At 50.1% G+C, this 71691-nt stretch overlaps 4 protein-coding genes across 6 annotated transcripts in view; 2 read left to right on the forward strand and 2 right to left on the reverse strand.

Moving 5' to 3' along the window:
* The first annotated feature begins 22063 nt into the window (after positions 1 to 22063).
* klhdc9 (kelch domain containing 9) lies at positions 22064 to 34901 on the forward strand. Its single transcript, XM_004919344.4, has 5 exons — positions 22064 to 22150; positions 31370 to 31888; positions 33143 to 33311; positions 33629 to 33827; positions 34571 to 34901. The coding sequence occupies exons 2-5, from the start codon at positions 31380 to 31382 to the stop codon at positions 34732 to 34734; spliced, it is 1041 nt and encodes a 346-aa protein (XP_004919401.1). The 5' UTR covers positions 22064 to 22150; positions 31370 to 31379; the 3' UTR covers positions 34735 to 34901.
* An 890-nt stretch (positions 34902 to 35791) lies between these two features.
* On the reverse strand, positions 35792 to 39965 carry pfdn2 (prefoldin subunit 2). Its single transcript, NM_001127022.1, has 4 exons — positions 39924 to 39965; positions 38218 to 38306; positions 37932 to 38055; positions 35792 to 36831 (listed from the first exon to the last, which is right to left on the reverse strand). The coding sequence occupies exons 1-4, from the start codon at positions 39960 to 39962 to the stop codon at positions 36652 to 36654; spliced, it is 432 nt and encodes a 143-aa protein (NP_001120494.1). The 5' UTR covers positions 39963 to 39965; the 3' UTR covers positions 35792 to 36651.
* Positions 39966 to 40042: 77 nt separating this feature from the next.
* Positions 40043 to 46251, forward strand: nit1 (nitrilase 1). 3 transcript variants are annotated; one of them, XM_002943112.5, is made up of 6 exons: positions 40043 to 40129; positions 41949 to 42200; positions 42302 to 42405; positions 43014 to 43147; positions 45610 to 45735; positions 45812 to 46251. In XM_002943112.5, exons 2-6 carry the CDS (start codon positions 41968 to 41970, stop codon positions 46079 to 46081), a joined length of 867 nt encoding a protein of 288 aa, XP_002943158.2. In that variant the 5' UTR covers positions 40043 to 40129; positions 41949 to 41967; the 3' UTR covers positions 46082 to 46251. The 3 variants fall into 3 exon arrangements, with proteins under 3 accessions (XP_002943158.2, XP_017952312.1, XP_004919402.1); XM_018096823.2 differs by having other exon boundaries at positions 40120 to 40174; XM_004919345.4 differs by lacking the exon at positions 40043 to 40129 and adding an exon at positions 40188 to 40396.
* Positions 46252 to 53157: 6906 nt separating this feature from the next.
* Positions 53158 to 71691, reverse strand: part of LOC116406940 (E3 ubiquitin-protein ligase TRIM47-like) — a 26806-nt gene continuing 8272 nt past the window's right edge. Inside the window, exons 2-3 of the mRNA XM_031892111.1 lie at positions 67656 to 68195; positions 53158 to 53687 (exon numbers count right to left, since the gene is read on the reverse strand). Coding sequence (XP_031747971.1) covers positions 53290 to 53687; positions 67656 to 68195 — 938 coding nt within the window. The 3' untranslated portion in view covers positions 53158 to 53289. The remainder of the gene's footprint in view (positions 53688 to 67655; positions 68196 to 71691) is intronic.

A 71691-nucleotide genomic window follows, 5' to 3' on the forward strand; every position in this document is an offset into this window, starting at 1 on the left:
TATATTGTGCCATGTGTACCGGGGGCATATATGCCAGTTGGACAGTGTATATATTGTGCCTTGTGTACCGGGGGCATATATGCCAGTTGGGCAGTGTATATATTGTGCCTTGTGTACCGGGGGCATATATGCCAGTTGGGCAGTGTATATATTGTGCCTTGTGTACCGGGGGCATATATGCCAGTCGGGCAGTGTATATATTGTGCCTTGTGTACGGGGGGCATATATGCCAGTTGGGCAGTGTATATATTGTGCCATGTGTACCGGGGGCATATATGCCAGTTGGACAGTGTATATATTGTGCCATGTGTACCGGGGGCATATATGCCAGTTGGGCAGCGTATATTTTGTGCCTTGTGTACCGGGGGCATATATGCCAGTTGGGCAGCGTATATATTGTGCCTTGTGTACCGGGGCATATATGCCAGTTGGGCAGCGTATATTTTGTGCCTTGTGTACCGGGGCATATATGCCAGTTGGGCAGCGTATATATTGTGCCTTGTGTACCGGGGGCATATATGCCAGTTGGGCAGCGTATATTTTGTGCCTTGTGTACCGGGGCATATATGCCAGTTGGGCAGTGTATATATTGTGCCATGTGTACCGGGGGCATATATGCCAGTTGGGCAGTGTATATATTGTACCTTGTGTACCGGGGGCATATATGCCAGTTGGGCAGTGCATATATTGTGCCATGTGTACCGGGGGCATATATGCCAGTTGGGCAGTGCATATATTGTGCCATGTGTACCGGGGCATATATGCCAGTTGGGCAGTGCATATATTGTGCCATGTGTACCGGGGGCATATATGCCAGTTGGGAAGTGCATATATTGTGCCATGTGTACCGGGGGCATATATGCCAGTTGGACAGTGTATATATTGTGCCATGTGTACCGGGGGCATATATGCCAGTTGGGCAGCGTATATTTTGTGCCTTGTGTACTGGGGGCATATATGCCAGTTGGGCAGCGTATATATTGTGCCTTGTGTACCGGGGGCATATATGCCAGTTGGGCAGTGTATATATTGTGCCTTGTGTACCGGGGGCATATATGCCAGTCGGGCAGTGTATATATTGTGCCATGTGTACCGGGGGCATATATGCCAGTCGGGCAGTGTATATATTGTGCCTTGTGTACCGGGGGCATATATGCCAGTTGGGCAGTGTATATATTGTGCCTTGTGTACCGGGGGCATATATGCCAGTCGGGCAGTGTATATATTGTGCCATGTGTACCGGGGGCATATATGCCAGTCGGGCAGTGTATATATTGTGCCTTGTGTACCGGGGGCATATATGCCAGTCGGGCAGTGTATATATTGTGCCTTGTGTACGGGGGGCATATATGCCAGTTGGGAAGTGCATATATTGTGCCTTGTGTACCGGGGGCATATATGCCAGTTGGGCAGTGTATATATTGTGCCTTGTGTACCGGGGGCATATATGCCAGTTGGGCAGTGTATATATTGTGCCTTGTGTACCGGGGGCATATATGCCAGTCGGGCAGTGTATATATTGTGCCATGTGTACCGGGGGCATATATGCCAGTCGGGCAGTGTATATATTGTGCCTTGTGTACCGGGGGCATATATGCCAGTTGGGCAGTGTATATATTGTGCCTTGTGTACCGGGGGCATATATGCCAGTCGGGCAGTGTATATATTGTGCCATGTGTACCGGGGGCATATATGCCAGTCGGGCAGTGTATATATTGTGCCTTGTGTACCGGGGGCATATATGCCAGTTGGGCAGTGTATATATTGTGCCTTGTGTACCGGGGGCATATATGCCAGTCGGGCAGTGTATATATTGTGCCATGTGTACCGGGGGCATATATGCCAGTCGGGCAGTGTATATATTGTGCCTTGTGTACCGGGGGCATATATGCCAGTTGGGCAGTGTATATATTGTGCCTTGTGTACCGGGGGCATATATGCCAGTCGGGCAGTGTATATATTGTGCCTTGTGTACCAGGGGCATATGTGCCAGTCGGGCAGTGTATATATTGTGCCTTGTGTACCGGGGGCATATATTCCAGTTGGGCAGTGTATATATTGTGCCTTGTGTACCGGGGGCATATATGCCAGTTGGGCAGTGTATATATTGTGCCTTGTGTACCGGGGGCATATATGCCAGTCGGGCAGTGTATTTATTGTGCCATGTGTACCGGGGGCATATATGCCAGTCGGGCAGTGTATATATTGTGCCTTGTGTACCGGGGGCATATATGCCAGTTGGGCAGTGTATATATTGTGCCTTGTGTACCGGGGGCATATATGCCAGTCGGGCAGTGTATATATTGTGCCATGTGTACCGGGGGCATATATGCCAGTCGGGCAGTGTATATATTGTGCCTTGTGTACCGGGGGCATATATGCCAGTTGGGCAGTGTATATATTGTGCCTTGTGTACCGGGGGCATATATGCCAGTTGGGCAGTGTATATATTGTGCCTTGTGTACCGGGGGCATATATGCCAGTCGGGCAGTGTATATATTGTGCCATGTGTACCGGGGGCATATATGCCAGTCGGGCAGTGTATATATTGTGCCTTGTGTACCGGGGGCATATATGCCAGTTGGGCAGTGTATATATTGTGCCTTGTTTACCGGGGGCATATATGCCAGTTGGGCAGTGTATATATTGTGCCATGTGTACCGGGGGCATATATGCCAGTCGGGCAGTGTATATATTGTGCCTTGTGTACCGGGGGCATATATGCCAGTTGGGCAACGTATATATTGTGCCTTGTGTACCGGGGGCATATATGCCAGTCAGGCAGTGTATATATTGTGCCTTGTGTACCGGGGGCATATATGCCAGTCGGGCAGTGTATATATTGTGCCTTGTGTACCAGGGGCATATGTGCCAGTCGGGCAGTGTATATATTGTGCCTTGTGTACCGGGGGCATATATTCCAGTTGGGCAGTGTAAATATTGTGCCTTGTGTACCGGGGGCATATATGCCAGGTGGGCAGTGTATATATTGTGCCTTGTGTACCGGGGGCATATATGCCAGTTGGGCAGTGTATATATTGTGCCTTGTGTACCGGGGGCATATATGCCAGTTGGGCAGTGTATATATTGTGCTTTGTGTACCGGGGGCATATATGCCAGTTGGGCAGTGTATATATTGTGCCTTGTGTACCGGGGGCATATATGTCAGTTGGGCAGCGTATATATTGTGCCTTGTGTACCGGGGGCATATATGCCAGTTGGGCCCATGGTACCCAATATATTGTGTGTAGGACAAGGGCAGGGCCCCTCCCCCAAACACAATGTTAGACCCTATGCCCATCTCTGCTGGGACAGACTGCCCTGCCTCCACTACAATGGGCTGATGTCATTGCTCGCAGCAGATTGAACGCATTTTCAGGTGAACGAGCCAATGAGGTCAGGCGTCCCGGCAGCTGGATTTAACCCTTACCTCACCCCCCTCCATGTGTCGCTTGTTTAGGCTGCGAATCGAGGACACAGAAACTGGAAACAGCAACTCAGCATCTGATTGGTCGGTACTGAGGCTTCTTCCCAGCAGTGATATCATTGTGCAAATATAGAGACTGATGGAATCATGAGACAGGATCACATGGGTACGGGGGGGGGGGTATTTAGGATTTGCCTATGTGCAACAGAGACCCCCTGGGGGCTTTACTTCAGCCCTTGTGCCCCCCTGTACATGGGAAGGGGGTATCAATGAGTAACAGCAGAATTCCTATAGCCATTTAGCATTGTGAATGTATTTCTATGGGTCCAGTTTTAAGGCTGATGCCGGGGTATTCTCTGCCCAGCTTCTGTTTACTACAACTCCCACAATCCCCTACTAGCCGAAAGGCTTCAGGTAACAAAGCCACTGTCTGATCCCATTCATACATTCAGTTACTGAGGAATCAGTCCCTAGGGCTGTCTGTGCGGCTCCATGCAATGAGAAGCAGTCAAGCAGCGCCACCCAGTGGTGAGAGCAAGAATTACCGTAACTCAGCTCTGCCCTGAGCTTCTCTTATTGAGGGTATGGGGGGCAAGTAGGAAATGCCCATTGTAGCTATTGGGGTGCACTAAGTGGGGGTCACCATTGCCCCTAGTAATATATATAATATATATATTAGGGACCCAGAAACCCACTGACTGGTGCTGTGGGGTGCCGACCTACCGAGTGGTGCAGGGCTGATTTATATAAATTGCATTTATTTCCAGTTTGGCTTTTTATTGTTTAATCACTGCCCATTTGGCTCAGAGAAACAAAGGTGGAGATTTGACCCCAGAAATGAGGAGAGGAGCCGCATTAGTGCCTGTGAGTCATTGTGGGACGAGTAAGGTGATACTCGGTACTGATGAGCGATACACGGATTGATTAGCATTGGGCTGGGAGAGGAACAGAGATGGATCAGTTTGCAGAACTGTCATGTTTCATGCTGGGAGGTTTGATGGCTAGCCGGCCAGTCCCGTGTACCGGGGGCCACCAGTGTGGGGGGGAGTCTGCAGCATCTCCTCCTGTGCCAATCAGTATCAGCCAAAGCCAATACAAAATCATACAGATTAAGCCACAGCCAGAATCAGGTTAAACAGTTTAACACTAGTAGCAGATCAAACAGGTTCAACCTTTACCAATGTACTGCAAATCAAACAGGATCAACCTCTGTTAATGGGGACAAATCAAACAGGTTCAACCTCTGTAAATGGGGACAAATCAAACAGGTTCAACCTCTGGTAATGGGGACAAATCAAACAGGGTCAACCTCTGTTAATGGGGACAAATCAAACAGGTTCAACCTCTGTTAATGGGGACAAATCAAACAGGTTCAACCTCTGTTATTGGGGACAAATCAAACAGGTTCAACCTCTGTTAATGGGGACAAATCAAACAGGTTCAACCTCTGTTAATGGGGACAAATCAAACAGGTTCAACCTCTGTTAATGGGGATAAATCAAACAGGTTCAACCTCTGTTAATGGGGACAAATCAAACAGGTTCAACCTCTGTTATTGGGGACAAATCAAACAGGTTCAACCTCTGTTAATGGGGACAAATCAAACAGGTTCAACCTCTGTTAATGGGGACAAATCAAACAGGTTCAACCTCTGTTAATGGGGACAAATCAAACAGGTTCAACCTCTGTTAATGGGGACAAATCAAACAGGTTCAACCTCTGTTAATGGGGACAAATCAAACAGGTTCAACCTCTGTTATTGGGGACAAATCAAACAGGATCAACCTCTGTTAATGGGGATAAATTAAACAGGTTTGACCTCTGCCAATGGACTGCAAATCAAACAGGTTTGCCCACAGCTGATACCATATTGAATAAGATCGACATCTGCCAATGTCAGTGCAAACCTTTTGAACATCACCTCAACTGCCCAATCAAAAGCTCAGGAGTCAGACCTCTGATCCTCCCCAGTCAGGCCCCGTTGTGCTGAAACCTCATAATACACTCAGCCTCTTTGTGACCCACAAATCACACTTTTACATTTCATGGGGAAACAGGGCCCCATACAATACTACCCCCCGGGAGGGATGGGATTAGCAATGTGTGGAACACAAACCCGTTTCTTATAGGTGGGTGCAGCACCCCATTCCCCTATGCTTTCAGTAAAGTAGAATTTCTGCTAATACTCCCCTAAATAAAGTAAATTTATACTCCTACCAACACTATTAATTTTCCCTTTACTCCCTTACCCTTTGTAGTACTACTAGCATTGTGCGACTCCCAAACAGTACTCTGGGTATTACTCCCCTCCCATTCTGGGACTCCCATACAGTACTCTGGGTATTACTCCCCTCCCATTCTGGGACTCCCATACAGTACTCTGGGTATTACTCCCCTCCCATTCTGGGACTCCCACACAGTACTCTGGGTATTACTCCCCTCCCATTCTGGGACTCCCATACAGTACTCTGGGTATTACTCCCCTCCCATTCTGGGACTCCCGTACAGTACTCTGGGTATTACTCCCCTCCCATTCTGGGACTCCCATACAGTACTCTGGGTATTACTCCCCTCCCATTCTGGGACTCCCGTACAGTACTCTGGGTATTACTCCCCTCCCATTCTGGGACTCCCATACAGTACTCTGGGTATTACTCCCCTCCCATTCTGGGACTCCCATACAGTACTCTGGGTATTACTCCCCTCCCATTCTGGGACTCCCATACAGTACTCTGGGTATTACTCCCCTCCCATTCTGGGACTCCCATACAGTACTCTGGGTATTACTCCCCTCCCATTCTGGGACTCCCATACAGTACTCTGGGTATTACTCCCCTCCCATTCTGGGACTCCCATACAGTACTCTGGGTATTACTCCCCTCCCATTCTGGGACTCCCATACAGTACTCTGGGTATTACTCCCCTCCCATTCTGGGACTCCCATACAGTACTCTGGGTATTACTCCCCTCCCATTCTGGGACTCCCATACAGTACTCTGGGTATTACTCCCCTCCCATTCTGGGACTCCCATACAGTACTCTGGGTATTACTCCCCTCCCATTCTGTGACTCCCATACAGTACTCTGGGTATTACTCCCCTCCCATTCTGGGACTCCCGTACAGTACTCTGGGTATTACTCCCCTCCCATTCTGGGACTCCCATACAGTACTCTGGGTATTACTCCCCTCCCATTCTGGGACTCCCATACAGTACTCTGGGTATTACTCCCCTCCCATTCTGGGACTCCCATACAGTACTCTGGGTATTACTCCCCTCCCATTCTGGGACTCCCATACAGTACTCTGGGTATTACTCCCCTCCCATTCTGGGACTCCCGTACAGTACTCTGGGTATTACTCCCCTCCCATTCTGGGACTCCCATACAGTACTCTGGGTATTACTCCCCTCCCATTCTGGGACTCCCATACAGTACTCTGGGTATTACTCCCCTCCCATTCTGGGACTCCCGTACAGTACTCTGGGTATTACTCCCCTCCCATTCTGGGACTCCCATACAGTACTCTGGGTATTACTCCCCTCCCATTCTGGGACTCCCATACAGTACTCTGGGTATTACTCCCCTCCCATTCTGGGACTCCCATACAGTACTCTGGGTATTACTCCCCTCCCATTCTGGGACTCCCACACAGTACTCTGGGTATTACTCCCCTCCCATTCTGGGACTCCCATACAGTACTCTGGGTATTACTCCCCTCCCATTCTGGGACTCCCATACAGTACTCTGGGTATTACTCCCCTCCCATTCTGGGACTCCCATACAGTACTCTGGGTATTACTCCCCTCCCATTCTGGAACTCCCATACAGTACTCTGGGTATTACTCCCCTCCCATTCTGGGACTCCCATACAGTACTCTGGGTATTACTCCCCTCCCATTCTGTGACTCCCATACAGTACTCTGAGTATTACTCCCCTCCCATTCTGGGACTCCCATACAGTACTCTGGGCATTACTCCCCTCCCATTCTGGGACTCCCATACAGTACTCTGGGTATTACTCCCCTCCCATTCTGGGACTCCCATACAGTACTCTGGGTATTACTCCCCTCCCATTCTGGGACTCCCATACAGTACTCTGGGTATTACTCCCCTCCCATTCTGGGACTCCCATACAGTACTCTGGGTATTACTCCCCTCCCATTCTGGGACTCCCATACAGTACTCTGGGTATTACTCCCCTCCCATTCTGGGACTCCCATACAGTACTCTGGGTATTACTCCCCTCCCATTCTGTGACTCCCACACAGTACTCTGGGTATTACTCCCCTCCCATTCTGGGGCTCCCATACAGTACTCTGGGCATTACTCCCTCCCATTCTGTGACTCCCATACAGTACTCTGGGTATTACTCCCCTCCCATTCTGGGACTCCCATACAGTACTCTGGGTATTACTCCCCTCCCATTCTGGGACTCCCATACAGTACTCTGGGTATTACTCCCCTCCCATTCTGGGACTCCCATACAGTACTCTGGGTATTACTCCCCTCCCATTCTGGGACTCCCATACAGTACTCTGGGTATTACTCCCTCCCATTCTGGGACTCCCATACAGTACTCTGGGTATTACTCCCCTCCCATTCTGGGACTCCCATACAGTACTCTGGGTATTACTCCCCTCCCATTCTGGGACTCCCATACAGTACTCTGGGTATTACTCCCCTCCCATTCTGGGACTCCCATACAGTACTCTGGGTATTACTCCCCTCCCATTCTGGGACTCCCATACAGTACTCTGGGTATTACTCCCCTCCCATTCTGGGACTCCCATACAGTACTCTGGGTATTACTCCCCTCCCATTCTGGGACTCCCATACAGTACTCTGGGTATTACTCCCCTCCCATTCTGGGACTCCCATACAGTACTCTGGGTATTACTCCCCTCCCATTCTGGGACTCCCATACAGTACTCTGGGTATTACTCCCCTCACATTCTGGGACTCCCATACAGTACTCTGAGTATTACTCCCCTCCCATTCTGGGACTCCCATACAGTACTCTGAGTATTACTCCTATTCTGGGACTCCCATACAGTACTCTGGGCATTACTCCCCTCCCATTCTGGGGCTCCCATACAGTACTCTGGGTATTACTCCCCTCCCATTCTGGGGCTCCCATACAGTACTCTGGGTATTACTCCCCTCCCATTCTGGGGCTCCCATACAGTACTCTGGGCATTACTCCCCTCCCATTCTGTGACTCCCATACAGTACTCTGGGTATTACTCCCCTCCCATTCTGGGACTCCCATACAGTACTCTGGGTATTACTCCCCTCCCATTCTGGGACTCCCATACAGTACTCTGGGTATTACTCCCCTCACATTCTGGGACTCCCATACAGTACTCTGAGTATTACTCCCCTCCCATTCTGGGACTCCCATACAGTACTCTGAGTATTACTCCTATTCTGGGACTCCCATACAGTACTCTGGGCATTACTCCCCTCCCATTCTGGGGCTCCCATACAGTACTCTGGGTATTACTCCCCTCCCATTCTGGGGCTCCCATACAGTACTCTGGGTATTACTCCCCTCCCATTCTGGGACTCCCATACAGTACTCTGGGTATTACTCCCCTCCCATTCTGGGACTCCCATACAGTACTCTGGGTATTACTCCCCTCCCATTCTGGGACTCCCATACAGTACTCTGGGTATTACTCCCCTCCCATTCTGGGACTCCCATACAGTACTCTGGGTATTACTCCCCTCCCATTCTGGGACTCCCATACAGTACTCTGGGCATTACTCCCCTCCCATTCTGGGACTCCCATACAGTACTCTGGGCATTACTCCCCTCCCATTCTGGGACTCCCATACAGTACTCTGGGTATTACTCCCCTCCCATTCTGGGACTCCCATACAGTACTCTGGGTATTACTCCCCTCCCATTCTGGGACTCCCATACAGTACTCTGGGTATTATTCCCCTCCCATTCTGGGACTCCCATACAGTACTCTGGGTATTACTCCCCTCCCATTCTGGGACTCCCATACAGTACTCTGGGTATTACTCCCCTCCCATTCTGGGACTCCCATACAGTACTCTGGGTATTACTCCCCTCCCATTCTGGGACTCCCATACAGTACTCTGGGTATTACTCCCCTCCCATTCTGGGACTCCCATACAGTACTCTGGGTATTACTCCCCTCCCATTCTGGGACTCCCATACAGTACTCTGGGTATTACTCCCCTCCCATTCTGGGACTCCCATACAGTACTCTGGGTATTACTCCCCTCCCATTCTGGGACTCCCATACAGTACTCTGGGTATTACTCCCCTCCCATTCTGAGACTCCCATACAGTACTCTGGGTATTACTCCCCTCCCATTCTGGGACTCCCATACAGTACTCTGGGTATTACTCCCCTCCCATTCTGTGACTCCCACACAGTACTCTGGGTATTACTCCCCTCCCATTCTGTGACTCCCATACAGTACTCTGGGTATTACTCCCCTCCCATTCTGGGACTCCCATACAGTACTCTGGGTATTACTCCCCTCCCATTCTGGGACTCCCATACAGTACTCTGGGTATTACTCCCCTCCCATTCTGTGACTCCCATACAGTACTCTGGGTATTGCTCCCCTCCCATTCTGGACTCCCATACAGTACTCTGGGTATTACTCCCCTCCCATTCTGGGACTCCCACACAGTACTCTGGGTATTTCTCCCCTCCCATTCTGGGACTCCCATACAGTACTCTGGGTATTACTCCCCTCCCATTCTGGGACTCCCATACAGTACTCTGGGTATTACTCCCCTCCCATTCTGGGACTCCCATACAGTACTCTGGGTATTACTCCCCTCCCATTCTGGGACTCCCACACAGTACTCTGGGTATTTCTCCCCTCCCATTCTGGGACTCCCATACAGTACTCTGGGTATTACTCCCCTCCCATTCTGGGACTCCCATACAGTACTCTGGGTATTACTCCCCTCCCATTCTGGGACTCCCATACAGTACTCTGGGTATTACTCCCCTCCCATTCTGGGACTCCCATACAGTACTCTGGGTATTACTCCCCTCCCATTCTGGGACTCCCATACAGTACTCTGGGTATTACTCCCCTCCCATTCTGGGACTCCCATACAGTACTCTGGGTATTACTCCCCTCCCATTCTGTGACTCCCACACAGTACTCTGGGTATTTCTCCCCTCCCATTCTGGGACTCCCATACAGTACTCTGGGAATTACTCCCCTCCCATTCTGGGACTCCCATACAGTACTCTGGGTATTACTCCCTTCCCATTCTGGGGCTCCCATACAGTACTCTGGGTATTACTCCCCTCCCATTCTGGGGCTCCCATACAGTACTCTGGGTATTACTCCCCTCCCATTCTGGGGCTCCCATACAGTACTCTGGGCATTACTCCCCTCCCATTCTGTGACTCCCATACAGTACTCTGGGTATTACTCCCCTCCCATTCTGGGACTCCCATACAGTACTCTGGGTATTACTCCCCTCCCATTCTGGGACTCCCATACAGTACTCTGGGTATTACTCCCCTCCCATTCTGGGACTCCCATACAGTACTCTGGGTATTACTCCCCTCCCATTCTGTGACTCCCATACAGTACTCTGGGTATTACTCCCCTCCCATTCTGGGACTCCCATACAGTACTCTGGGTATTACTCCCCTCCCATTCTGGGGCTCCCATACAGTACTCTGGGCATTACTCCCCTCCCATTCTGTGACTCCCATACAGTACTCTGGGTATTACTCCCCTCCCATTCTGGACTCCCATACAATACTCTGGGTATTACTCCCCTCCCATTCTGGGGCTCCCATACAGTACTCTGGGTATTACTCCCCTCCCATTCTGGGGCTCCCATACAGTACTCTGGGTATTACTCCCCTCCCATTCTGGGACTCCCATACAGTACTCTGGGCATTACTCCCCTCCCATTCTGGGACTCCCACACAGTACTCTGGGTATTACTCCCCTCCCATTCTGGGACTCCCACACAGTACTCTGGGTATTACTCCCCTCCCATTCTGGGACTCCCATACAGTACTCTGGGTATTACTCCCCTCCCATTCTGGGACTCCCATACAGTACTCTGGGTATTACTCCCCTCCCATTCTGGGACTCCCATACAGTACTCTGGGTATTACTCCCCTCCCATTCTGGGACTCCCATACAGTACTCTGGGTATTACTCCCCTCCCATTCTGGGACTCCCATACAGTACTCTGGGTATTACTCCCCTCCCATTCTGGGACTCCCATACAGTACTCTGGGTATTACTCCCCTCCCATTCTGGGACTCCCATACAGTACTCTGGGTATTACTCCCCTCCCATTCTGGGACTCCCATACAGTACTCTGGGTATTACTCCCCTCCCATTCTGGGACTCCCATACAGTACTCTGGGTATTACTCCCCTCACATTCTGGGACTCCCATACAGTACTCTGAGTATTACTCCCCTCCCATTCTGGGACTCCCATACAGTACTCTGAGTATTACTTCCTATTCTGGGACTCCCATACAGTACTCTGGGCATTACTCCCCTCCCATTCTGGGGCTCCCATACAGTACTCTGGGTATTACTCCCCTCCCATTCTGGGGCTCCCATACAGTACTCTGGGTATTACTCCCCTCCCATTCTGGGGCTCCCATACAGTACTCTGGGCATTACTCCCCTCCCATTCTGTGACTCCCATACAGTACTCTGGGTATTACTCCCCTCCCATTCTGGGACTCCCATACAGTACTCTGGGTATTACTCCCCTCCCATTCTGGGACTCCCATACAGTACTCTGGGTATTACTCCCCTCCCATTCTGGGACTCCCATACAGTACTCTGGGTATTACTCCCCTCACATTCTGGGACTCCCATACAGTACTCTGAGTATTACTCCCTCCCATTCTGGGACTCCCATACAGTACTCTGAGTATTACTCCTATTCTGGGACTCCCATACAGTACTCTGGGCATTACTCCCCTCCCATTCTGGGGCTCCCATACAGTACTCTGGGTATTACTCCCCTCCCATTCTGGGGCTCCCATACAGTACTCTGGGTATTACTCCCCTCCCATTCTGGGACTCCCATACAGTACTCTGGGTATTACTCCCCTCCCATTCTGGGACTCCCATACAGTACTCTGGGTATTACTCCCCTCCCATTCTGGGACTCCCATACAGTACTCTGGGTATTACTCCCCTCCCATTCTGGGACTCCCATACAGTACTCTGGGCATTACTCCCCTCCCATTCTGGGACTCCCATACAGTACTCTGGGCATTACTCCCCTCCCATTCTGGGACTCCCATACAGTACTCTGGGTATTACTCCCCTCCCATTCTGGGACTCCCATACAGTACTCTGGGTATTACTCCCCTCCCATTCTGGGACTCCCATACAGTACTCTGGGTATTACTCCCCTCCCATTCTGGGACTCCCATACAGTACTCTGGGTATTACTCCCCTCCCATTCTGGGACTCCCATACAGTACTCTGGGTATTACTCCCCTCCCATTCTGGGACTCCATACAGTACTCTGGGTATTACTCCCCTCCCATTCTGGGACTCCCATACAGTACTCTGGGTATTACTCCCCTCCCATTCTGGGACTCCCATACAGTACTCTGGGTATTACTCCCTCCCATTCTGGGACTCCCATACAGTACTCTGGGTATTACTCCCCTCCCATTCTGGGACTCCCATACAGTACTCTGGGCATTACTCCCCTCCCATTCTGGGACTCCCATACAATACTCTGGGTATTACTCCCCTCCCATTCTGGGACTCCCACACAGTACTCTGGGTATTACTCCCCTCCCATTCTGGGACTCCCACACAGTACTCTGGGTATTACTCCCCTCCCATTCTGGGACTCCCATACAGTACTCTGGGTATTACTCCCCTCCCATTCTGGGACTCCCACACAGTACTCTGGGTATTACTCCCCTCCCATTCTGGGACTCCCATACAGTACTCTGGGTATTACTCCCCTCCCATTCTGGGACTCCCATACAGTACTCTGGGTATTACTCCCCTCCCATTCTGGGACTCCCATACAGTACTCTGGGTATTACTCCCCTCCCATTCTGGGACTCCCACACAGTACTCTGGGTATTACTCCCCTCCCATTCTGGGACTCCCATACAGTACTCTGGGTATTACTCCCCTCCCATTCTGGGACTCCCATACAGTACTCTGGGTATTACTCCCCTCCCATTCTGGGGCTCCCATACAGTACTCTGGGTATTACTCCCCTCCCATTCTGGGGCTCCCATACAGTACTCTGGGTATTACTCCCCTCCCATTCTGGGGCTCCCATACAGTACTCTGGGCATTACTCCCCTCCCATTCTGGGACTCCCATACAGTACTCTGGGTATTACTCCCCTCCCATTCTGTGACTCCCATACAGTACTCTGGGTATTACTCCCCTCCCATTCTGGGACTCCCATACAGTACTCTGGGTATTACTCCCCTCACATTCTGGGACTCCCATACAGTACTCTGAGTATTACTCCCCTCCCATTCTGGGACTCCCATACAGTACTCTGAGTATTACTCCTATTCTGGGACTCCCATACAGTACTCTGGGCATTACTCCCCTCCCATTCTGGGGCTCCCATACAGTACTCTGGGTATTACTCCCCTCCCATTCTGGGGCTCCCATACAGTACTCTGGGTATTACTCCCCTCCCATTCTGGGACTCCCATACAGTACTCTGGGTATTACTCCCCTCCCATTCTGGGACTCCCATACAGTACTCTGGGTATTACTCCCCTCCCATTCTGGGACTCCCATACAGTACTCTGGGTATTACTCCCCTCCCATTCTGGGACTCCCATACAGTACTCTGGGTAATTACTCCCCTCCCATTCTGGGACTCCCATACAGTACTCTGGGTATTACTCCCCTCCCATTCTGGGACTCCCACACAGTACTCTGGGTATTTCTCCCCTCCCATTCTGGGACTCCCACACAGTACTCTGGGTATTTCTCCCCTCCCATTCTGGGACTCCCATACAGTACTCTGGGCATTACTCCCCTCCCATTCTGGGATTCCCATACAGTACTCTGGATATTACTCCCCTCCCATTCTGGGACTCCCATACAGTACTCTGGGCATTACTCCCCTCCCATTCTGGGACTCCCATACAGTACTCTGGGTATTACTCCCCTCCCATTCTGGGACTCCCATACAGTACTCTGGGCATTACTCCCCTCCCATTCTGGGACTCCCATACAGTACTCTGGGCATTACTCCCCTCCCATTCTGGGACTCCCATACAGTACTCTGGGTATTACTCCCCTCCCATTCTGGGGCTCCCATACAGTACTCTGGGTATTACTCCCCTCCCATTCTGGGACTCCCATACAGTACTCTGGGTATTACTCCCCTCCCATTCTGGGGCTCCCATACAGTACTCAGGGTATTACTCCCCTCCCATTCTGTGACTCCCATACAGTACTCTGGGTATTACTCCCCTCCCATTCTGGGACTCCCACACAGTACTCTGGGTATTACTCCCCTCCCATTCTGGGACTCCCATACAGTACTCTGGGTATTACTCCCCTCCCATTCTGGGACTCCCATACAGTACTCTGGGTATTACTCCCCTCCCATTCTGGGACTCCCATACAGTACTCTGGGCATTACTCCCCTCCCATTCTGGGACTCCCATACAGTACTCTGGGTATTACTCCCCTCCCATTCTGGGACTCCCATACAGTACTCTGGGTATTACTCCCCTCCCATTCTGGGACTCCCATACAGTACTCTGGGTATTACTCCCCTCCCATTCTGGGACTCCCATACAGTACTCTGGGTATTACTCCCCTCCCATTCTGGGACTCCCATACAGTACTCTGGGTATTACTCCCCTCCCATTCTGGGACTCCCACACAGTACTCTGGGTATTACTCCCCTCCCATTCTGGGACTCCCACACAGTACTCTGGGTATTACTCCCCTCCCATTCTGGGACTCCCATACAGTACTCTGGGTATTACTCCCCTCCCATTCTGGGACTCCCATACAGTACTCTGGGTATTACTCCCCTCCCATTCTGGGACTCCCATACAGTACTCTGGGCATTACTCCCCTCCCATTCTGGGACTCCCATACAGTACTCTGGGTATTACTCCCCTCCCATTCTGGGACTCCCATACAGTACTCTGGGTATTACTCCCCTCCCATTCTGTGACTCCCATACAGTACTCTGGGTATTACTCCCCTCCCATTCTGGGGCTCCCATACAGTACTCTGGGTATTACTCCCCTCCCATTCTGGGACTCCCATACAGTACTCTGGGCATTACTCCCCTCCCATTCTGGGACTCCCATACAGTACTCTGGGTATTACTCCCCTCCCATTCTGGGACTCCCACACAGTACTCTGGGTATTACTCCCCTCCCATTCTGGGACTCCCATACAGTACTCTGGGTATTACTCCCCTCCATTCTGGGACTCCCATACAGTACTCTGGGTATTACTCCCCTCCCATTCTGGGACTCCCATACAGTACTCTGGGTATTACTCCCCTCCCATTCTGTGACTCCCATACAGTACTCTGGGTATTACTCCCCTCCCATTCTGGGGCTCCCATACAATACTCTGGGTATTACTCCCCTCCCATTCTGGGACTCCCATACAGTACTCTGGGTATTACTCCCCTCCCATTCTGGACTCCCATACAGTACTCTGGGTATTACTCCCCTCCCATTCTGGGACTCCCACACAGTACTCTGGGTATTACTCCCCTCCCATTCTGGGACTCCCATACAGTACTCTGGGTATTACTCCCCTCCCATTCTGGGACTCCCACACAGTACTCTGGGTATTACTCCCCTCCCATTCTGGGACTCCCATACAGTACTCTGGGTATTACTCCCCTCCCATTCTGGGACTCCCACACAGTACTCTGGGTATTACTCCCCTCCCATTCTGGGACTCCCATACAGTACTCTGGGTATTACTCCCCTCCCATTCTGGGACTCCCATACAGTACTCTGGGTATTACTCCCCTCCCATTCTGTGACTCCCACACAGTACTCTGGGTATTTCTCCCCTCCCATTCTGGGACTCCCATACAGTACTCTGGGCATTACTCCCCTCCCATTCTGGGACTCCCATACAGTACTCTGGGTATTACTCCCCTCCATTCTGGGGCTCCCATACAGTACTCTGGGTATTACTCCCCTCCCATTCTGGGGCTCCCATACAGTACTCTGGGTATTACTCCCCTCCATTCTGGGGCTCCCATACAGTACTCTGGGCATTACTCCCCTCCCATTCTGGGACTCCCATACAGTACTCTGGGTATTACTCCCCTCCCATTCTGTGACTCCCATACAGTACTCTGGGTATTACTCCCCTCCCATTCTGGGACTCCCATACAGTACTCTGGGTATTACTCCCCTCCCATTCTGTGACTCCCATACAGTACTCTGGGTATTACTCCCCTCCCATTCTGGGACTCCCATACAGTACTCTGGGTATTACTCCCCTCCCATTCTGGGGCTCCCATACAGTACTCTGGGCATTACTCCCTCCCATTCTGTGACTCCCATACAGTACTCTGGGTATTACTCCCCTCCCATTCTGGGACTCCCATACAGTACTCTGGGCATTACTCCCTCCCATTCTGGGACTCCCATACAGTACTCTGGGTATTACTCCCCTCCCATTCTGGGACTCCCATACAGTACTCTGGGTATTACTCCCCTCCCATTCTGTGACTCCCATACAGTACTCTGGTATTACTCCCCTCCCATTCTGTGACTCCCATACAGTACTCTGGGTATTACTCCCCTCACATTCTGGGACTCCCACACAGTACTCTGGGTATTACTCCCCTCCCATTCTGTGACTCCCATACAGTACTCTGAGTATTACTCCTATTCTGGGACTCCCATACAGTACTCTGGGCATTACTCCCCTCCCATTCTGGGGCTCCCATACAGTACTCTGGGTATTACTCCCCTCCCATTCTGGGGCTCCCATACAGTACTCTGGGTATTACTCCCCTCCCATTCTGGGACTCCCATACAGTACTCTGGGTATTACTCCCCTCCCATTCTGGGACTCCCATACAGTACTCTGGGTATTACTCCCCTCCCATTCTGGGACTCCCATACAGTACTCTGGGTATTACTCCCCTCCCATTCTGGGACTCCCATACAGTACTCTGGGTATTACTCCCCTCCCATTCTGGGACTCCCATACAGTACTCTGGGTATTACTCCCTCCCATTCTGGGACTCCCATACAGTACTCTGGGCATTACTCCCCTCCCATTCTGGGACTCCCACACAGTACTCTGGGTATTACTCCCCTCCCATTCTGGGACTCCCACACAGTACTCTGGGTATTTCTCCCCTCCCATTCTGGGACTCCCACACAGTACTCTGGGTATTTCTCCCTCCCATTCTGGGACTCCCATACAGTACTCTGGGCATTACTCCCCTCCCATTCTGGGACTCCCATACAGTACTCTGGATATTACTCCCCTCCCATTCTGGGACTCCCATACAGTACTCTGGGCATTACTCCCCTCCCATTCTGGGACTCCCATACAGTACTCTGGGTATTACTCCCCTCCCATTCTGGGACTCCCATACAGTACTCTGGGCATTACTCCCCTCCCATTCTGGGACTCCCATACAGTACTCTGGGTATTACTCCCCTCCCATTCTGGGGCTCCCATACAGTACTCTGGGTATTACTCCCCTCCCATTCTGGGACTCCCATACAGTACTCTGGGTATTACTCCCCTCCCATTCTGGGGCTCCCATACAGTACTCTGGGTATTACTCCCCTCCCATTCTGGGCTCCCATACAGTACTCAGGGTATTACTCCCCTCCCATTCTGTGACTCCCATACAGTACTCTGGTATTACTCCCCTCCCATTCTGGGACTCCCATACAGTACTCTGGGTATTACTCCCCTCCCATTCTGGGACTCCCATACAGTACTCTGGGTATTACTCCCCTCCCATTCTGGGACTCCCATACAGTACTCTGGGTATTACTCCCCTCCCATTCTGGGACTCCCATACAGTACTCTGGGTATTACTCCCCTCCCATTCTGGGACTCCTACACAGTACTCTGGGTATTACTCCCTCCCATTCTGGGCTCCCATACAGTACTCAGGGTTACTCCCCTCCCATTCTGTGACTCCCATACAGTACTCTGGGTATTACTCCCCTCCCATTCTGGGACTCCCATACAATACTCTGGGTATTACTCCCCTCCCATTCTGGGGCTCCCATACAGTACTCTGGGTATTACTCCCCTCCCATTCTGGGGCTCCCATACAGTACTCTGGGTATTACTCCCCTCCCATTCTGGGACTCCCATACAGTACTCTGGGCATTACTCCCCTCCCATTCTGGACTCCCATACAGTACTCTGGGTTACTCCCTCCATTCTGGACTCCCACACAGTACTCTGGGTATTACTCCCCTCCCATTCTGGGACTCCCACACAGTACTCTGGGTATTACTCCCCTCCCATTCTGGGACTCCCATACAGTACTCTGGGTATTACTCCCCTCCCATTCTGGGACTCCCATACAGTACTCTGGGTATTACTCCCCTCCCATTCTGGGACTCCCATACAGTACTCTGGGTATTACTCCCCTCCCATTCTGGGACTCCCATACAATACTCTGGGTATTACTCCCCTCCCATTCTGGGGCTCCCATACAGTACTCTGGGTATTACTCCCCTCCCATTCTGGGGCTCCCATACAGTACTCTGGGTATTACTCCCCTCCCATTCTGGGACTCCCATACAGTACTCTGGGCATTACTCCCCTCCCATTCTGGGACTCCCACACAGTACTCTGGGTATTACTCCCCTCCCATTCTGGGACTCCCACACAGTACTCTGGGTATTACTCCCCTCCCATTCTGGGACTCCCATACAGTACTCTGGGTATTACTCCCCTCCCATTCTGGGACTCCCATACAGTACTCTGGGTATTACTCCCCTCCCATTCTGGGACTCCCATACAGTACTCTGGGTATTACTCCCCTCCCATTCTGGGACTCCCATACAGTACTCTGGGTATTACTCCCCTCCCATTCTGGGACTCCCACACAGTACTCTTGGTATTACTACCCTCCCATTCTGGGACTCCCATACAGTACTCTGGGTATTACTCCCCTCCCATTCTGGGACTCCCATACAGTACTCTGGGTATTACTCCCCTCCCATTCTGGGACTCCCACACAGTACTCTGGGTATTACTCCCCTCCCATTCTGGGACTCCCACACAGTACTCTTGGTATTACTACCCTCCCATTCTGGGACTCCCATACAGTACTCTGGGTATTACTCCCCTCCCATTCTGGGACTCCCATACAGTACTCTGGGTATTACTCCCCTCCCATTCTGGGACTCCCATACAGTACTCTGGGTATTACTCCCCTCCCATTCTGGGACTCCCATACAGTACTCTGGGCATTACTCCCCTCCCATTCTGGGACTCCCATACAGTACTCTGGGTATTACTCCCCTCCCATTCTGGGACTCCCATACAGTACTCTGGGTATTACTCCCCTCCCATTCTGGGACTCCCACACAGTACTCTTGGTATTACTACCCTCCCATTCTGGGACTCCCATACAGTACTCTGGGTATTACTCCCCTCCCATTCTGGGACTCCCATACAGTACTCTGGGTATTACTCCCCTCCCATTCTGGGACTCCCATACAGTACTCTGGGTATTACTCCCCTCCCATTCTGGGACTCCCATACAGTACTCTGGCATTACTCCCCTCCCATTCTGGGACTCCCATACAGTACTCTGGGTATTACTCCCCTCCCATTCTGGGACTCCCATACAGTACTCTGGGTATTACTCCCCTCCCATTCTGGGACTCCCACACAGTACTCTGGGTATTACTCCCCTCCCATTCTGGGACTCCCACACAGTACTCTGGGTATTACTCCCCTCCCATTCTGGGACTCCCACACAGTACTCTGGGTATTACTCCCCTCCCATTCTGGGACTCCCATACAGTACTCTGGGTATTACTCCCCTCCCATTCTGGGACTCCCATACAGTACTCTGGGCATTACTCCCCTCCCATTCTGGGACTCCCATACAGTACTCTGGGTATTACTCCCCTCCCATTCTGGGACTCCCATACAGTACTCTGGGTATTACTCCCCTCCCATTCTGTGACTCCCATACAGTACTCTGGGTATTACTCCCCTCCCATTCTGGGACTCCCACACAGTACTCTGGGTATTACTCCCCTCCCATTCTGGGACTCCCATACAGTACTCTGGGTATTACTCCCCTCCCATTCTGGGACTCCCATATATTTTTCAAATGGGGGTCACTGACCCCGGCAGCCAAACCCTATTGCTCTGTGAGGCTCCAGTTTTATTGTTATTGTTACTTTTTATTCCTTATCTTTCTATTCAGCCCCTCCCCTATTCATATACCAGCCTCTCGTTCAAACAGCTCCCTGGTTGCTAAGGTAATTTGAGCCCTAGCAACAGTATCTCTGACCCGGCAGCCAAAACCTATTGCTCTGTGAGGCCCCAGTTTTATTGTTATTGTTACTTTTTATTCCTTATCTTTCTATTCAGCCCCTCCCCTATTCATATATCAGCCTCTCGTTCAAACAGCTCCCTGGTTGCTAAGGTAATTTGAGCCCTAGCAACAGTATATCTGACCCCGGCAGCCAAACCCTATTGCTCTGTGAGGCTCCAGTTTTATTGTTATTGTTACTTTTTATTCCTTATCTTTCTATTCAGCCCCTCCCCTATTCATATATCAGCCTCTCATTCAAACAGCTCCCTGGTTGCTAAGGTAATTTGAGCCCTAGCAACAGTATATCTGACCCCGGCAGCCAAACCCTATTGCTCTGTGAGGCTCCAGTTTTATTGTTATTGTTACTTTTTATTCCTTATCTTTCTATTCAGCCCCTCCCCTATTCATATACCCGCCTCTCATTCAAACCACTCCCTGGTTGATAAGGTAGCTTGGACCCTAGCAACCAAGATAACAGCCAAAATGCCAAACTGCAGAGCTGCTGAACAAAAAGTGAAATAATTAAAAAAACTACAAATAATAAAAAAAATGAAGACCAATTGCAAACGGTGTCAGAATATCACTCCCTACATCAGTCTGAAAACGTCAAACTCAAAGTTGACCAACCCCCTTAATAACAAGGAGATTTCCCATAATTCCCTCTGCAGTTTCCAAGGTTGGTGCTGCATACGGTTCATCCCACCGGCTGGGTAACCCTGCGCCCACACCCGGGCAGCTCTTTGGCTAGCAAGGCATGCTGGGAGCTGTAGTACCAATATAGACTTCCAGTTTTTATTTCAGCATTAGCTAAAACTCCCTCTAAAGGCCCTGACATACTGAACTACAACTCCCTGCATATCACCCAGCTGGGAGTTGTTGAACAATAGCTGCAGGTACAGCTCAGCCAATCCCAGGGGGTTCAGACAGGGGGATGCTGGGAGTTGGAGTTGAGCAATGCTGGAAGGCCGTAGCTGCTTTGTATCCCTGGAGAAGGCACAGGATTGGTTAGTTACTGTAGGGGAGGAGTCTGGGCTCTAGCAGATGCACCATCAGCATATTTACAGCACAAAGCTTTCTGGCTGCCTCTGCAGTTTACAGCGGTTGCTATGACAACCTGTGTGTGTGGTTGTTCCAAGGCACTCCCTGTTCCCGTGGTAACAGAGTAGCGCAGAAAATCCCATATCAGGTGAGTGTGTTTGTCCTCTCAGCTGTGTCATGTTGTGCCCCTGCCTGTGATTGGATCCTGGCACAGTGTTGCTATAGGGGGGTAATGGGGCAGGAGCAGGGACTTCAATAAGGAGGGAGGGGGCACTGCAACTCCTGGGTGTCCCAGAGATATCAGGGGGTTCACTGGGTGCTGACTGTTATACAGATAGCTAGAATCCCAGCCATAAAGCAGGGCAGGACTGCTGCTTACAATGGGGGGATCAGATAGGGATTTTTTTATTGGTATAAACTTAACAAATAATAAATCTTTCAAAACAAACAAAACAATGTACAACTATTTACAAACTGTAAGCAAAGAAATTAGCCATTTTGACTTGAAATTGCCTTTCCATTGCCCATGAAATAAAGCACTTGCATTCAATACATATCCCATTCCCCACACAAACCAAAAGAGGACAAACTGCAATTTCAAAAAAACAAAAACAACTTGCCGGCAGTAGCGCTGAGGTGATGGCGCCCATTCATAACATTCAAATGTACCTACAAGATTTCCCCCAGAAAAGCCGGTACAAACTGTCCTAATGGCAAGGAGAAGGACAAGGACACTCACAGATTGATATTTCTCCATTTTGAGGTATTTGAGGTGCAGCGTCTGATCTCCCTTTCCTTCAGGAAACCCAAATCGGCCACCACAGACTTCACTATAAGGTCAATAACAACATCCTCCTGGCCGAGTGATCTCCTACAGCGGGATTGCCATAGGTGGTACCTCATTACTGATATTATCATGTACATGGATCCTGCATCCAGGGGGTGTGGGACAGACAGGATCCCATAGGCCGCATTGGCATAAGAGAGCTGCCTAATGTGTGGTACTTTGAGAGTCTCTGCCAACTGAAACCGCACAGTCTTTGTCACAGGGCAATCAACCAGAAAATGTTCCTGGGTCTCATTGGTGGCGCAGCCCCACGGGCACTCTCTGTCTGCAATGTTTAAATAGCTCAGATTGCCCCTGACAAAAAGCCTTCCCTGAAGGGCGAGCCAGTTTAGATCAAAGTATTTGGGGGGCACCCTTCTGTCATTGAGCCACCGGAGGCTCTGGGAAAGAATGTTCCCCACACAGTCTTTTAAGGCCAAGGGGACAATGAAATAGGTTCCCAGGATTCTCTGATAGATCTGCCTTCTCGCAACAGAACCCAGCTCCCAATTCCAATGTCCCACTTTCTCAAAAGCTTCAGCCCCAACTCAAGATGCGGAGGGAGTTGTCTCCCGCGCACCCGGACTGTCTTCACGCTACCGCCAAGCACCCAATCTCCCACCAGAGGCAATACCCAACGCCTGACGCAACATTCCCACAGGGAATCAGTTCTTTGGCCCAGGCACCCAAAGTTGGACTTCAGGAAGATGGAGCCAAAGAAAGCCACTGGGCATAGCATGCCCAACCCTCCCTCTTTCCTCTGCAGGTAAGTGACACCCCTTTTTACTGGATTCAGCCTGCTCCCCCAGATTAACTGGAAGAACAGACTGTGGATCCGAGCATAGAGAGCTTCAGGCAGCGGATACACATAGGAAACAAACAGAAAGATAGGGACCAGGTAAGTCTTCACGAGCTTCACCCTTTCACTGTAGGACAGCCTCCACTGCTTCCATCGCTGTACTTTAGCATTCCCGGCATCCAACTTCTCTTCCCAGTTTTGCCTACAGTCATCTCCCTTCCCAAATTTGATTCCCAAGATTCTAATCTGAGTTGGGGCAACTGAGAATTCCCGGAGCGGAAAAGCCGGCTCCTCGTCTAATGACCAAAAAGCTTGAGACTTATCCATGTTGACCAGAGACCCGGAGGCCTCTGAGTAACTTCTGATCGTCTCGGACAGCACTCCCACATCCTCCGGACAAGAGACTGCTACCGTGACATCATCCGCGTAGGCTACTGACCTGAGGGGCTGGCTACAGGGAACAGAGAGACCCTTTATTCCACCCGCCTGCAAACGCCTTAAAAAAGGATCGATCGCAAAAACATACAGCAAAGGGCTTAAAGGGCACCCCTGTCTCACCCCGGCCCCGACCTCAAAGTTCTCACCTCGCCACCCATTGATAAGTGGAAAGCTTACGGCCCCTTTGTACAAAGCTGATAGCCACCTAATGAATGTTCCCGGGATGCCATACTTTGCCAAAACGGCCCACAGATACTCATGATCCACTCGATCAAAGGCCTTAGCCTGGTCCAGAGACAGGAAGTAGCACCCGATGTTTTGGACTTTGCATAGTTCCAAGGCTTCCCTTATAGTAAGGATCGCCTCGAATATGCTCCGCCCTTTCACCGTGCAGGACTGGACAGGAGATAATAAAGTGCCTGAAAACAAAATCAGTCTAGTAAAAAGTATCCGTGCGAGAAGCTTCCTATCAGTGTTGAGAAGGGCAATCGGCCTCCAGTTCTCAACCCGCTGCGGATCCTTACCTTTAGACAGCAAGATCAAGGAGGATTCTCTCATAGAGGGGGGCAAGATACCCCCTTCCAGGCAGTCTCTAAAGACCTCTACAAGAACCGGAGCCAGCTGGTCTTTAAATTTCTTATAAAATTCGGCTGTAAGGCCGTCCGGTCCTGGAGCCTTCTTTTTAGCAAGGCAATCAATGGCAGCTTTGACCTCGTCCTCCGTGATCTCAGCTGTCAAAGGCTCAAAGTCCAAATTGGTCACATCAGGCCCTGGGGTTGCCTCCAGGAAGGATGAAGTCCTCCCCTTATCCAAAGCCTTGGCCCGGAACAGAGAAGCGTAGAAGCCTTTCACAACCCCAAGGATGCCCTCCCTGGATGTCTGTAACTCACCCTTGGGGTCGATCAGACCGGTGATAAGCTTCCGCCCAACATTCTCCCGGCAGTTTAAAAAGGGGTCCGGAGAGCGAAAACTCCCATAATCCCTTTCCTGCACAAGAGATTTGTAGCGGCTGTACTGACATTCTCTGATCTGGGCTTTCAGCTGGGTGATCTTTGACCCCTCCACCCCATCCGAAATAGAGGACTCCAGCTTCTTTAAGAGAGTCAGGTACTTCTTATACCGATTACCCTCCCTGCGTACAGATAGCTTACGGAAGAAAGTCCGGAATGAGCGCTTGACATCCTCCCACCACGATGACACAGAGTCATAGAAATCAACCCTCCCGAACTGGTGCTGAAGAAGAGCCTCAAAAGACTTCCCTACTGACTCGCCCTCCAGGGAATCTGAGCTTAATCGCCACAGGCCCTTGCCCTTTGCTGGAACTGACAAGGTCCCCACCGTAAAGGAAAGTGTCAGGTGGTCTGAGTATTCAACCCCAACCTCTCTAACATCAGTAAATTCCTCACCCATCCTGACAAAAGCCATATCCAAGCGGCTACTCCTACCCCCGCACCTGTAAGTGTGCGTCGCTCTCCGGCCCTCCCAGGTGGCAACACCAACCAATCCAGCTTGCTGAACTAGTTGCTTAAAGAAAAAGCTTTCGGATTTCCCTAACCTTCCTGACCGATCTTCTGGTCTAAGGACTTGGTTGAAATCACCACCAAAGATGACAGAGAGCGACGTGTGCAAATAGGGTCTAATTTCAGCCAGCAGAGCCCTCCTGCCTGACATGGACTGTGGCCCATAGATATTAATAAGGCGAAATCGCCTGCCATTTAAGGTTACATCCAACAACAAACAACGCCCCACCTGAACCTCTAGGAGACGATGTACTCTAATATTGAGGCCACCTCGAAATAATATCGCTACTCCGCCACATGGCTCCTCCGCAATGGACCAAAAAGAAGGCCCATGTCGCCAGTCAGCCCTTGCCTTTCTCAGATCCGCCTGAGTAGTGAGACGGGTTTCCTGAAGGAAAAACACCTCAGCGTCTGAGTTAGCCAGACTTTCAAATGCCAAAAATCTGGCTCGCTGGGTTCTAACACTGCACACATTAGATGTTAAAAACCTAATTGGAGACACTGCCATCATGAACGTTTGTCATGGATTGTCCCTTCCTTCCTTTAGCTGAAGAACCAACTGCATCACCATAACGCTTCACCTGGGGACCTAAGTGCAGTTGCTCCTCATCACCATCACTAGCAGGGTTTTTAACCAGAGTTTGGGAATTTCTTGCAGTTCCCCCAGTACCTTTTTTTTTGACTGGTTGTTCACCTCCTTCCCTAGATCTTTTCTTTGAAGCCAGTTGAATGTCCATATCCTCCTGCTCAGATTCCCTTTGATTCACACTGGCTTCTTCTCTCTCCATCCTCTCCAACTCCTCTTGCTCTTCCCTCTCTGCCCTGTCACCCCAGGTCTCAGAATTACCATCTAGTACTGAGAATTTATTCCCAGTACTAATAGAGAAGGGATTTACTGCTGAGGGACCTTCTCCAGGATCTAATTGATGGGCATACTTTTTAGATTTTTTATTTTTTGTTTTTTTCCAACCATCCTCTGCCTCAACATCAACTGCCACCTTCCTTTCCCTTGTTCTGACTTCCTTCTCCGGTTTCTTTACACTTCTCTGAACATTTGTTGGCTGCCTAACTCTCTGTCTCCTGGGTGCGACCTCTTGCTGTACTTGCACTTTCTTTGGCTGCAGCTCCCCTTTCCCTTGTCCCTGCCCCCTTTTCCCTTGTCCCTGCCCCCCTTCCCTTTGTTCCTGCCCCCCCTTCCCTTGTCCCTGCCCCCCTTCCCTTGTTCCTGCCCCCCCTTCCCTTGTCCCTGCCCCCTTCCCTTTGTTCCTGCCCCCCTTCCCCTTGCCCTGCTCCCCTTCCCCTTGCCCCTGCTCTCCATCCACTGGCTCCTGCTCTCCATCCACTGGCTCCTGCTCTCCATCCACTGGCTCCATTACCTTCCTCATCTCTCTGTCTATCTCAGGGAAGAGTCTGACTATGTTATGGTATGCCTCGGGACACCTCCTGTGGGAATGCCCCATTCTGTTGCACAGGTTGCACCTCACACGGTTACAGCTGTTTGCCTCGTGCCCCACAGCATTACAGAGCGCACACCTTAGTACAGTACAGGCTTTTGCCAGATGATCTCTGGCCCCACACTTAAAGCACCTCCTGGGCTGGCCTACATAGAAACAAGTGCCCTTTTCCTTCCCTATAAAAAAAGAATTGGGCAGATGGGTGGGTACATTGCCTGTCACGTTAAGTTTAACCTGGGTGCGCCAACCACCGCCCCAGACATTATCCTCATCAAATATTTTTACCAAGGGAGACACAACTGTACATTGGCGCTGCAACCAGACCAAAATATCCTCCTGGGGAATTGCATCATTTTTCATCATTATAGTGATGTTCTTGGTCTCTGGCTTGGTCATTGGGATGACAATTAAATTCTCCCAGTCCGGGTGTCCTGCTCTTTTCTGCAAATTATAAATCCGCCAGAAATGGTCTAAAACCTCAGGCAACTTAAAGGTGATGTCGTACTCTGATTCTGTCTGGCCAATTACGGCTGACAAGTCATCTGAGGAAAATCCCATCCCATCCAATAGCACTTTGCGTACAAAGAACCGCCTTGGAGGGGCTCCCTCTTTATTGCCCTCCCACTTTACCTTAACCCAATTCTTTCTCTTAAAGGGATCATTATCAGAGAAATCAGGAACTGGAAAAGCCGCCTTTTCTCCCAAAAATTTGTTGGATTTGCCTGGCCACCCACCTGCACTGACTCCACCTCTACTGCTTCTGAAGGACCTTGATCTACCTGACCCTGTCTAACTTCCGCCAATACATGAGCAGCACCGACACCCATAGCCCCTCCCACCTCCCCACCTTGAACCCCTCCACATTCCCTCTCCGTTCCTCCAGCACCTGGCACAGCCTCACTCACCCGCACATGCCCAACGGACACAGGGGCTTGCACTTCATTCACCCGCTCATGCCCACCTGACACAGAAGCTTGCACTTCATTCACCTCATTCACCCCACTCTCCACCCTCTCACTTGCTTTCACACAGGAAGAAGTGTTAGTTGGAGCAATGTCCATTTTCTCAGTTTGCAGATCTTCTTCTCTCGCTTCCGACACAGTTCCAACTGGATCACAAGTTCCTCCTCGTTGCGCTTTCCCACTGCCACTCTGGTGTATGGGATTTGCCATTACTTTGCCTTGTGCTTTAGGCAACTCTGGGAAATCCTGATCCGATAACAGTTCAAAAGTCTGGTCCTGCTTCCCAACATTAACTTTAAAGGTTTTTTCCTCCGATCTCTTCTTCTCCTGATCATCCACATCCTGCTGATTAAAGGCCATATTTTGCCAGTTGACCCTCCCCTGCCGTTTCTGCACTCTGGGGGGTAATGGCTTTACAAAATCCGCTTCGCTCTCAGATGACGCGGGGCTATTAGAGGTGCTCGCCTGATAAGGCTTTCTCAAAGCCGGTTTTGCTGCCGGTTTTGCTGCTGATTTTGCTGCCGGGCTGCGGACATTGGCTGCCATGTCTGCAAATCTCTGCCTGTTCTGGTAAACTTCCTTCCAGGGCCCGACCTCCTTATACAGCTCGGCAATCTGCTGTTCTATCCCAGCGAGCTCCTTGCCCAGTTCATCCCATTTGTTTTTATTAGTAGCATTCACTTTGCCTTCAGAAACTGCCATCCTGTTTGTAAAATATTTCAATGACAGCTGCACAGATTTCTTTCTGTTTTGTAAAGTAGCCAGTTCTTTCAAAGCATCAGCCACTCTTTCTGCAGTTATTGTTTCTTTAACTTCCCCTTTAAATCTTCCCTGCTTCTGGACAGCACCTTTACATGCAGCTCCTTTAATTGGCTTATGCACAATGCTGGTTCCAGGGCTCGCACCAGGGCTGCTGCCTTCTGAGCTCAGGGGAACTGGGGCAATGGTGGGAACTTCCTCCCCTCTCTCCTCTCCGCTGCTACAGGCGCTGGCTGCCCCATGGGCCGGAGATGTGGGTGTACCAGTGCCAGGACTGGCGGCTGCACCCGGGGCCCCACTCTCCTGGCAAGCCGGCTGGGATACACACACAGAAGAGTGGATTGCTGATTCCTCCCCCGCCCCCACATGGCCAACTGATTCCAGCTGAGCTGCTGGAGAAGCTGCTGGGTTACAGGCCGGGGGTCCCTGCTGCTCACAGCTCTCACTCACACGCTGCTGGGGGGGATTCTGACAAAGGTTGGAATCACTTTGCGCAGTTTCATTATTATCAGTTTGTGTTACAGACACAGGTTTATTTACAGGCTCAGTCTCACTCACTGCCGGCAGCTCAGTAACAAACTCTGAATGAATTAAAGGCACAGTTTGTATTTCCATACCTTTGTGTTTGTGCTGCTTTATTTCTTCCTCAGATGCCAACTGTTGCTTCACTTGCTTTCCATCCACTTTTCCCTTTACCAAAGGATCAGCATTAGCCGCTCTAGGTGGGGTGATCTTTCCCTGGGGGGCCCCTCTGCGGGCTTCCACCTCCTGAGCACGGGCTGCTGCTGCATTTCTCTGCCTTTGCCTCCTGGTCTCTTCCACAGACTTCTCCACTTCCATCTCACTCTCGCTGCTGGTTTTCCCCCTAGGTGTTCTTGGGGTCCCAACAGACGATGATCTGAGTCTTGGCCTTGCACTTACAGCCACATGGCTAGGCCCCAAAGCCTGGGCCTCAGTTTTGCGGGCAGCCCGACCAGCCCTAGCAGGGCCTGGGCTTGCTCCAGACATCCACAGACCTCACTGAAACACGTCTGCTTACAATGGGGATCAGATAGGATCTGTGCCACTGTGACAGAATGCTCTGTTATACAGATAGCTAGAATCTCAGCCATAAAGCAGGGCAGGACTGCTGCTTACAATGGGGGGATCAGATAGGATCTGTGCCACTGTGACAGAATGCTCTGTTATACAGATAGCTAGAATCTCAGCCATAAAGCAGGGCAGGACTGCTGCTTACAATGGGGGGATCAGATAGGATCTGTGCCACTGTGACAGAATGCTCTGTTATACAGATAGCTAGAATCTCAGCCATAAAGCAGGGCAGGACTGCTGCTTACAATGGGGGGGGATAGGATCTGTGCCACTGTGACAGAATGCTCTGTTATACAGATAGCTAGAATCCCAGCCATAAAGCAGGGCAGGGCTGCTGCTTACAATGGGGGGATCAGATAGGATCTGTGCCACTGTGACAGAATGCTCTGTTATACAGATAGCTAGAATCTCAGCCATAAAGCAGGGCAGGACTGCTGCTTACAATGGGGGGATCAGATAGGATCTGTGCCACTGTGACAGAATGCTCTGTTATACAGATAGCTAGAATCTCAGCCATAAAGCAGGGCAGGACTGCTGCTTACAATGGGGGGGGGGGGATAGGATCTGTGCCACTGTGACAGAATGCTCTGTTATACAGATAGCTAGAATCTCAGCCATAAAGCAGGGCAGGACTGCTGCTTACAATGGGGGGGATCAGATAGGATCTGTGCCACTGTGACAGAATGCTCTGTTATACAGATAGCTAGAATCTCAGCCATAAAGCAGGGCAGGACTGCTGCTTACAATGGGGGGGATAGGATCTGTGCCACTGTGACAGAATGCTCTGTTATACAGATAGCTAGAATCTCAGCCATAAAGCAGGGCAGGACTGCTGCTTACAATGGGGGGGATCAGATAGGATCTGTGCCACTGTGACAGAATGCTCTGTTATACAGATAGCTAGAATCTCAGCCATAAAGCAGGGCAGGACTGCTGCTTACAATGGGGGGATCAGATAGGATCTGTGCCACTGTGACAGAATGCTCTGTTATACAGATAGCTAGAATCTCAGCCATAAAGCAGGGCAGGACTGCTGCTTACAATGGGGGGATCAGATAGGATCTGTGCCACTGTGACAGAATGCTCTGTTATACAGATAGCTAGAATCTCAGCCATAAAGCAGGGCAGGACTGCTGCTTACAATGGGGGATCAGATAGGATCTGTGCCACTGTGACAGAATGCTCTGTTATACAGATAGCTAGAATCTCAGCCATAAAGCAGGGCAGGACTGCTGCTTACAATGGGGGGATCAGATAGGATCTGTGCCACTGTGACAGAATGCTCTGTTATACAGATAGCTAGAATCTCAGCCATAAAGCAGGGCAGGACTGCTGCTTACAATGGGGGGATCAGATAGGATCTGTGCCACTGTGACAGAATGCTCTGTTATACAGATAGCTAGAATCTCAGCCATAAAGCAGGGCAGGACTGCTGTAAAACCACATTTACAATATGTCAGTTTAGGACACAAGGGGGAGTTGACATTAACCCCGTGTGGCACTTTCTCCCGGCACAGCAGTTCCAACATGGCGTCTCCTCGCTGTCAGTGGACGTGGAACCCGGTGGCCCAGAATGACTTGTTTGCCCGCGCCTTTCACACCTGCACGGCTATAAGGGACAAGCTGTATATTTATGGGGGGGTAAAGTCTGGGGAGCCCAAGGAACCCCCCCTTGGGGACATGGTGCTGTTGGACCCAGAGCAGGAGCTGGCACAGGCGGTGTCAGTAGAGAGTGGATTTAGGAGGAGCCACCATGACGGGGCCCTATTGGGGGACAGGTGGCTGTGTGTGGCCGGGGGCTGGGACGGAACCCGCAGGGTCTCTTCTGTTTTCAGCTACGACTCAGTGGAAGGGGAGTGGGCACTGTGGGCGGAAGGGCCAACTAACAACCCCCCGGTGGGGCTCAGCAGCCATACCTGCACCAAGATCAGCGACTATGAGCTCCGCGTGATTGGCCGGGAGGGAGGGTCACGCACCCAGAGACGATACGCCAGCGTGTACTCCCTGCGGGTCAACCCCAGCACCAGAACCTACTGGCAAGTACTGCCTTAATATCCTATTATATAGGAAATAAATACCCAAGGGGTTCCCTGTATAACTCAGCCTGCAGCCTTGTGCCTTTATATGGGGGGCACAGAACCCCTCAGTGACTGCTAATATCCTTATCATTTACAGTAGGGGGTACATTATCCCTTATAATACATGAGTGATACTCAGAGTTCCCTGTATAACTCAGCCTGCAGCCTTGTGCCTTTATATGGGCACAGAACCCCTCAGTGACTGCTAATATCCTTATCATTTACAGTAGGGGGTACATTATCCCTTATAATACATGAGTGATACTCAGAGTTCCCTGTATAACTCAGCCTGCAGCCTTGTGCCTTTATATGGGGGGCACAGAACCCCTCAGTGACTGCTAATATCCTTATCATTTACAGTAGGGGGTACATTATCCCTTATAATACATGAGTGATACTCAGAGTTCCCTGTATAACTCAGCCTGCAGCCTTGTGCCTTTATATGGGGGGCACAGAACCCCTCAGTGACTGCTAATATCCTTATCATTTACAGTAGGGGGGTACATTATCCCTTATAATACATGAGTGATACTCAGAGTTCCCTGTATAACTCAGCCTGCAGCCTTGTGCCTTTATATGGGGGGCACAGAACCCCTCAGTGACTGCTAATATCCTTATCATTTACAGTAGGGGGTACATTATCCCTTATAATACATGAGTGATACTCAGAGTTCCCTGTATAACTCAGCCTGCAGCCTTGTGCCTTTATATGGGGGGCACAGAGCCCCTCAGTGACTGCTAATATCCTTATCATTTACAGTAGGGGGTACATTATCCCTTATAATACATGAGTGATACTCAGAGTTCCCTGTATAACTCAGCCTGCAGCCTTGTGCCTTTATATGGGGGGCACAGAACCCCTCAGTGACTGCTAATATCCTTATCATTTACAGTAGGGGGTACATTATCCCTTATAATACATGAGTGATACTCAGAGTTCCCTGTATAACTCAGCCTGCAGCCTTGTGCCTTTATATGGGGGGCACAGAACCCCTCAGTGACTGCTAATATCCTTATCATTTACAGTAGGGGGTACATTATCCCTTATAATACATGAGTGATACTCAGAGTTCCCTGTATAACTCAGCCTGCAGCCTTGTGCCTTTATATGGGGGGCACAGAACCCCTCAGTGACTGCTAATATCCTTATCATTTACAGTAGGGGGTACATTATGCCTATTGCTGCCAGTCATGAAGTCGTTCCGCCCCCAGGTACAAGGAGGAGGTATCACGCACGGCGTCCCGCTCGGGCCACTCCGCCACATTGCTGCCGACTGACACAAAGCAAGGGAAGAAAGGCGGCTACTCGCTCTACGTGTTTGGAGGCCGGGACTCCGCCGCCATTGACATCGCAGGGGAGTGGAGCAAGGAGAAGATACACGTAGGGACACATTTAAATGAAACCCCCCCTGAATTTGTTTTTACTTGCCCTTTTATACAGTAGTTCAACATGCTTTTGCCGCAGCCAAGCCATAGGTGGTGGCGCTGTTCCACTGCTCCCTATGGGAATGGGTTAGCCTCTCGCTAGGTGGGCGCTGGTACTGCAAGCGGCAGGGGTAACTCAACCAACTATGGAAACTTTCTTTTCAAGACAGAAGCCAATGCTCTGCTATAAATATGTATCCAGACCAGGGCAGGGGGGGGGGGGATGCTGGACCAGGGAGGGGACTAGCTAACTGCAACTCCGCCCATTCCTAGGTGAGTGCAACCCCCTGCCCGCGGCTGACAGAACAACTCGCCCGACTCGTCGCTACAGAGGGAGCCGCCCGTTCAGCCCCTAAAAGCCTCCGGCACCAGTCCTGCGCTGTGATTGGGCCGTTCCTGGTCGTCTATGGGGGGGAGACACTGACCAAGAGCAGAGACGCAGTCTGCAACGACCTCTATATCTACGACACGCGTGAGTGGTTACAGAATGCCCTATTCCTAGCAACTTTTCAATTGGTCTTCATTTTTTATTTTGTATAGTTTTATCATTATTTCCCTTCTTCTGACTCTTTCCAGCTGTCAAATGGGGGTCACTGACCCCGGCAGCCAAACCCTATTGCTCTGTGAGGCTCCAGTTTTATTGTTATTGTTACTTTTTATTATTTATCTTTTTATTCAACCCCTCCCCTATTCACATACCCACCTCTCATTCAAACCTCTCCCTGGTTGCTAAGGTAATTTGAGCCCTAGCAACAGTATCTCTGACCCCGGCAGCCAAACCCTATTGCCCTGTGAGGCTCCAGTTTTATTGTTATTGTTACTTTTTATTATTTATCTTTTTATTTAGGCCCCTCCTCTATTCATATTCCTGTCTCTCTTTCAAATCGCTGCCTGGTTGCTAGGCTGAATTGGACCCTAGCAACCTGGCTTCTGAAATTCCAAACTGGAGAGCTGGTGAAAAAAAGGCTAAATATTTAAAAAATGACAAATAATAAAAAATGAAGACCAATTGCAATTTGTATTAGAATATTACTCTCTACATCATACTAACAGTTATTGTAAAGGTCTATTTGCTTTAGCCCCATTAAGCCCCTCCCTCCCCACAATCCATACCGTACTAGAGTGGGGTCTCTGTACAAGCTGGGCCATTGCTATGAGGGGTCCCAGACCCAGACTACCAGTGAAACAAACCCTATTACTTCCTTTTCCTTACAGGAACTTCCCCTCGGTGCTGGTCCCACTTCCCCGGATCAGAACGCCAGCACAAGCGAGTGGGTCACCGGATTTGCCTGCTCAACGACCGGCTCTACCTGGTGGGGGGCTTTGGGGCGGATGGGAAAACTCCCTGCCCAGAAATCTGCACCCTGGACATTCCGTGACTGCACCCAGACTGGCGAGCCTCACACTGTACCCACAGAGCCCCAGACTGTACCCACAGAGGCTTATGGGAAATGCGGCAAGAGGGGCGGTGCTACAGGGGATCGCCGGGGAAGTCTCTGTACCATCTGGGTTTGCACTAAAGCAATATAAAAACCAAACCATTCCATCATGTTTATTATAAGTCCATTATTACTGCAGTACATTACTCAGGCCACCAATACCCCTAATACCCCTCTATGGGGTAAAGCCCCCAAACCCTAAGCCCATAAAATGCCGGATATACCCCGTAGCTCCGCTGTACCCCTCCCTACATACAGCAGCCCCGTGCAGTTAATATACCCACACCCCCCAGCCATACAGAGCAGCCGCTACAGGAGTGGTAACAAGCATACTAATGGAAATATTGTTGTGAGGCTTTACTTACCCTTTACACACATAGTTGTTTCCAATAAGCAAACAGTGTATTGTACATCACAAATAACAAACACAGCCCGATGTTTGTCTCCCCATCGGGGCCCCAATTATTCTCTATAAATGCACAGCAATGGCTGCCCTACTGGTCTGAGACAATGAAAGCCAGAAGCCGATTGGTCACTTGATTTCCCCCATTAGCAACAAATCCTCTACTATAATTTCATATTAAATCTGGCCTAACTTCTGCACCCCTTTATCCTAATTGCAGCCTCGTTTTCCTTGTGTTATAGGGACCACCCCCCAGTTGGTTAGGCACCCCCCCCCCCCAGTTGGTTAGGCACCACCCCCCCCCCAGTTGGTTAGGCACCACCCCCCCAGTTGGATAGGGACCCTCCCCCCCAGTTGGATAGGGACCCTCCCCCCCAGTTGGATAGGGACCACCCCCCAGTTGGATAGGGACCACCCCCCAGTTGGATAGGGACCCCCCCCAGTTGGATAGGGACCCCCCCCCCCCCTGTCTGTCCCTGTGAGACACCCAAGGAGCCTTGCTGGGTGCCGCCTGTATCTGACAGTGGAAATGTTCAAGGTAAAATAAACCCGTTAAGTTAAAATAAATAAAAACCTTGGGACACGCCCCCAAAATAATGAACATGCAAATAAAGTTTAATAACTTGAAAAAAAAAAAAAAAAAAAAAACATTAGACAGTAGGTATCCCACAAGCCTTTGCAGGATAAGACTTGAGCCTACTTTCCTAAGGGTAAGCTGATTTAATTTCCCCAATACTCAGACAGGGAACTCTGATCATCTATACTGCTATTGGGCTGCTCTCTTTCCCATGGTGAGGGGGTGTGGCCTGCACATAACTGACAGGGTCAGACCTGCACTACAATTACTACATAGATATCATGCAATAGAGGACCCACCCACTAAAGACTTCTCAGTTGGGTTAAAGCCCCACCCCCCTGTTTGACCATGGGAAAGAGAGCAGCCCATAGGGGGAAATTAGATTCACTTACCCAGGGAACATGGAGACTGAAGCTTAATGAAATGTCCCAGGGGACTTGTCCTAATAATGACATACGGCCTATATGCACTATAAACGCCAATGCCAGGGGGTGGAGCCCTCCAGTTTGTTTGCACTACAACTCCCATCATCCCTGAGCTTTCAGCTTAATATGGAGTTGTGGTTCCAAACAGCTGTTAGAGCAGACCCCATCCCTGGGGTAAGGGGGTGGAACTAACATGACTGCAGAACGACTGGGACAAACTGGGAATTGGGTGGTGCCCGGACTAATAAGGCATCGCATGAAGCCCCGGGCAACTGCGGGGGCAAACGGTAGCCCAACTGCTGAAGTGCCCATAATGCATAAAGTCCACCAGAAGTCTCCTCGGGCCTAAGAGCATGAACTGGGAAAGGAAGGGGGGGTCTGTGCATGGTTGCGTCCAATCAGACAGGAGCCTGAGCTCACTCTGGGCAGACCGGGCACGGGCACGCTCTGTATCAGGACACAAGGACACCTGCAGAGCTGGGCTTGGAGCCGTCACTGTCCCCGCCCTCCTTGGGGGGCTGCTTGGCCTCATCCTCCCCCATGATCCGGATGTTGTGCTTCTCCCGGAACTCATTCAGCTCTCGGCCCTTGGTCTGTAGCTGTGTGCTCAGGGACTCCAGGATCTTGTTAATCTGCAGAGAGATGAGACGTGGGGGTTACGCTCAGAACTGGGGGGGGGGGGGGGGCAGCTACATGCCAGGGCCACCCAGTATCACCCAATGTAGCTCAGAATGGCAGGGCAAGAGCTGAATGCAACTGCCCAGGGCAGCCAATCACTTGTGTTTCATGTCTGTAGCCACACCCTAGCCAGTGTCAAGCTCCGCCCTCCCCAACTAACATTTACTTGGTCTTGAATGCTTTGATAAGGGGTAATTATATCTTAGGGCTGTTCTGCCCCAATAAGGGGTAATTATATCTTAGTTGGGATCAAGTACAGGTACTGTTTTATTATTACAGAGAAAAGGGAATCATTTAACCATTAAATAAACCCAATAGGGCTGTTCTGCCCCCAATAAGGGGTAATTATATCTTAGTTGGGATCAAGTACAGGTACTGTTTTATTATTACAGAGAAAAGGGAATCATTTAACCATGAAATAAACCCAATAGGGCTGTTCTGCCCCAATAAGGGGTAATTATATCTTAGTTGGGATCAAGTACAGGTACTGTTTTATTATTACAGAGAAAAGGGAATCATTTAACCATGAAATAAACCCAATAGGGCTGTTCTGCCCCAATAAGGGGTAATTATATCTTAGTTGGGATCAAGTACAGGTACTGTTTTATTATTACAGAGAAAAGGGAATCATTTAACCATTAAACCCAATAGGGCTGTTCTGCCCCAATAAGGGGTAATTATATCTTAGTTGGGATCAAGTACAGGTACTGTTTTATTATTACAGAGAAAAGGGAATCATTTAACCATGAAATAAACCCAATAGGGCTGTTCTGCCCCCAATAAGGGGTAATTATATCTTAGTTGGGATCAAGTACAGGTACTGTTTTATTATTACAGAGAAAAGGGAATCATTTAACCATTAAATAAACCCAATAGGACTGTTCTGCCCCAATAAGGGGTAATTATATCTTAGTTGGGATCAAGTACAGGTACTGTTTTATTATTACAGAGAAAAGGGAATCATTTAACCATTAAATAAACCCAATAGGGCTGTTCTGCCCCCAATAAAGGTTAATATGCCCTTTAATTAGGTGCCCACAAGGCAGAGCCTTACCTGCTCTTTATTATTCTCCAAAGCCGGAAGCACTTCCTTCACGGTGCGTTCCACCAGTACCCCCCCGACCATCCGGAAACACTTCCTGCCCTGCTCCACTTCCTTCAGGGTGTCGATAACCAACCTGCGGAGCGAGGGAGACGACTGTCAGTTAGTTAGGGAGATCTGCACTGGTTCCGACTACAGAACAAATGTAGCGTGCAACAGAGAGGAATAACGACCCTCGGGGAGAATCACATTGAAGGATTCTTCATTGCTGAACGACCTGTTTGCTAATGAGACTCACGTGTGTTCGTTAAGCTCCATCTCCAGTTCCGCTGCCTTGGACGCGAGACCTCGCTGCTCCTGGCGCAGGCGATTAAATCCAGCCACCACCTGTAGCAACAAACACAGAACGTACATATTAAACAAGGGTATTTGGCTTAACTTTCCCTTTAATGGCAACTCTTAAACAATGTGGGCAAACAGATCAGCCCAGCATTGGCTCATCTTCTTACAGGGGCCTATGGGGTCCAATATCCAGAAACCCTTTATCCATAATGTTCCATAGACTTCTTTTTTAATCACGTTAAAAAGTTATTTCCCTTTTCTCTGTAATAATAAAACAGTACCTGTACTTGATCCCAACTAAGATATAATTACCCCTTATTGGGGGCAGAACAGCCCTATTGGGTTTATTTCATGGTTAAATGATTCCCTTTTCTCTGTAATAATAAAACAGTACCTGTACTTGATCCCAACTAAGATATAATTACCCCTTATTGGGGCAGAACAGCCCTATTGGGTTTATTTAATGGTTAAACAATTCCCTTTTCTCTGTAATAATAAAACAGTACCTGTACTTGATCCCAACTTAGATATAATTACCCCTTATTGGGGGCAGAACAGCCCTATTGGGTTTATTTAATGGTTAAATGATTCCCTTTTCTCTGTAATAATAAAACAGTACCTGTACTTGATCCCAACTAAGATATAATTACCCCTTATTGGGGGCAGAACAGCCCTATTGGGTTTATTTAATGGTTAAATGATTCCCTTTTCTCTGTAATAATAAAACAGTACCTGTACTTGATCCCAACTAAGATATAATTACCCCTTATTGGGGCAGAACAGCCCTATTGGGTTTATTTCATGGTTAAATGATTCCCTTTTCTCTGTAATAATAAAACAGTACCTGTACTTGATCCCAACTAAGATATAATTACCCCTTATTGGGGCAGAACAGCCCTATTGGGTTTATTTAATGGTTAAATGATTCCCTTTTCTCTGTAATAATAAAACAGTACCTGTACTTGATCCCAACTAAGATATAATTACCCCTTATTGGGGGCAGAACAGCCCTATTGGGTTTATTTCATGGTTAAATGATTCCCTTTTCTCTGTAATAATAAAACAGTACCTGTACTTGATCCCAACTAAGATATAATTACCCCTTATTGGGGCAGAACAGCCCTATTGGGTTTATTTAATGGTTAAATGATTCCCTTTTCTCTGTAATAATAAAACAGTACCTGTACTTGATCCCAACTAAGATATAATTACCCCTTATTGGGGCAGAACAGCCCTATTGGGTTTATTTAATGGTTAAATGATTCCCTTTTCTCTGTAATAATAAAACACTAAGGTGCCCCAGTCCCATTGTTGAACCCCCTTCCAACTGAGGGATTATGGGATATCACTAACAGCTCAGTACCATAGCAACACTGCTACCAAGCTGGCTAGCAACAGTTTCTAGGAAGCAGAAGAGCCGGCTGCTCCTGGGCTGCTGTGGGAAGGCTATCAGGGATCCCAATAGGGAATGAATCTGAGTAAATGCCCAAGGAAGCCTGTTCCCACTGAGCTTATAATAGCACATGTGTCTATATAAGGGAATGAATGGCCATAATGAAAAAAGGGCTTTGGGCTTAGTTGCCCTTTAAACGGCCGGTTGGGGGGGGGGGGTACCGGCCGGGCAGACCCCCCAGCAGCCATTATGCCCACCATGCCCAGTACCTGCTCGGCCGCCACCTGCTTCGCTGCATTAGACGCCATCACGCTTCTCTCTCGCACTGCGCACCTTCTCCGCGCAGCGGAAGTCTATGCGTTCCGACGCCACTTCCGCCCGGGAAGTCCTGGCGGCGCCATGTTGAGAGAGGGAAAAGCATGACTGGAAGCGCCTGGTTGGTGGGGCGCATAAGCCGCGTCATAGTCGGGCCGTAGTAAGTGACGTCAACACATTGTGACAGCTGAGGCCTCCTGGGAAAGTGTGTGTGTCAGATATATCGCCGCTTCTTTATAGCCCGTGCGGGGGGGCTGCGTAATGCGATTGGCTAATGGGGTGTCCGGAAGTCTCTAAACTACAGATCCCAGAATGCTCAGCCAAAGCCCGGGGAGCTGACGTTAGCCTCCTGTTGTCATGTGACTACTCCCTAGTGCGCCTGTTATTGGTCAGCCACCATTTCTGGGGTTTCTCTGCCCAGATGCAGGTTAAATAAACATATATAACTACACTAGAGAATAACAAGTCAAATGGGGTTCATCTTGGGGTTCCCAGCTCATTCCCTATCTTGGTAAAGAGATTAAAGGGAAAGTAAAGTCTTAGCACTTAGTGTCTTGGACTAAATCTCCCAATCCTGTTTCCCATTTATTTCTTTATAGTTTTTAAATAAATTCTTCTTCTGCCTCTTTGCAGCTTTCAAATGGGGGTCACTGACCCCGGCAGCCAAACCCTATTGCTCTGTGAGGCTCCAGTTTTATTGTTATTGTTACTTTTTATTCCTTATCTTTCTATTCAGCCCCTCCCCTATTTATATACCCGCCTCTCATTCAAATCACTCCCTGGTTGCTAAGGTAATTTGAGCCCTAGCAACAGTATAACTGACCCCGGCAGCCAAACCCTATTGCTCTTTGAGGCTCCAGTTTTATTGTTACTTTTTATTCCTTATCTTTCTATTCAGCCCCTCCCCTATTTATATACCCGCCTCTCATTCAAATCACTCCCTGGTTGCTAAGGTAATTTGAGCCCTAGCAACAGTATAACTGACCCCGGCAGCCAAACCCTATTGCTCTGTGAGGCTCCAGTTTTATTGTTATTGTTACTTTTTATTCCTTATCTCTCTATTCAGCCCCTCCCCTATTCATATACCCGCCTCTCATTCAAATCACTCCCTGGTTGCTAAGGTAATTTGAGCCCTAGCAACAGTATAACTGACCCTGGCAGCCAAACCCTATTGCTCTGTGAGGCTCCAGTTTATTGTTATTGTTACTTTTTATTCCTTATCTTTCTATTCAGCCCCTCCCCTATTCATATGCCAGCCTCTCATTCAAATCACTCCCTGGTTGCTAAGGTAATTTGAGCCCTAGCAACAGTATAACTGACCCCGGCAGCCAAACCCTATTGCTCTGTGAGGCTCCAGTTTTATTGTTACTTTTTATTCCTTATCTTTCTATTCAGCCCCTCCCCTATTCATATACCAGTCTCTCATTCAATCCACTCCCTGGTTGCTAAGGTAATTTGAGCCCTAGCAACAGGAGAACTGACCCGTTTTATTGTTACTGTTACTTTATATCAATTACCTATCTATTCAGCCCCTCTCCTATTCATATTCCCTTCTCTCGTTCGAATCAAAGCCTGGTTGCTAGGGTACTTTGCACCCTAGCAACCAGGCAACTGAAACATGAAACCCAAATTCTTTTTTTTAATGAAATCATCCATACTTGTTATAAATGTATTTAAAAATCTGAGCTGTCAATCATATATTGCCTATATATCTATGCCTTCGGCATAGAGGCGGGGCAGGCAATATATGATTGACAGCTCAGATTTTTTCAATTACAATGACTTTTACTTTCCATTCAGCACTTCCTAGATATCACCACAGTGGGGCTGATTATCTGTCAGGCACCCCAGTGACTGGCCGGGGGGTAAATTACCTGCAGAGCTCACTGCCACCATTGCCTAGGTACCTCCCTTTGAGTGGGAGGGATTACGACTGTTCTGATTGGACTAAATCCCCCAATCATGTTTCCCATTTACAGGGTTAGACGACTGAGCGCCATGGCGAGTGCTGCCAAGCCCCTGATTGCGGTGTGCCAGATGACTTCTACGTCCGACAAGGAGAAGAATTTCGCCACGTGTTGGGGGCTGATCCGGGGGGCTGCGGCGCGGGGGGCCTGCATGGTGTTCCTGCCGGAAGCCTTTGACTATATTGGGGGCAACGCCGAGGAGACGCTGAGCCTGGCCGAGACCCTCCATGGGGACACTATCCAGCGTTACTCCCAGCTTGCCAGGTGGGTATGTGCCGATGCCCCGGGGATGGGGTGCAACCCCCCAGCTTTGCCCTATACAGTGTATATTCCTAACCCCCCCCCGTATCGCTGCTTTATACCAGGGAGTGCGGCCTTTGGCTTTCCCTGGGGGGATTCCACGAGAAAGGACCCAACTGGGACACGGACCGACGCATTTCCAATTCTCACGTGGTCTTGGACAATACAGGTAGGGCCACTGCACTTACAGCACAGTATTCTGGGGAAATGGGGGCGGAGAGAATTTAGCCACACCCACTCTTTCCTCTCCGGGTTCAGTAATGTTGCAGAAAGGTTCTGTCCCTCAACGTCCGTGTGTAAGGGGCTCATTGGCACAGCTGGTCTGTTATAGAATGGCCAATTCTAAGCAACTTTTCAATTGGTCTTCATTACTTATTTCGTAGAGTTTTCGAATTATTTTCCTTCTTCTTCTGCCTCTTTGCAGCTTTCAAATGGGGGTCACTGACCCCGGCAGCCAAACCCTATTGCTCTGTGAGGCTCCAGTTTTATTGTTATTGTTACTTTTTATTCCTTATCTTTCTATTCAGCCCCTCCCCTATTCATATACCCGCCTCTCATCCAAACCGCTCCCTGGTTACTACGGTCATTTGGACCCTAGTAACAAGATAGCTGTTATAACTCCAAACTGCAGAGCTGCTGAACAATTATTGAATTATTTAAAAAAACGGCAAGTAATAAAAAATGAAGACCAATTGCAAATTGTCTCAGAATATCCCTCTCTGCTCTCTATTAAAAGTTAAGTCAAAGCTGAGCATTTCCCATGTTCCTCTGACACAGGGCACATAGTATCCGTGTACCGCAAGGCTCACCTGTTTGACGTGGACTTACAGAACGGAGTGTCACTCAGGGAGAGCAGTTTCACCCTGCCCGGAGCGGAGATTATTCGCCCAATCAGCTCTCCAGCAGGAAAGGTAAGGAGCACTAGTTTGGGGGAGCAGTGCATTTCCAATCATCACACCCACTTCTCCCCTCTCATCCCTCGCCGGGAGCCTGCGCTGCAGTGCCATTCCTGACCAGCAGAGGGCACCGTGTTTCTGTGTAGCAGATACAATAGCTGAGACAGCACCAAGCGCAGGTTATACCGGCCGTACTGTTACACTGAGCCTGCGCTGCAGTGCCATTCCTGACCAGCAGAGGGCACAGTGTTTCTGTGTAGCAGATACAATAGCTGAGACAGCACCAAGCGCAGGTTATACCGGCCGTACTGTTACACTGAGCCTGCGCTGCAGTGCCATTCCTGACCAGCAGAGGGCACAGTGTTTCTGTGTAGCAGATACAATAGCTGAGACAGCACCAAGCGCAGGTTATACAGGCCGTACTGTTACACTGAGCCTGCGCTGCAGTGCCATTCCTGACCAGCAGAGGGCACAGTGTTTCTGTGTAGCAGATACAATAGCTGAGACAGCACCAAGCACAGGTTATACCGGCCGTACTGTTACACTGAGCCTGCGCTGCAGTGCCATTCCTGACCAGCAGAGGGCACAGTGTTTCTGTGTAGCAGATACAATAGCTGAGACAGCACCAAGCACAGGTTATACCGGCCGTACTGTTACACTGAGCCTGCGCTGCAGTACCATTCCTGACCAGCAGAGGGCACAGTGTTTCTGTGTAGCAGATACAATAGCTGAGACAGCACCAAGCGCAGGTTATACCGGCCGTACTGTTACACTGAGCCTGCGCTGCAGTGCCATTCCTGACCAGCAGGGGGCACAGTGTTTCTGTGTAGCAGATACAATAGCTGAGGAAGCACCAAGCACAGGTTATACCGGCCGTACTGTTACACTGAGCCTGCGCTGCAGTGCCATTCCTGACCAGCAGGGGGCACAGTGTTTCTGTGTAGCAGATACAATAGGTGAGACAGCACCAAGCACAGGTTATACAGGCCGTACTGTTACACTGAGCCTGCGCTGCAGTGCCATTCCTGACCAGCAGAGGGCACAGTGTTTCTGTGTAGCAGATACAATAGCTGAGACAGCACCAAGCACAGGTTATACCGGCCGTACTGTTACACTGAGCCTGCGCTGCAGTACCATTCCTGACCAGCAGAGGGCACAGTGTTTCTGTGTAGCAGATACAATAGCTGAGACAGCACCAAGCACAGGTTATACCGGCCGTACTGTTACACTGAGCCTGCGCTGCAGTGCCATTCCTGACCAGCAGGGGGCACAGTGTTTCTGTGTAGCAGATACAATAGCTGAGGAAGCACCAAGCACAGGTTATACCGGCCGTACTGTTACACTGAGCCTGCGCTGCAGTGCCATTCCTGACCAGCAGGGGGCACAGTGTTTCTGTGTAGCAGATACAATAGGTGAGACAGCACCAAGCACAGGTTATACAGGCCGTACTGTTACACTGAGCCTGCGCTGCAGTGCCATTCCTGACCAGCAGAGGGCACAGTGTTTCTGTGTAGCAGATACAATAGCTGAGACAGCACCAAGCACAGGTTATACCGGCCGTACTGTTACACTGAGCCTGCGCTGCAGTGCCATTCCTGACCAGCAGAGGGCACAGTGTTTCTGTGTAGCAGATACAATAGGTGAGACAGCACCAAGCACAGGTTATACAGGCCGTACTGTTACACTGAGCCTGCGCTGCAGTGCCATTCCTGACCAGCAGAGGGCACAGTGTTTCTGTGTAGCAGATACAATAGCTGAGACAGCACCAAGCACAGGTTATACCGGCCGTACTGTTACACTGAGCCTGCGCTGCAGTGCCATTCCTGACCAGCAGAGGGCACAGTGTTTCTGTGTAGCAGATACAATAGCTGAGACAGCACCAAGCACAGGTTATACCGGCCGTACTGTTACACTGAGCCTGCGCTGCAGTGCCATTCCTGACCAGCAGAGGGCACAGTGTTTCTGTGTAGCAGATACAATAGCTGAGACAGCACCAAGCACAGGTTATACCGGCCGTACCGTTACACTGAGCCTGCGCTGCAGTGCCATTCCTGACCAGCAGAGGGCACAGTGTTTCTGTGTAGCAGATACAATAGCTGAGACAGCACCAAGCACAGGTTATACCGGCCGTACCGTTACACTGAGCCTGCGCTGCAGTGCCATTCCTGACCAGCAGAGGGCACAGTGTTTCTGTGTAGCAGATACAATAGCTGAGACAGCACCAAGCGCAGGTTATACCGGCCGTACTGTTACACTGAGCCTGTGCTGCAGTGCCATTCCTGACCAGCAGGGGGCACAGTGTTTCTGTGTAGCAGATACAATAGCTGAGACAGCACCAAGCACAGGTTATACCGGCCGTACTGTTACACTGAGCCTGCGCTGCAGTGCCATTCCTGACCAGCAGAGGGCACAGTGTTTCTGTGTAGCAGATACAATAGCTGATGAGTAACAGCCATAATGTTATTTCTCCTATGCAGCTCGGCCTTGGGGTCTGTTACGACCTCCGCTTCCCAGAATTCTCCCTGGCACTGGCCCAAGCTGGAGCTGAGCTTCTCACTTACCCTTCTGCCTTCACCCTCACCACTGGGCTGGCACACTGGGAGGTTGGTATAGCATTTGTACTCCTGCCGGCAGTCGGTAACCCTAGCACCCTAATTGGATATAATTGTTCCCTACCAGGTATTGCTAAGAGCCCGCGCCATAGAAACCCAGTGCTACGTGGTTGCAGCGGCACAGACGGGCAGCCACAATCAGAAGCGGGCATCCTACGGACACGCCATGGTGGCAGACCCCTGGGGGGCGGTGATTGCCCAGTGCCAGGAAGGAACAGGAGTCTGTTACGCTGAGATCGACATTCCCTACGTGGAACGAGTGCGGCGGGAGATGCCGGTGCGGCGGCACCGAAGGGCAGATCTGTATGGGAAAATCTCCTTTAATAAACCTGACTGACCCCCCTAACGGATCAATGGTTTCCTGCTGTTACTGCACCTGTGGGGGGCAAATTCCTTCCCCCGACTGCTGAAATTCCTCAATTGCCCCTGGCAATGAATGTGACCGGGAATTCCCTGGTTATAGCACTGATTCTGCGCAGTAATTCCTAATAAACATGCTGAACTTTACTCTCTGAGTCTCCTGTTTCACTCACTGCCCTGCCAGGAGGGGGCGCTGCAGAGGGACTGAATACCCTACTGTACCCCCGCAGGAAGCTCCATACAATTCTATACCCACATATACGTTTATTGCAGTTGATTTGATAACAATAGTTGGGTTCTCGGCACATTTCTCGGTGGAGAATATACCATTTATACCATATGCCTGTATTTCCCCTTTAAAAGCCGCTATTGTATCGGACAAAAAGTAAGTCAAGCTTTGTATGAAATGGAATGAGATTGGAAGAAATATTATTGTAACGTCTTGCAGGGGGATTTGGTGATCCACCCAGTGACTTCTAATATCCTTATCATTTACAGTAGGGGGTACATTATCCCTTATAATACATGAGTGATACTCAGAGTTCCCTGTATAACTCAGCCTGCAGCCTTGTGCCTTTATATGGGGGGCACAGAACCCCTCAGTGACTGCTAATATCCTTATCATTTACAGTAGGGGGTACATTATCCCTTATAATACATGAGTGATACTCAGAGTTCCCTGTATAACTCAGCCTGCAGCCTTGTGCCTTTATATGGGGGGCACAGAACCCCTCAGTGACTGCTCATATCCTTATCATTTACAGTAGGGGGTACATTATCCCTTATAATACATGAGTGATACTCAGAGTTCCCTGTATAACTCAGCCTGCAGCCTTGTGCCTTTATATGGGGGGCACAGAACCCCTCAGTGACTGCTAATATCCTTATCATTTACAGTAGGGGGTACATTATCCCTTATAATACATGAGTGATACTCAGAGTTCCCTGTATAACTCAGCCTGCAGCCTTGTGCCTTTATATGGGGGGCACAGAACCCCTCAGTGACTGCTAATATCCTTATCATTTACAGTAGGGGGTACATTATCCCTTATAATACATGAGTGATACTCAGAGTTCCCTGTATAACTCAGCCTGCAGCCTTGTGCCTTTATATGGGGGGCACAGAACCCCTCAGTGACTGCTAATATCCTTATCATTTACAGTAGGGGGTACATTATCCCTTATAATACATGAGTGATACTCAGAGTTCCCTGTATAACTCAGCCTGCAGCCTTGTGCCTTTATATGGGGGCACAGAACCCCTCAGTGACTGCTAATATCCTTATCATATACAGTAGGGGGTACATTATCCCTTATAATACACGAGTGATACTCAGAGTTCCCTGTGTAAGATTATTAAAATAACCAAAGTCCTACAATATAGTGCGGCAAAGACATCACTGAACAATAAATGTAAAAAATGATTTGATATTGATTGGAAACAATTATATACATAAACATAAATCATAACGTAGATAAAAAGCATCAAACGAGACTACAATAAACACAAAAGCTTAGACAAAACAAATATAGTAGAATACACTACAAGTATACACAGTAACTTAACTAAACACACGACAATGAAACCAGAGGCCCAACCACCTACATAACAATAATATCCCACACCTTATAAACACCCTCTATGAAGCCTTAATCCTAGGGGATCACACAGCCTAAAGGTGCCCATACACGGGCCGGTTCTAGCTGCTGATATGGGACCCTTGGAACGACAGCTTATTGGCCCGTGTAGGGGCAGGAACAAGGGGCCTGGCAGACCAATATCTGGCCTGAAATTGGCCAGATATCGATCAGGCAGGTTAGAAAATTCAGTCGGATCGGGGACCGCCCCATTGAACCGACTGCCCCATTGAACCAACTGCCCCATTGGCGCCATTATAATTTGATTGTTTTGCCCCAGGGCCAAATGATCGAATTAGCCTACACGCTTCCCAATATCGCCTACCCGTAGGTGGGGATATCGGGTGAAGATCCGCTCGCTTGGCGATCTCGCCAAGTGAGCGAATCTCAACGTGTATGGGGACCTTAAGTCTCCCTCTCCTTAGATTTGATAAGGTGCCTTGTCCGTGATGTCAGGATTCCCTCTGATCTGGTACAATGGTCTGTGCCCTACTGAAGCCAACTTATATACAGGAGAGATGGGTGGTTTCTAGAACTTTCTAGAAGTCTCTCCTGATTGGTCCATTTGAATGATGCTAGCACATACCAGTCAGTTACAGGAAATTACCCGTCCGCCATTTTGAATATTCCAGTTGTCTCCACCAAGACTTCCCTTCCTGACTGATTATGTGTATCACCAGGGATCCATTCAGCTGGCTCCAGTGCCCTTGGCCCTTTGTTAATGTTAGAGTTTAGGGGGGACAGAACCTTTCCCAGTACCTTTTCTTTTCTAAATTAGGAAACTCCTTGGACCAGACAACCAGGTGCTAAGCTTATTAGACTGTTTCCTCTACTAGAGTCAAAGGTTTCATTATTAATTACGAAAATATAGGGACCCACAATATGTGTATATTTTACAAGAATCTTACAGTCGCCACCTAGAGGGTGAATGAAGCCTAAGCAACATAATCCCTCTCAATGGAATATTTTCCATATTTTGTTGGCTGAGAAGTGAAAGTGCTGTGGAACACTGGGACAGAGGTGATGGCCACTAGTGACTGCATTCAATAGCAGCAGTACATTTATGTTCCTTTCAACCACATTCATTCATATCACCCATAATCCAGCCTTGCTGTAGGATCTGGCGGATGTTGATGAAACATATCTTCTTCCACTGCATCTTTATGTGGTTGGAGCGTAGTCTCTGCATCCATCCATGGTTCTGTTCTGCACCTGTTGCTGGACTGGCTGTGCTCCATGAACTCTCAAGGCAAGCAGTTCTGATCCATACAGTCTCTGGGTGTCTGTCACATTGAACACCTACTGTCAACAAGTTAGATTAACAGGTACTGTAGGTACTTATAGAGCAGGTACTTTGGGGGTGAAGGAATGCAGCAAATTCTCCTTTTGCCATCCAGTCTGGTCTGTGGAGATCCTTTGCGTATCAGCTACACACACTTCAGTCTTTAGGAGCCATAGCAATGAATAGCTCCCTCTGCATCTCTTAATTGTCCCAAACTTTCCTCATTTTCCACCTGCAGTGCTTGCTGTGACCCCCTGTCACCCTAAAAAATACCGTATATACCCGAGTATAAGCCGATGGGAATATAAGCCGAGGTACCTAATTTTACCTAAGAAAACTGGAAAAACGTATTGACTCGAGTATAAGCCTAGAGTGGGAAATGCAGCCGCTACTGCTAAGTTTTAATAATCAAAATAAATACCAATACAATGACATTAATTGAGGCATCAGTGGGGTATATGTTTTTCAATATTTATTTCAAAGAAAAACAGTAAACTAGCTCTGTAAGTTGAGAAGAGGGTCAACAAAAACAATATGAGTACTACCCCCCGCTCATTGCACATTGGCAACCTGGCAGCAGACCCAGTCCCAGAGGGATGTAAGGGGAAATAAGTATTGCTAGTGGGAGACTAGGCCAGGGCACTGGGGGGTCTGCTTGCAGGTGGCCTAATTTGCACACAAAGGAGAGAGGTTGCTAGTCTAGAGGGACCCATGGCACCCGACTCGAGTATAAGCCGAGGGTGACTTTTTCAGCACATTTTGGGTGCTGAAAAACTAGGCTTATACTCGAGTATATAAAGTAGGTACGATGGTCTGTGCCCTACTGAAGCCAACATATATAGAGGAGAGATGGGTGGTTTCTAGAACTTTCTAGATGTCTCTCCTGATTGGTCCATTTGAATGATGCTAGCACATACCAGTCAGTTACAGGAAATTACCCATCCTAGAGTCAAAGGTTTCATTATTAATTAAGAAAATATAGGGACCCACAATATGTTTAATTTTACAAGAATCTTACACCTGTATACAGCGGCTTGCAAAAGTATTCAGCCCCCTTGAACTTTTCCACATTTTGTCACATTACCACCATTGCCACAAACATGAATCCATTTTATTGGAATTCCACGTGAAAGACCAATACAAAGTGGGGTACACGTGAGAGACCAATACAAAGTGGGGTACACGTGAGAAGTGGAGGGAAAATCATACATGATTCCAAACATTTTTTACAAATAAATAAGTGCAAAGTGGGGTGTGCGTAATTATTCAGCCCCCTGAGTCAATACTTTGTAGAACCCCCTTTTGCTGCAATTCCAGCTGCCAGGCTTTAGGGTATGTCTCTACCCGCTTTGCCCACCTACAGACTGAAATCCTTGCCCATTCTTCTTTGCAAAACAGCTCCAGCTCAGTCAGATTAGATGGTCAGCCTTTGGGAACAGCAGTTTTCAGATCTTGCCACAGATTCCCCATTGGATTTAGATCTGGGCTGTGATTGGGCCAGTCTAACACAGGGATATGTTTAACCCATTGTTGCCCTGGCTTTATGTTTAGGGTCGTTGTCCTGCTGGAAGGGGAACCTCCGCCCCAGTCTCAAGTCTTTTGCAGACTCCAAGAGGTTTTCTTCCAAGATTGCCCTGTATTTGGCTCCATCCATCTTCCCATCAACTCTGAGCAGCTTCCCTGTCCCTGCTGAAGAGAAGCCCCCCCAGAGCATGATGCTGCCCCCCCATATGTGACAGTGGGGATGGTGGGTTCAGAGTGATGTGCAGGGTTAGTTTTCCGCCACACATAGCGTTTTGCATTTTGGCCAAAAAGTTCCATTTTGGTCTCATCTGACCAGAGCCCCTTCTCCCACATGTTTGCTGTGTCCCCCCCCCCCCCCCCCCACATGGCTTGTGGCAAACTGCAAACGGGACTTCTTATGGTTTTCTGTTACCAATGGCTTTCTTCTTGCCTCTCTTCCAACTTTGTGCAGTGCCCGACTAATAGTTGCCTATGAACAGATTCCCCCCCTGAGCTGTAGATCCCTGCAGCCCCCCCAGAGTCCCCATGGGCCTCTTGGCTGCATTTCTGATCAGCGCTTGTTGGGCCTGTGAGTTTAGGGGGGGGCCGTGCCTGGGTAGGGTTACAGTTGTGCCATACTCCTTCCATTTCTGAATGATCGGTGGAACAGGGCTCCGTGGGAGGTTCAAGGCTTTGGGAATCTGTTTGTAGCCTAAGCCTGCTTTATATTTCTCAATAACTTTATCCCTGACCTGTCTGGTGTGTTCTTTGGGCTTCATGGTGTTGTTGCTCCCAATATTCCCTTAGCAACCTCTGAGGCCGTCACAGAGCAGCTGTATTTGTACTGACATTAGATTACACACAGGGGCACTCTATTTAGTCATTAGCACTCATCAGGCAATGTCTATGGGCAACTGACTGCACTCAGACCCAAGGGGGCTGAATAATTACGCACACCCCACTTTGCACTTATTTATTTGTAAAAAATGTTTGGAATCATGTATGATTTTCCTTCCACTTCTCACGTGTACCCCACTTTGTATTGGGCTTTCCCGTGTACCCCACTTTGTATTGGGCTTTCCCGTGGAATTCCAATAAAATTGATTCATGTTTGTGGCTGTAATGTGACAAAATGTGGAAAAGTTCAAACACTTTTGCAAGCCACTGTAACTCAGCCTGCAGCCTTGTGCTTTTATATGGGGGGCACAGAACCCCTCAGTGACTGCTAATATCCTTATCATTTACAGTAGGGGGTACAGTATCCCTTATAATACATGAGTGATACTCAGAGTTCCCTGTATAACTCAGCCTGCAGCCTTGTGCCTTTATATGGGGGGGCACAGAACCCTTCAGTGACTGCTAATATCCTTATCATTTACAGCAGGGGGTACATTATCCCTTATAATACATGAGTGATACTCAGAGTTCCCTGTATAACTCAGCCTGCAGCCTTGTGCCTTTATATGGGGGGCACAGAACCCCTCAGTGACTGCTAATATCCTTATCATTTACAGTAGGGGGTACAGTATTCCTTATAATACATGAGTGATACTCAGAGTTCCCTGTATAACTCAGCCTGCAGCCTTGTGCCTTTATATGGGGGGCACAGAACCCCTCAGTGACTGCTAATATCCTTATCATTTACAGCAGGGGGTACATTATCCCTTATAATACATGAGTGATACTCAGAGTTCCCTGTATAACTCAGCCTGCAGCCTTGTGCCTTTATATGGGGGGCACAGAACCCCTCAGTGACTGCTAATATCCTTATCATTTACAGTAGGGGGTACATTATCCCTTATAATACATGAGTGATACTCAGAGTTCCCTGTATAACTCAGCCTGCAGCCTTGTGCCTTTATATGGGGGGCACAGAACCCCTCAGTGACTGCTAATATCCTTATCATTTACAGTAGGGGGTACAGTATCCCTTATAATACATGAGTGATACTCAGAGTTCCCTGTATAACTCAGCCTGCAGCCTTGTGCCTTTATATGGGGGGCACAGAACCCCTCAGTGACTGCTAATATCCTTATCATTTACAGCAGGGGCTCCATTATCCCTTATAATACATGAGTGATACTCAGAGTTCCCTGTATAACTCAGCCTGCAGCCTTGTGCCTTTATATGGGGGGCACAGAACCCCTCAGTGACTGCTAATATCCTTATCATTTACAGCAGGGGGTACATTATCCCTTATAATACATGAGTGATACTCAGAGTTCCCTGTATAACTCAGCCTGCAGCCTTGTGCCTTTATATGGGCACAGAACCCCTCAGTGACTGCTAATATCCTTATCATTTACAGTAGGGGGTACATTATCCCTTATAATACATGAGTGATACTCAGAGTTCCCTGTATAACTCAGCCTGCAGCCTTGTGCCTTTATATGGGGGGCACAGAACCCCTCAGTGACTGCTAATATCCTTATCATTTACAGTAGGGGGTACATTATCCCTTATAATACATGAGTGATACTCAGAGTTCCCTGTATAACTCAGCCTGCAGCCTTGTGCCTTTATATGGGGGGCACAGAGCCCCTCAGTGACTGCTAATATCCTTATCATTTACAGTAGGGGGTACATTATCCCTTATAATACATGAGTGATACTCAGAGTTCCCTGTATAACTCAGCCTGCAGCCTTGTGCCTTTATATGGGGGGCACAGAACCCCTCAGTGACTGCTAATATCCTTATAATCAAATGCCCCACTCATCATTATCTGTATATCTGGAGCCAGGATGCCAAAATGCTTCCTAGTTACTCCTGCCCCTTGGGGAACATTTCCACCCTGTGGCCCCGGTGCCCCCCAGCCAGGCAGCAGGACACACAGACAGGGGCCCCATCCTCAGTACAGCGATATCTCAGCCGTTCCCCATGTGCGGAGCAGTTTCTGTGCCCAAAGGAAGCGGGGGGTTCAGCAGGGTCCGGCTGCTCAGGGGGAGTCGGGAGTAACTGCACTATGTGACACAGTGTCAGGTTCTTGCTCAGTTCCATCTCTCTCGTGCTCTCGCCACATTTGGGGCAGGACAGACTGGCCACCTTCTGCCCCCGCTCTCCCCCTGTTCCCCCAATACAGCGCAGGCAGTAGTTATGGCCACAGGGCAGGGTTACAGGGTCGGTGTAGACCTTACGGCAGATGGAGCAGCTCAGTTTGGCTGAAAAACAAAGAGACAGTCGTGTTACATCTCCTCATACTCACACGTCTCGCTGTGTGTCACCAAATCTGTTATAAACTACAGTGTAGTAAAATACCCCAACGACCATTCCCAGTGCCCCGGATCATTGGTTGAATGTCCCACTTCTTCCAGTTGTTTTTCTTTATTGACTTGTTTCACCAGAAGAGCCCAAGGCTTCAGGTTATACGCGAATGTAAAATAGTCCCCACTAATAACTGTCTGTGCAGATACTGTTCATGTGGCTGCAGGGAGAGAGGGGCAAGCCCAAAGTGAGTAGTAAGTGGGCTCTTTCCCAGGGTTACACCTCGGTGCTGCACAAGGGGAGGAACAGACACATTACTACAGAGGGAGCAGGCCCTGCAGTTGCAGGAGGCCCAATTGATGAGCAGTGTCAATATATGTTGGTAGAATGGGGCAACTTACTAGTTTGTTAGGGCCCTAAATTGGGAAATGGAATGCAGCTCCCATTTGTACATTTAGGGGCATTTCCTGGGGGTGACATTTATTTTACCTAGGAATACTACACTTTGGTTTCTTTTTTAGAACAGTCTAAGCTTTCTAAATCCAAAGTGATCATCTAAAAAGTGTTTTGTATTTTGACTACTGGAATAAGATTTTTTTTCATGTTATAGGGGTGTATATCAAAAAAAGTATTTGATTTTATTCATGGAAATCCAACTGATCTGGAAAGTCCTATGTCTGTCGGATGTGCCAATACCAGATATGTACAGCTTTATGGAGACTTCTGACTTCCAGAGCACTAATTGGCATTTTATAGGTTCCATAGCCAAACAACCCGAGGTCCTACCGCAGGAAACAATATGTTTTTGGAAAGTACACATTCTGCTGAATCCAAAATGGGTAAATATGTCTTTCTACTTCTCATTAACAAACATTAAAGCTTTTTTAATCTTAGCAGTTTTTATAAAAATGAACCACAAAAATGTCACTTCAGCTACTGAAAAACCAACACATTTACTGCATTTAATGTGGGGTTAAAGCCACATACAATACATTTACCCCCAACACCATATATTTTTGTAAAGTACACATTTGGGTGAATCCAAAATGAGTAATGTTGTTTTTCTACTCCAAACTACTGAGGGGGCTTTCAATGTGTCTGTCATTAAAATGCTGAGGACTCTCACTGTGTCTGTCATGAAATGTATGTGTGTATGTATAACTTTATTTATTAAGTGCCACAAGGGGGCGCAGCGCTGTACAATCTTGCAAAATACAAAATTACACACAGGGAGGACAAGTGTTATAATAAATAAATACAATAATTATATATATAAATACACAGGGAATAAGTGCCATGTGGTATGAGACACAGTAGGAAGGGGGTCCCTGCCCCGTAGAGCTTACAATCTGAGTGGTTGGGTAACATACAGGCACAAACTGGAAGGTAAGAGTGCACCAGGTATGGGCATTTGCCCTTAAAGAAGAAGGATAGGCTAAGTCACTTGGGGTGCCAAAATTTTAGGCACCCCCAAGTGACTTTGATCGCTTACCTTCTATCCTGGGCTGGTGCCCCTGTATGGAGAAAACAGCACCAGCCCGGGGTAGCAGCGATCGCTTCCTCCTTCCTCTCTCGCTGCGCGCGCATGCTCAGTAGAGTGAAAAGCCGAACTTTAACAGAGAAGTCGGCTTTTTCACTCTACTGTGCATGCGCCTGGCTATCTCCAATTGGATGAACCAACGCCACCTCAAACTGAACCTAACAAAAACTGAACTAATGATCTTTCCGCCTAAGCCTGGCCCTACCCCCCCCTTTTCTATCTCTATTGAAGGCACCCTCATCAACCCTGTCAATTCCATGCGTTGTTTGGGGGTGTGATCTTTGACTCCAGTCTCTCCTTCTCTGACCATACTAACACCACTGTCAAAACCTGTCACTTTTTCTTACGCAATATTGCCAAAATCCGTCCCTTTCTTTCTACTGTAACAGCTAGGCTACTCATGCATGCGCTCATCCTATCCCGACTTGACTATTGTAACCTGCTGCTAACCGGCCTCCCTAACTCCCATCTTTCCCCCCTACAGTCTATATTAAACACTACTGCCAGAATTCTCCTCCTCTCATCCAGGAGAGTTCAGGCCCTTCCCCTGCTAAAGTCCTTATCGTGGCTCCCTATTAAACAAAGAATAGTTTACAAACTCCTTCTCTTAACCTTCAAAGCCCTCCATTCCTCTGCCCCTCACTACATCCCTTCCCTTGTGTCTCCGTACGTTCCTGGCCGACTCCTCTGCTCCTCACTCCATCCCTTCCCTTGTGTCTCCGTATGTTCCTGGCCGACTCCTTCGTTCCTCACTCCATCTCTTCCCTTGTGTCTCTGTACGTTCCTGGCTGACTCCTCTGCTCCTCACTCCATCTCTTCCCTTGTGTCTCCGTACGTTCCTGGCCGACTCCTCTGCTCCTCACTCCATCCCTTCCCTTGTGTCTCCGTACGTTCCTGGCTGACTCCTCTGCTCCTCACTCCATCTCTTCCCTTGTGTCTCCGTATGTTCCTGGCCGACTCCTTCGTTCCTCACTCCATCTCTTCCCTTGTGTCTCCGTACGTTCCTGGCCGACTCCTCTGCTCCTCACTACATCTCTTCCCTTGTGTCTCCGTACGTTCCTGGCCGACTCCTCTGCTCCTCACTCCATCCCTTCCCTTGTGTCTCCGTACGTTCCTGGCCGACTCCTCTGCTCCTCACTCCATCTCTTCCCTTGTGTCTCCGTACGTTCCTGGCCGACTCCTCTGCTCCTCACTCCATCCCTTCCCTTGTGTCTCCGTACGTTCCTGGCCGACTCCTCTGCTCCTCACTCCATCCCTTCCCTTGTGTCTCCGTACGTTCCTGGCCGACTCCTCTGCTCCTCACTACATCTCTTCCCTTGTGTCTCCGTATGTTCCTGGCCGACTCCTTCGTTCCTCGCAGAGCAAACGTTTGGTTGCGCCCCCCACTACTACTGCGGTTTCCCACCTTAACCCTTTCTGCCCTGCTGCCCCTTACATTGGGAATGCCCTCCCTGATTTCCTCCGGAGAGAATCCTCCCTCAGTCTTTTTAAAACCAAACTTAAAGACTCCCTTTTGGAGCACTCACCCAGCACCTGATCTGGGAACTGGCACTTATATTGTAGTGTCACCCACTGTGACCTACAGCACTTATATTTGCCTATTTGTGTCTGTTAGTTACCCCTCCCATATAGATTGTAAGCTCTACGGGGCAGGGACCTCCTTCATCTTGTGTTTCTGACTCTTATTGCAACTGCACCTTGTATTTATTTGTATTTATTGTTATATTGTGTATTTATCTATTATCTTATTAACCCCCTGTCTGTATTAATGTATTCTACTGTACAGCGCTGGGTACATACGTAGCACTTTATAAATAAAGATATACATACATACATACATACATACATACATACATGCGCCGGACTCGGAGTCTCAGGGAATGGAAGGCAGAAGGAGGAAGTGCATCGCCCCAGGCTGGTGCAGTTTTCTCCTAATAGGGGCACCAGGCCGGGGTACGAGGTAAGCGATTCAAGTCACTTGGGGGTGCTTAACATTTTAGCACTCCAAAGTGACTTAGCCTTTCCTTCCCCTTTAAGCGCAGGACTGGGCAAAATAATGTTTTAGTGCCCCAGAAGGTAACAGCTGAGAGTGGGTGAGTGTTCCCTACGGAGGATTCAGGGATAGAGTTCCAGAGGTAAGGAGCAGCGAGATAGAAAGGGTTAAGACAAGAGAGCGCAGTGGGTGTGGATGGTGTAAAGAGATGGAGGCTCTGAGAGGAGCGGAGGAGATGACCAGGAACGTGCAGAGAGACCAGTGAGGGAATGTAGTGAGGAGCAGGGAGACCAGTGAAGTAATGTAGTGAGGAGCAGGGAGACCAGTGAGGGATTGTAGTGAGGAGAAGGGAGACCAGTGAGGGAATGTAGTGAGGAGCAGGGAGACCAGTGAGGGAATGTAGTGAGGAGCAGAGAGACCAGTGAGGGAATGTAGTGAGGAGCAGAGAGACCAGTGAGGGAATGTAGTGAGGGGCAGGGAGACCAGTGAAGTAATGTAGTGAGGAGCAGGGAGACCAGTGAGGGATTGTAGTGAGGAGAAGGGAGACCAGTGAGGGAATGTAGTGAGGAGCAGGGAGACCAGTGAGGGAATGTAGTGAGGAGCAGAGAGACCAGTGAGGGAATGTAGTGAGGAGCAGAGAGACCAGTGAGGGAATGTAGTGAGGGGCAGGGAGACCAGTGAAGTAATGTAGTGAGGAGCAGGGAGACCAGTGAGGGATTGTAGTGAGGAGAAGGGAGACCAGTGAGGGAATGTAGTGAGGAGCAGGGAGACCAGTGAGGGAATGTAGTGAGGAGCAGAGAGACCAGTGAGGGAATGTAGTGAGGAGAAGGGAGACCAGTGAGGGAATGTAGTGAGGAGCAGGGAGACCAGTGAGGGAATGTAGTGAGGAGCAGGGAGACCAGTGAGGAAATGTAGTGAGGAGCAGGGAGACCAGTGAGGGATTGTAGTGAGGAGAAGGGAGACCAGTGAGGGAATGTAGTGAGGAGCAGGGAGACCAGTGAGGGATTGTAGTGAGGAGAAGGGAGACCAGTGAGGGAATGTAGTGAGGAGCAGGGAGACCAGTGAGGGAATGTAGTGAGGAGCAGAGAGACCAGTGAGGGAATGTAGTGAGGAGCAGAGAGACCAGTGAGGGAATGTAGTGAGGAGCAGAGAGACCAGTGAGGGAATGTAGTGAGGAGCAGAGAGACCAGTGAGGGAATGTAGTGAGGAGCAGAGAGACCAGTGAGGGAATGTAGTGAGGAGCAGGGAGACCAGTGAGGAAATGTAGTGAGGGGCAGGGAGACCAGTGAAGTAATGTAGTGAGGAGCAGGGAGACCAGTGAGGGAATGTAGTGAGGAGCAGGGAGACCAGTGAGGGAATATAGTGAGGAGCAGGGAGACCAGTGAGGGAATATAGTGAGGAGCAGGGAGACCAGTGAGGGAATATAGTGAGGAGCAGGGAGACCAGTGAGGGAATGTAGTGAGGAGCAGGGAGACCAGTGAGGGAATATAGTGAGGAGCAGGGAGACCAGTGAGGGAATGTAGTGAGGAGCAGGGAGACCAGTGAGGGAATATAGTGAGGAGCAGGGAGACCAGTGAGGGAATATAGTGAGGAGCAGGGAGACCAGTGAGGGAATATAGTGAGGAGCAGGGAGACCAGTGAGGGAATAAAGTGAGGAGCAGGGAGACCAGTGAGGGAATATAGTGAGGAGCAGGGAGACCAGTGAGGGAATATAGTGAGGAGCAGGGAGACCAGAGAGGGAATGTAGTGAGGAGCAGGGAGACCAGTGAGGGAATGTAGTGAGGAGCAGAGAGACCAGTGAGGGAATGTAGTGAGGAGCAGGGAGACCAGTGAGGGAATGTAGTGAGGAGCAGGGAGACCAGTGAGGGAATGTAGTGAGGAGCAGAGAGACCAGTGAGGGAATGTAGTGAGGAGCAGAGAGACCAGTGAGGGAATGTAGTGAGGAGCAGAGGAGGGAAGGGCTTTGAATGTTAGCAGGAGGATTCTATAAGCTCCTCAGGCAGCCATGCTAGAGAGCTTAATTGAGGCTGAGCAGGTTCCCTCTTAGGAGAGAGCAGGAGGATCCTGGCAGCAGAGTTTAAAATTGATTGCAGGGGAGAGAGGTGGGAGTCTGGGAGGCCGGTTAGTAGGAGATTGCAGTAATCTAAGCGGGAAAGGATAAGGGCATGGATTAGTGTTTAGCTGTTACTTGGGAAAGAAAGGGGCGTATCTTGGCAATATTGCAGAGGAAAAAGCGGCAGGTTTTGGCAGTGTTATTAATATGGTTAGAGAAGGAGAGTGACTGGTCAGAGATACCCCCAAGGCAGCGTGCAGAATTTACAGGGTTAATGGACATGCCATCAATAGTAATGGTGAAAGGAGGAGGGGGGCCAGGTTTGGGCGGGAAGACCATGGGCTCAGGTTTAGGGTAAGTTTGAGCTGGCGCCTGTTCATCCAGGGGGAGATACCCAGGGGGCAGTTACCAATCTGGGTTTGAACATCAGCGGTTAGTGCGGGGGGGCCTAAATATATCTGGGGGCATCTGTATATAAGTGGTATTTAAGACCAAAAGAAGAAATAAAGTCTCCTATAGAGAGAGTGTACAGGGAGAACAGCAGGGGACCAAGCACAGAGCTTGTGCCCCCACCACTGTATGATGGGGATCCTTTATGGAACCATGTGGAGTGTAAGGGCTTTTGACCAATGAGCTACTGTGGGTATGGCTGGGGGGTATTTAGGAACTGTCAGTCATGTCACACACACACATAAAGGCAGTTTTGTTTGTATGTATTTACCCTACATAGTTACATAGGGTTAAAAAAAGACCAGAGTCCATCAAGTTCAAGCTATCCAAGTAAACTCAGCACCCACAACCCACACCTACCAATCTATACACTCACATACATAAACTATATATACACCCACTAGTACTAACTGTAGGTATTAGTATCACCCTCACCGTGAGGAACCCCCTGCCCCACATCCCCCGGCAGGGCATTCCCCAACCCCCTCACCGTGAGGAACCCCCTACCCAATATCCCCCGGCAGGGCATTCCCCAACCCCCTCACTGCCCTCACCGTGAGGAACCCCCTACCCAACATCCCCCGGCAGGGCATTCCCCAACCTCACTGCCCTCACCGTGAGGAACCCCCTACCCAACATCCCCCGGCAGGGCATTCCCCAACCCCCTCACTGCCCTCACCGTGAGGAACCCCCTACCCAACATCCCCCGGCAGGGCATTCCCCAACCCCCTCACCGTGAGGAACCCCCTACCCAATATCCCCCGGCAGGGCATTCCCCAACCCCCTCACTGCCCTCACCGTGAGGAACCCCCTACCCAACATCCCCCGGCAGGTCATTCCCCAACCCCCTCACTGCCCTCACCATGAGGAACCCCCTACCCAACATCCCCCGGCAGGGCATTCCCCAACCCCCTCACTGCCCTCACCGTGAGGAACCCCCTACCCAACATCCCCCGGCAGGGCATTCCCCAACCCCCTCACTGCCCTCACCGTGAGGAACCCCCTACCCAACATCCCCCGGCAGGGCATTCCCCAACCCCCTCACTGCCCTCACCGTGAGGAACCCCCTACCCAACATCCCCCGGCAGGGCATTCCCCAACCCCCTCACTGCCCTCACCGTGAGGAACCCCCTACCCAACATCCCCCGGCAGGGCATTCCCCAACCCCCTCACTGCCCTCACCGTGAGGAACCCCCTACCCAACATCCCCCGGCAGGGCATTCTCCAACCCCCTCACTGCCCTCACTGTGAGGAACCCCCTACCCAACATCCCCCGGCAGGGCATTCCCCAACCCCCTCACTGCCCTCACCGTGAGGAACCCCCTACCCAACATCCCCCGGCAGGGCATTCGCCAACCCCCTCACTGCCCTCACTGTGAGGAACCCCCTACCCAACATACCCCGGCAGGGCATTCCCCCCCTCACTGCCCTCACCGTGAGGAACCCCCTACCCAACATCCCCCGGCAGGGCATTCCCCAACCCCCTCACTGCCCTCACCGTGAGGAACCCCCTAGCCAACATACCCCGGCAGGGCATTCCCCCCCCTCACTGCCCTCACCGTGAGGAACCCCCTACCCATCATCCCCCGGCAGGGCATTCCCCCCCCTCACTGCCCTCACCGTGAGGAACCCCCTACCCAACATCCCCCGGCAGGGCATTCCCCAACCCCCTCACTGCCCTCACCGTGAGGAACCCCCTACCCAACATCCCCCAGCAGGGCATTCCCCAACCCCCTCACTGCCCTCACCGTGAGGAACCCCCTACCCATCATCCCCCGGCAGGGCATTCCCCAACCTCCTCACTGCCCTCACCGTGAGGAACCCCCTACCCAACATCCCCCGGCAGGGCATTCCCCAACCCCCTCACTGCCCTCACCGTGAGGAACCCCCTACCCAACATCCCCCGGCAGGGCATTCCCCAACCCCCTCACCGTGAGGAACCCCCTACCCAACATCCCCCGGCAGGGCATTCCCCAACCCCCTCACTGCCCTCACCGTGAGGAACCCCCTACCCAACATCCCCCGGCAGGGCATTCCCCAACCCCCTCACTGCCCTCACCGTGAGGAACCCCCTACCCAACATCCCCCGGCAGGGCATTCCCCAACCCCCTCACTGCCCTCACTGTGAGGAACCCCCTACCCAACATCCCCCGGCAGGGCATTCCCCAACCCCCTCACTGCCCTCACCGTGAAAAATCCCCTACCCAACATCCCCCGGCAGGGCATTCCCCAACCCCCTCACTGCCCTCACCGTGAGGAACCCCCTACCCAACATCCCCCGGCAGGGCATTCCCCAACCCCCTCACTGCCCTCACCGTGAGGAACCCCCTACCCAACATCCCCCGGCAGGGCATTCCCCAACCCCCTCACTGCCCTCACCGTGAGGAACCCCCTACCCAACATCCCCCGGCAGGGCATTCCCAACCCCCTCACTGCCCTCACCGTGAGGAACCCCCTACCCAACATCCCCTGGCAGGGCATTCCCCAACCCCCTCACTGCCCTCACCGTGAGGAACCCCCTACCCAACATCCCCCAGCAGGGCATTCCCCAACCCCCTCACTGCCCTCACCGTGAGGAACCCCCTACCCAACATCCCCCGGCAGGGCATTCCCCAACCCCCTCACTGCCCTCACCGTGAGGAACCCCCTACCCAACATCCCCCGGCAGGGCATTCCAACCCCCTCACTGCCCTCACCGTGAGGAACCCCCTACCCATCATCCCCCGCAGGGCATTCCCCAACCCCCTCACTGCCCTCACCGTGAGGAACCCCCTACCCATCATCCCCCGGCAGGGCATTCCCCAACCTCCTCACTGCCCTCACCGTGAGGAACCCCCTACCCAACATCCCCCGGCAGGGCATTCCCCAACCCCCTCACTGCCCTCACCGTGAGGAACCCCCTACCCAACATCCCCCGGCAGGGCATTCCCCAACCCCCTCACCGTGAGGAACCCCCTACCCAACATCCCCCGGCAGGGCATTCCCCAACCCCCTCACTGCCCTCACCGTGAGGAACCCCCTACCCAACATCCCCCGGCAGGGCATTCCCCAACCCCCTCACTGCCCTCACCGTGAGGAACCCCCTACCCAACATCCCCCGGCAGGGCATTCCCCAACCCCCTCACTGCCCTCACTGTGAGGAACCCCCTACCCAACATCCCCTGGCAGGTCATTCCCCAACCCCCTCACTGCCCTCACCGTGAGGAACCCCCTACCCAACATCCCCCGGCAGGGCATTCCCCAACCCCCTCACTGCCCTCACTGTGAGGAACCCCCTACCCAACATCCCCCGGCAGGGCATTCCCCAACCCCCTCACTGCCCTCACCGTGAGGAACCCCCTACCCAACATCCCCCGGCAGGGCATTCCCCAACCCCCTCACTGCCCTCACCGTGAGGAACCCCCTACCCAACATCCCCCGGCAGGGCATTCCCCAACCCCCTCACTGCCCTCACCGTGAGGAACCCCCTACCCAACATCCCCCGGCAGGGCATTCCCCAACCCCCTCACTGCCCTCACCTTGAGGAACCCCCTACCCAACATCCCCCGGCAGGGCATTCCCCAACCCCCTCACTGCCCTCACCTTGAGGAACCCCCTACCCAACATCCCCCAGCAGGGCATTCCCCAACCCCCTCACTGCCCTCACCGTGAGGAACCCCCTACCCAACACCCCCCGGCAGGGCATTCCCAACCCCCTCACTGCCCTCACCGTGAAAAATCCCCTACCCAACATCCCCCGGCAGGGCATTCCCCAACCCCCTCACTGCCCTCACCGTGAGGAACCCCCTACCCAACATCCCCCGGCAGGGCATTCCCCAACCCCCTCACTGCCCTCACCATGAGGAACCCCCTACCCAACATCCCCCGGCAGGGCATTCCCCAACCCCCTCACTGCCCTCACCATGAGGAACCCCCTACCCAACATCCCCCGGCAGGGCATTCCCCAACCCCCTCACTGCCCTCACCATGAGGAACCCCCTACCCAACATCCCCCGGCAGGGCATTCCCCAACCCCCTCACTGCCCTCACCGTGAGGAACCCCCTACCCAACATCCCCCGGCAGGGCATTCCCCAACCCCCTCACTGCCCTCACCGTGAGGAACCCCCTACCCAACATCCCCCGGCAGGGCATTCCCCAACCCCCTCACTGCCCTCACCTTGAGGAACCCCCTACCCAACATCCCCCGGCAGGGCATTCCCCAACCCCCTCACTGCCCTCACCTTGAGGAACCCCCTACCCAACATCCCCCAGCAGGGCATTCCCCAACCCCCTCACTGCCCTCACCGTGAGGAACCCCCTACCCAACACCCCCCGGCAGGGCATTCCCAACCCCCTCACTGCCCTCACCGTGAAAAATCCCCTACCCAACATCCCCCGGCAGGGCATTCCCCAACCCCCTCACTGCCCTCACCGTGAGGAACCCCCTACCCAACATCCCCCGGCAGGGCATTCCCCTACCCCCTCACTGTGAGGAACCCCCTACCCAACATCCATTTCATTTCCATTTTCCTTCTGTGTCTAACCCCATGAAAAGCCTTTCCCAGTTGACACATTGCAGAGATGCCCTTATACTGGCAAAGTCTGCCCGTCTGAGCGTTTAGTTACTCCCTTATAGAGCTGTCTCTGCAGCATTATCCCAAAGGAGACCATGTTGTGATCACTGTTCCCCAAATGCCCCCCCCACACAAATGTTAGAGATGAGTTCAGTATTATTAGAAATCACCAGGTCCAAAATAGAGTCATTCCTAGTGGGTTCTTGAACTGCCTGAAATAAAAAGTTGCCATTTAGCATATTTACAAACCTACTAGCTGTTTCTGACTTAGCCCCCCCATTACTCCAGTCAGTGCCGGATAATTAAAGTCCCCCATAATAACAACTTGACCCAGTTTTGAAGCCTCCTCCATTTGCAACAATAGCTGGGCCTCATCCCCCTCATCTATACGGGGTGGTTTATAACATACACCAATGATCATTTTCTTTGTGACCTTCAGCCCTACTGAAATTTCTACCCAAAGAGATTCAACGTTTTTCATTGGTAATGTCTTTATTACATGGCTTTAAATCTGACTTTACATAAAGACAAACCCCTCCACCCTTTTTAATCTCTCTGTCCCTCCTAAAAAGTGTATACCCATTTAAATTCACAGCCCAGTCGCATTTATCATCCCACCAGGTCTCAGTGATACCTATTAAATCATAATTTTCAATACATGCAATAGCCTGCAGCTCCCCTAATTTACCCGACAAGCTACGCGCATTACCCAGCATGCAGCGGAGATTACTACTTCTCCCTCTGATGTTACATTAGCTAAGGGAGAGTTAGAGCTAAGGCAATTATGAGACTGCTTTCCTTGTAACCGAAGCTCCTTATCTAATAAACTATATGCCCCCCTCACTCTTCCCCCACTACCTTTTGTGAGTCCCACTGCCCCGTCGGCACTAGCTTTCCCATAAAACTCTCGCTTACCCACCCCCCCTTGTCTAGTTTAAACACTCCTCCAACCTCTTAACCATTCTCTCCCCTAGCACAGCTGATCCCCTTCCATTGAGGTGCAATCCATCATGGCTGTATAGATTGTACCCCAAAGAAAAGTCATCCCAGTTCTCTAGGAACCCAAACCCTTCCTTCCTACACCAAGACTTTAGCCACGCATTTAGCTCCTTATAGAGTGTAAGCTCTTTTGGGCAGGGCTCTCTTCCCCTCCTATATCGGTTACTGATTGCTTTATATGTTACTCTGTATGTATTTTGTAGAGTGTATGCTCTTTTGGGCAGGGCTCTCTTCCCCTCCTGTATCGGTTACTGATTGCTTTATATGTTACTCCTTGTAGAGTGTAAGCTCTTTTGGGCAGGGCTCCCTTCCCCTCTTGTATCGGTTACTGATTGCTTTATATGTTACTCCTTGTAGAGTGTAAGCTCTTTTGGGCAGGGCTCCCTTCCCCTCCTGTATCGGTTACTGATTGCTTTATATGTTACTCCTTGTAGAGTGTAAGCTCTTTTGGGCAGGGCTCCCTTCCCCTCCTGTATCGGTTACTGATTGCTTTATATGTTACTCCTTGTAGAGTGTAAGCTCTTTTGGGCAGGGCTCCCTTCCCCTCCTGTATTGGTTACTGATTGCTTTATATGTTACTCCTTGTAGAGTGTAAGCTCTTTTGGGCAGGGCTCCCTTCCCCTCCTGTATTGGTTACTGATTGCTTTATATGTTACTCCTTGTAGAGTGTAAGCTCTTTTGGGCAGGGCTCCCTTCCCCTCCTGTATCGGTTACTGATTGCTTTATATGTTACTCCTTGTAGAGTGTAAGCTCTTTTGGGCAGGGCTCCCTTCCCCTCCTGTATCGGTTACTGATTGCTTTATATGTTAGTCCTTATAGAGTGTAAGCTCTTTTGGGCAGGGTTCCCTTCCCCTCCTGTATCGGTTACTGATTGCTTTATATGTTAGTCCTTGTAGAGTGTAAGCTCTTTTGGGCAGGGCTCCCTTCCCCTCCTGTATCGGTTACTGATTGCTTTATATGTTACTCTGTATGTATTTTGTAGAGTGTAAGCTCTTTTGGGCAGGGCTCCCTTCCCCTCCTGTATCGGTTACTGATTGCTTTATATGTTACTCCTTGTAGAGTGTAAGCTCTTTTGGGCAGGGCTCCCTTCCCCTCTTGTATCGGTTATTGATTGCTTTATATGTTACTCCTTGTAGAGTGTAAGCTCTTTTGGGCAGGGCTCCCTTCCCCTCCTGTATCGGTTACTGCTTGCTTTATATGTTACTCCTTGTAGAGTGTAAGCTCTTTTGGGCAGGGCTCCCTTCCCCTCCTGTATCGGTTACTGATTGCTTTATATGTTACTCTGTATGTATTTTGTAGAGTGTAAGCTCTTTTGGGCAGGGCTCTCTTCCCCTCCTGTATCGGTTACTGATTGCTTTATATGTTACTCTGTATGCCCAATGTATGGAACCCACTTATTGTACAGCGCTGCAGAATATGTTGGCGCTTTATAAATAAATGTTAATAATAATAATAGTATGCTCCCGCTGTCTCCCTAAACTTGCACGTGGCACCGACAAAATTTCAGAAAAAATGACATTAAGATTAAAGACCTTTCCTTAATCTTAGAGCCTAGATCCCTGAACTCACTCTTTAAAGTCCCCCACATACCATTTATTTTGTCGTTAGTACCGATATGTACCAAGACAGCCGGGTCATGCCCAGCCCCTCCCAATAATGTGTCGACCCGGTCAACCACATGCCGAACACTGGCACCAGGAAGACAGCAAACTGTCCGGTTGAAGTGATCCGCTCGACAGATTACCCTGTCCACTTTCCTAATGATCGAATCCCCTATAACCACCATCTGTTTAGGCCTAGCTCTGCTCTCCTCCCCACCACTACTAGAGAAACTGGTCTCCCGGCTGAGAGATCAGCCTCATCTAGAACCGCCAGTCCAGAGTTCTACTCCCATGTTCTTCACACAATCTGGCAAATCTGTTGGGATGCGCAAACCCTGGAGCAGCCTCCCTTTTCCTTTTCCCCACACTAGATGTTCTAACTGTCACCCAGCTTACTGCCCTATCATCCTTTCACTGCTCCCCTCCCCCAATACTATCTGACCCCACTAGGTGCTGCTCAGTGAGCAAGAGACCCCTCTCAAGATGGTCAATCGAACGTAGTGTTGCAACTTGTTCCTCTAGGACTCTAACGCGAGCCTCTAAAGTGGCAATTCGCTCACATCCACAACAGAGGTAAGTACCTGGGAACTGTTGTTCCACAACCGCATACATGTGGCAGCCTGGCACTGTGTCAGACCTTCAATGTTGCTGCCACTCATTGTCCCAGTTACAGGAACAGTTAAACAGAAATAGGTGAAAGACTTCAAATAAATACAAACTTAGTGACTTGTATACCTTGAATATTTCTTATCTCTGAAGCCTCATTCAGCAGCTCCACCCCATGGCCCCGGTGCTCCCCAGCCAGGCAGCAGGACACACAGACACGGGCCCCATCCTTAGTGCAGCGATATCTCAGCAGTTCCTGGTGGGCGGAGCATCTTCTGGTGGGGTCAGTTAATACATGTTCTGCTGATTGGCTATGCTCTGTCACATGACGCTCACACAGAGAGGTGGCACAGTGCAGGCAGGATTTAGTTGCTGGTACGGCTGAGGGTTCTGCTGAGTGGATACAGTAAGTGCAGAAGACAACAAGGAAAGTGTTCCTCAGAGTGACCTTCTGCACAATGTTCCCCAGATTGGTGTTCCTGAACTGTTCCAGGTGTTTACTGTATGTCTTTCCGCATTCAGGGCAAGAAGGAATTTCCCTCTTCTTCCTCTGCTTTTCCCATGTTCCCCTAATACAGACCCGACAGTAGTTATGGCCACACGGCAGGGTTACAGGGTCGGTATAGATCAGCTGGCACAGGGGGCAGGTTAGATATGAACCCCGCTTCACTGTGAGGAGAGAAAACAAAAAGTCAATTCTTCCTCTGAATCCTCTGTGATTATTGTACCCCATAAAGGGCAGAATAACTCTATATACCCCTGTATCAGTGCAGCTTCCTACTCCCAACATATCAGTGAGTGTATAGGCTCTGTACATTATAGTGCTATTTATACCCCAGCGCATATCAGTGAGTGTATGGGCTCTGTACATTATAGTGCCATTTATACCCCAGCGCATATCAGTGAGTGTATGGGCTCTGTACATTATAGTGCCATTTATACCCCAGCGCATATCAGTGAGTGTATAGGCTCTGTACATTATAGTGCCATTTATACCCCAGCGCATATCAGTGAGTGTATAGGCTCTGTACATTATAGTGCCATTTATACTCCCAGCGCATATCAGTGAGTGTATGGGCTCTGTACATTATAGTGCCATTTATACCCCAGCGCATATCAGTGAGTGTATAGGCTCTGTACATTATAGTGCCATTTATACCCCAGCGCATATCAGTGAGTGTATGGGCTCTGTACATTATAGTGCCATTTATACCCCAGCGCATATCAGTGAGTGTATGGGCTCTGTACATTATAGTGCCATTTATACCCCAGCGCATATCAGTGAGTGTATGGGCTCTGTACATTATAGTGCCATTTATACCCAGCGCATATCAGTGAGTGTATAGGCTCTGTACATTATAGTGCCATTTATACCCCAGCGCATATCAGTGAGTGTATGGGCTCTGTACATTATAGCGCCATTTATACCCCAGCGCATATCAGTGAGTGTATGGGCTCTGTACATTATAGTGCCATTTATACCCCAGCGCATATCAGTGAGTGTATGGGCTCTGTACATTATAGTGCCATTTATACCCCAGCGCATATCAGTGAGTGTATGGGCTCTGTACATTATAGTGCCATTTATACCCCAGTACATATCAGTGAGTGTATGGGCTCTGTACATTATAGTGCCATTTATACCCCAAAACTGCAGCAAGGTATTGAGTCTGATACAGACACTACTCATGCTCACTCACTTCCCACTACTGCACTAATCCATGCCACATAGGACTCATCCAGTCCTCACCAATTTTCTCCGGGCCCATCTAGCCCAACTATCAATCCTATGCCCGAGTTACCCCAAAGTCCTGCTCAATCCAATACTAAGGCTCAAACCGCTTCAGCCCCAATATCCTCCCAGTCCAAATCAGACTCTGACTCAAACTCTAGTGAAAGTGGCTCATCACAATCCAGTGACTCTGTCAGGCGAGGAATCAACCGCCAAGCTGATGAGATCAGAATATGGAGATAGTAACATAGTAACATAGTAAGTTGGGTTGAAAAAAGACATACGTCCATCAAGTTCAACCATAATGCCTATATATAACCTGCCTAACTACTAGTTGATCCAGAGGAAGGCAAAAACCCCATCTGAAGCCTCTCTAATTTGCTGCAGAGGGGAAACAATTCCTTCCCGACTCCAAGATGGCAATCGGACCAGTCCCTGGGGCAACTTATACTGAGAGCTATCTCCCCTACCCCTGTATTCCCTCACTTGTACTGAGAGCTATCCCCCATACCCCTGTATTCCCTCACTTGTACTGAGAGCTATCCCCCCTACCCCTGTATTCCCTCACTTGTACTGAGAGCTATCCCCCCTACCCCTGTATTCCCTCACTTGTACTGAGAGCTATCTCCCCTACCCCTGTATTCCCTCACTTGTACTGAGAGCTATCCCCCCTACCCCTGTATTCCCTCACTTGTACTGAGAGCTATCTCCCCTACCCCTGTATTCCCTCACTTGTACTGAGAGCTATCTCCCCTACCCCTGTATTCCCTCACTTGTACTGAGAGCTATCTCCCCTACCCCTGTATTCCCTCACTTGTACTGAGAGCTATCCCCCCTACCCCTGTATTCCCTCACTTGTACTGAGAGCTATCCCCCCTACCCCTGTATTCCCTCACTTGTACTGAGAGCTATCCCCCCTACCCCTGTATTCCCTCACTTGTACTGAGAGCTATCTCCCATACCCCTGTATTCCCTCACTTGTACTGAGAGCTATCTCCCATACCCCTGTATTCCCTCACTTGTACTGAGAGCTATCTCCCTACCCCTGTATTCCCTCACTTGTACTGAGAGCTATCCCCCCTACCCCTGTAGTCCCTCACTTGTACTGAGAGCTATCTCCCCTACCCCTGTATTCCCTCACTTGTACTGAGAGCTATCTCCCATACCCCTGTATTCCCTCACTTGTACTGAGAGCTATCCCCCCTACCCCTGTATTCCCTCACTTGTACTGAGAGCTATCTCCCCTACCCCTGTATTCCCTCACTTGTACTGAGAGCTATCCCCCCTACCCCTGTATTCCCTCACTTGTACTGAGAGCTATCTCCCATACCCCTGTATTCCCTCACTTGTACTGAGAGCTATCCCCCATACCCCTGTATTCCCTCACTTATACTGAGAGCTATCTCCCCTACCCCTGTATTCCCTCACTTGTACTGAGAGCTATCCCCCCTACCCCTGTATTCCCTCACTTGTACTGAGAGCTATCCCCCCTACCCCTGTATTCCCTCACTTGTACTGAGAGCTATCTCCCATACCCCTGTATTCCCTCACTTGTACTGAGAGCTATCTCCCCTACCCCTGTATTCCCTCACTTGTACTGAGAGCTATCCCCCCTACCCCTGTATTCCCTCACTTGTACTGAGAGCTATCCCCCCTACCCCTGTATTCCCTCACTTGTACTGAGAGTTATCTCCCCTACCCCTGTATTCCCTCACTTGTACTGAGAGCTATCCCCCATAACCCTGTATTCCCTCACTTGTACTGAGAGCTATCTCCCATACCCCTGTATTCCCTCACTTGTACTGAGAGCTATCCCCCCTACCCCTGTATTCCCTCACTTGTACTGAGAGCTATCTCCCCTACCCCTGTATTCCCTCACTTGTACTGAGAGCTATCTCCCCTACCCCTGTATTCCCTCACTTGTACTGAGAGCTATCCCCCCTACCCCTGTATTCCCTCACTTGTACTGAGAGCTATCTCCCCTACCCCTGTATTCCCTCACTTGTACTGAGAGCTATCTCCCCTACCCCTGTATTCCCTCACTTGTACTGAGAGCTATCTCCCCTACCCCTGTATTCCCTCACTTGTACTGAGAGCTATCTCCCCTACCCCTGTATTCCCTCACTTGTACTGAGAGCTATCCCCCCTACCCCTGTATTCCCTCACTTGTACTGAGAGCTATCTCCCCTACCCCTGTATTCCCTCACTTGTACTGAGAGCTATCTCCCCTACCCCTGTATTCCCTCACTTGTACTGAGAGCTATCTCCCCTACCCCTGTATTCCCTCACTTGTACTGAGAGCTATCTCCCCTACCCCTGTATTCCCTCACTTGTACTGAGAGCTATCTCCCATACCCCTGTATTCCCTCACTTGTACTGAGAGCTATCCCCCCTACCCCTGTATTCCCTCACTTGTACTGAGAGCTATCTCCC

The sequence above is a fragment of the Xenopus tropicalis genome, chromosome 8, assembly GCF_000004195.4.
Source record: "Xenopus tropicalis strain Nigerian chromosome 8, UCB_Xtro_10.0, whole genome shotgun sequence".
In the NCBI taxonomy this organism is placed as follows: domain Eukaryota; kingdom Metazoa; phylum Chordata; class Amphibia; order Anura; family Pipidae; genus Xenopus; species Xenopus tropicalis.

Bases quoted from the DNA above. Each gene is read 5' to 3' on its own strand.
- klhdc9 (XM_004919344.4), top strand. From the start codon at position 31,380: ATGGCGTCTCCTCGCTGTCAGTGGACGTGGAACCCGGTGGCCCAGAAT. The intron at 31,889-33,142 runs GCAAGTACTGCC...TTCCGCCCCCAG, and splicing joins CCCAGCACCAGAACCTACTG to GTACAAGGAGGAGGTATCAC. The intron at 33,828-34,570 runs GTGAGTGGTTAC...TTTTCCTTACAG, and splicing joins CCTCTATATCTACGACACGC to GAACTTCCCCTCGGTGCTGG.
- pfdn2 (NM_001127022.1), bottom strand. From the start codon at position 39,962: ATGGCGTCTAATGCAGCGAAGCAGGTGGCGGCCGAGCAG. The intron at 38,056-38,217 runs GTGAGTCTCATT...CTCGCTCCGCAG, and splicing joins ATGGAGCTTAACGAACACAC to GTTGGTTATCGACACCCTGA. The intron at 36,832-37,931 runs GTAAGGCTCTGC...ATCTCTCTGCAG, and splicing joins TGGAGAATAATAAAGAGCAG to ATTAACAAGATCCTGGAGTC.
- nit1 (XM_002943112.5), top strand. From the start codon at position 41,968: ATGGCGAGTGCTGCCAAGCCCCTGATTGCGGTGTGCCAGATGACTTCT. The intron at 42,201-42,301 runs GTGGGTATGTGC...GCTTTATACCAG, and splicing joins CGTTACTCCCAGCTTGCCAG to GGAGTGCGGCCTTTGGCTTT. The intron at 43,148-45,609 runs GTAAGGAGCACT...TCTCCTATGCAG, and splicing joins TCAGCTCTCCAGCAGGAAAG to CTCGGCCTTGGGGTCTGTTA.